Source organism: Coffea arabica, chromosome 4e (assembly GCF_036785885.1).
Source record: "Coffea arabica cultivar ET-39 chromosome 4e, Coffea Arabica ET-39 HiFi, whole genome shotgun sequence".
Lineage (NCBI taxonomy): Eukaryota > Viridiplantae > Streptophyta > Magnoliopsida > Gentianales > Rubiaceae > Coffea > Coffea arabica.
Window position 1 is genome coordinate 12,438,588 of NC_092317.1, and position 72,089 is coordinate 12,510,676.

General features: G+C 33.4%; 3 protein-coding genes and 1 non-coding gene across 4 annotated transcripts; all 4 read left to right on the forward strand.

Moving 5' to 3' along the window:
* Positions 1-26,506: 26,506 nt before the first annotated feature.
* Positions 26,507-31,374, forward strand: LOC113739907 (iron-sulfur cluster assembly protein 1-like). The gene is made up of 3 exons (XM_027267320.2): positions 26,507-26,959; positions 28,326-28,380; positions 30,931-31,374. Exons 1-3 carry the CDS (start codon positions 26,653-26,655, stop codon positions 31,085-31,087), a joined length of 519 nt encoding a protein of 172 aa, XP_027123121.2. The 5' UTR covers positions 26,507-26,652; the 3' UTR covers positions 31,088-31,374.
* Positions 31,375-35,981: 4,607 nt separating this feature from the next.
* LOC140006053 (pantothenate kinase 2-like) lies at positions 35,982-50,702 on the forward strand. Its single transcript, XM_072047670.1, has 22 exons — positions 35,982-36,791; positions 37,442-37,654; positions 37,821-37,876; positions 38,326-38,442; positions 39,301-39,420; positions 39,503-39,597; positions 39,684-39,777; positions 40,750-40,881; positions 41,999-42,111; positions 42,286-42,478; positions 43,479-43,687; positions 44,221-44,265; positions 44,367-44,415; positions 45,215-45,297; positions 46,258-46,374; positions 46,620-46,683; positions 47,404-47,550; positions 47,671-47,829; positions 48,016-48,099; positions 48,715-48,909; positions 49,329-49,400; positions 50,201-50,702. The coding sequence occupies exons 1-22, from the start codon at positions 36,473-36,475 to the stop codon at positions 50,288-50,290; spliced, it is 2,766 nt and encodes a 921-aa protein (XP_071903771.1). The 5' UTR covers positions 35,982-36,472; the 3' UTR covers positions 50,291-50,702.
* Positions 50,703-52,275: 1,573 nt separating this feature from the next.
* On the forward strand, positions 52,276-52,347 carry TRNAP-UGG (transfer RNA proline (anticodon UGG)). The gene has a single exon. It is a non-coding gene; the product is annotated as a tRNA-Pro (tRNA).
* Positions 52,348-66,101: 13,754 nt separating this feature from the next.
* Positions 66,102-70,067, forward strand: LOC113739910 (uncharacterized). Its single transcript, XM_027267325.2, has 2 exons — positions 66,102-66,345; positions 66,574-70,067. Exon 2 carries the CDS (start codon positions 66,586-66,588, stop codon positions 69,724-69,726), a length of 3,141 nt encoding a protein of 1,046 aa, XP_027123126.2. The 5' UTR covers positions 66,102-66,345; positions 66,574-66,585; the 3' UTR covers positions 69,727-70,067.
* Positions 70,068-72,089: the final 2,022 nt, after the last annotated feature.

Below are 72,089 nucleotides of genomic sequence, written 5' to 3' on the forward strand. Positions count from 1 at the left end.
GGGAAAAATCTTCAAGAACAAACTTATTTTTCTATTTCTTTCCTCTATGCTTCCTTTGTACTATTCGAGCATTTCTTGTATACGATTGAAATGTGGTCATGTCAAGTCCTATCAATCACAAAATGGGACCAATTAGTGTAGCGAAATGACACCATTTTGTGTCTTCTAATCTCAGATAATGTGTTGGGATAGATAAGTAATTTCATGTTAGGTCATGTCAGTAAATAGGCCCCTTATTTTGCTAGAAGAGGTCAGTGTAATTTTTCAAATTTCAGGGGAGGTCAATGAAATTGTTGAAAACCTCATGGGAGGTTTCTGCAATTAAACCTATATTAAAAGAAAGCATGTACATTGTACAGCATTTTTCACTTATGATATAGGGATAATTTTAGAAACCTCCCCTATTCTGAAATTTTTTAACATCTCACTTGCCTCTTCTATTAGTTTGACAAGACCAAATATCCCTATCAATGGTTCAAATTGACAATATTATCTTTGCACTCTTAATAACTATTTAACCAAAATGTCAAAATAAAAAGAGACTTTTTACACCAAAAAGTATTGATAAAAAAATAATCAAATCGCTATCCAAGATTGATCCATATTTCTCTCTATTGAGATAGTGGTGGAATAGCAAATGATGTAGGTAATTTAAATTTAGTCAAAGTCAACCACTTAAAAGGATTTTGATAGGTAATTAAGACCTTGAAAATTTTTGGTGGGACAGTTACATGGAAGTCAAGAAATTTTTTTAGGAAATATGTTTTAATACATATGTAACTTAAGTTGTATTGAAAATTAAAATATTCTCTTTATGTGTGTGATTTGTAATATAAATCATACTTATAGAATAAATTTATAAATAAATCAAAATTTAAAAATTAATCAAAAAATGATCCAATGACTAAATATATATCTAGGCATGTAGTATGCTTTCCAGAACATTATTGATTACACTAGGTAATTGTTGTTGTATATCTAAAAAAAATTACTCATTATTGTATTTATAACCGCTCATATTTTCATATTTTTACTTTGTAACCTTATTTTATTTTTTATTGTTGCTGTAATCATCATAAGTAGGATCACATAATTGTAGTTTTAGAATAAAATTTTCTCTTTCTTGCATTTCTTCCAAAGGGAGCTAAAATGCTACAAAAAATGTCATTCTAAGAGAATGTGAGATTTAAAAACTTAAAGGGTGCTAAGTGATATTATGAGAAACATCAAGGTAGTTATCTGAAATTATCCCTATGATATATGCATGTTTAATGATAACTAACAGGAGTTTTGAAGAAATTAAAAGAATTTTTTTTGGGTCTAATCCTTACTTAAAGATAACTAGCCTAGTTGATCACTAATTAGGTAGTGATCACAACACTTACCATGTGGCCCAAAAAGAGAATACTCTCATATGCTAAGAAGTATGCCTATCTATTTATTCCATATTGTCGGCCAACTATGAATCCCATGAAAAATCTTCGTTTATGCTGTCACCGTGCACATTGAACGAACCCCAAATTGCCCTCAATTTATAAAGTTTATATTACTTTCAAAAATAATTATAAAATATATAGCACAAATATAAAGAAAAAGTATCAGGTTTTCAATACCTGTATTTAGTTATTATTTAATAAACAATTATTATAATAGTTTTATCAGTAGGATAGGCTATTGTACATGGCACTTTGTTGGGGATACACATCTCTTCTAAGTTGGAGAAGAAAGTATTGTCATAATTCTTTTAGAGTTTAGAGTTTATAAATTTTTTAATTGTTGGAACTATCATAGTTTAATAGTAGTTTTGGACGGTTTCTTTTTAAATTATTGTTGCTTTTGCTACAAAGAAGAAAGAGATCAACAAAAAATTGGACCACACTCAGAGTTGTTTTAAAAAAAAGTCACTAATTCAACATTTGATAACGGTAGCAACTAAGTCAATATTTATAGTTTGTAGTTCTGTAAGAGGAATGAAAAAAAAAAGTGACTAGTTTTACTCGCAAAATATTAAAAAAGAAAAGAGAAATAAGAAGAGAAAAGGAAAAAAAATAAAATTGTTAGAAATCTTAGAGGAGGTTTCTAAAATTATTCCTACATTTTTTTAACGAACTACCTACAATATATCGGCATTTTTTATATCTGATGTCTATGTCTAATGATAACTATAACTAAAAGTACGTAACACTCGTTGATAACTAATATTTTTCGCATTGATCATAGTTGAGCCGGTGCTTGGAAATCTTAGCGAAGTTCGAGCAGAATTTCCTCCACTTTCATCTCAACTCGGATGAACTGCTAAATCAATGAGTTGTATGTCCTAAAACCAAATTAAGATTGCTTACATTGCTAGCTTCTCCTAAGTTCGAACAAGATAATAATGCTACATTGACATGGTTTTCCTTCATAGGCAACGGAGAAAATTCATTTTGAAAGGATATGCAAAATGTTTTGATAACTTTTTTTTTAGCCCAATGAAAAATAGCCAAATCTTACAAAAAGAAATTGGAATGAGGAATTTGAGAGTCCAACAAGATATTTCATGATCGTATTACTAATCTTTTAAGCATGTATTTTTTTTAAATTTATATTTTTTTGTTGAAAAGCTATGTTGTCCCAGCCTAAGACATGAGATCAATGAGCACACTAAGAAAAACTTTTCAAGATTGCGCTGTCTACAAAGTAATTGCTTTTGTCCATTATAAAGAGAGGAATTAGGCATTTGTATTAATGCAGAGGAATCATATTCAAAGCCAGCCTTGATTCCAATCCTTGACCTTCTTCATATTTCCATCTGCCTGCCAATGAAATATTCCCATGCAAGAATTCTTCATATCAATTCCCAACACGTCAATCCATTTCTAGAAAAGTGTATACGTGGATGCAACAGACTACTAGTATATGCAAAGCATATTTTTATTCAAAAACTTGAAAAGATGATACCATAATGTCAGATTGAAAATGATGATACAATGTTTTTGTGTACGCGGAAGTACAAATTCTAGAACAAATTGAACAGAAATAAGGTGGATGAAGAAGTTGATAATTGGACCTTGTAGCCTTTAGCCCGTCTTAAAGAGAGTAATCGGGCTTTTTTTATTCTACAGAATTCACATTCAAAGCCTGCCTAAATTGCAATCTTTGACCCTCTCGTGTTTCCATTGGGCTACCAATAAAATGCTTATTTACCAGAACTCTTGACGGTTTTTTTTTTGTTGTTTTTTTGGAAGCAAATATGTCATTCAATCTTGATATTAAATCTGCCAAGGCAGCATCAGAGACTTCCTTTGGGAAGTTTAGAACCCAAATATTTTTTTTTTTGGTTATCAAGGAGAGCTAAGGAGCTCAATACATAGATACTAAACGGGGGTGGTTACTCCCACAACATCCAAGTTCATCCATCTCCGAACTATATCCGGTGGGCTCTGTAAACGAAACAACTCTGACTCCTTCTTGAGGCTATCTTTAGCTAAACAATCCGCCCTATTGTTTCATTCTCGCCAAATATGCGATATCCTAACCTCCCATTCCTTGTGTCTCCACTGATCAATTTGTTTTACCAGGTTAGAGTAAGGGCTCAAGTGAGGTGGCTTGTCCAGAAGCAAAATCGCAGCTTTTGAATCTGTCTCTACAATCACTCTCTTATGTCCATCTTCCCAAGCCAACTGTAGTCCATGTATGATTCCCTATAGCTCCGCACTTTATTTGAAGCTACTCCCAAATTCACCTCAAATATTACAACCTTCAAGAGAAACAGAAATTTTGATAAAATGTGGGCAGGCACATTATTGTACCTCCTCACATGTGAAATCTTAACAAAGTCAATTCCAGATAACATCGATATGATTCCATGAATAAGGTTTCCAATTAATGACAAGTCAGAATCTTTGCCGTTAATCTTTTGGATAATATTTTAGGGATGTAAGTGAATCTGATCAAGTCGAATACTTTAATGTTCAAATTTATTTGATTATTTTAACGAGTTTGAAATTTTGTTCAAATTTAACTTGTTTATTATCGAATCGAGTTTAAACAAGTTTTTTTATTAAGTTTGAATGTTATCGAATATAAAATGTTGTTCAAATTTAATTTAATTAGTTGGCAAACCAATTATGAAAGAGCTCTTACCAACCCAAACTCAGATTCGAAATTTGGTTCGTCTTTCTGTCCTATATATTTTGCGCATCACCTTCCAGTAGGAAATGAGTAATCCCAAAATCTCTGGCTAACTGAAGAGCTTTGAGAAAAGCTTAACACTACACATGTTCTGCAATTTGACCCTCAGGAAACTTCTCAGCCAACACTGCTTCAGTCTGACCCAAATGGTTACTCACAACTACACCAACACCAGCACCGTCTTCAGAGAAAGCACCGTCCACATTGATCTTAATAAAATTCTCATCGGGGGCTGTCCATTTGCATTGAATAGTATTGCTGCAACTTCGATCCTTACAGTGCAGATTCCTATTTTTCTGGAGAAATCCCTCCACACATAACCACCCACATGGATTGCATCCTATCCTTTTCTTGAAAGATTTTGTGGTTCCTGCATCTCCATATAATCCAACTGTCCAAATGGTGGTGGCTACTACCTGAACAGTGTTTTTATCCTCTCCCTGCAATAAACAATCAAACCAATATTTAAAACATGAAGCTCAAAATTTTTTAACAGATTTGAGGATGCCCAAACCCAACCCCACTTCCTGAGCAAAAGTAGTCTAGAAAAATATGCTTCTCTGATTCCGGATGGCAGCCATTTGTAATTTTGAACATTTGTCACTCCATTTGTAAAAGAGTGTGTGTGCGCATGTGATATAATGAACTAGTGGTCAGATAACAAGAAGATAATATGTTTCAAATTAAAATGGATGTCCTGTATGTTTGTCAAATACAATTATAAAAGAAATTTAAAAAAATAAAGTAGTGGATAAAGAAGCAAATAATCCAAGCTCTACTGGGAATTGTCAAAGGAAAAATGCACTTTTCATCTCCTATGTTTTAAGTGTTGAGCAATTTCATCCCTAAAATTTTATTCAAAATACATTTCATCCTTATAATTTTATAATTTGAATCAATTTCATTCCTAAAGTTTCATGCAAACACATTTCACCCTCATAGTTTCATAAATTTGATCAATGGAGAACAATTGAATCATTGTTAACCAATTTGGACAGAATATCATTACATCACTAGCATGTCATGTTAATATTTGTATTGCTAATAATTAATTCGGTCATTGATTTAATTACATAAATAATAATGTGTGTGTTTGGATAGGAGATTTTTTTTTTAAATTTCTGATATGATGTATGTGAGATAAAAAAAATTGATTGGATGATAAATAAACGAATTTAAAAACATGTATATGATGTAAAAAAAAAACTTTTGCAAACAATTCTTTCTTTCACATTAATTTTTTTCTCCAATTGGTTGCAGTGGAATTGTTTGAAATTTTTCTCCAATTGGCTATAATGGGTTGTTTCTTCTTCAAGACTTTGTTTCCTCTTGATCTTTTCATTCGATTTGTGATTCAAAAGAGAGTGATGGTGGGCAAAAATTTCTTAGTTTATATAAAGAAAAGGAGAAAATAAATTAAAATACAATTTTTGAGGTTTTTGTTAATCCAATGTTTTTCTTTTTACTATTGAGCATGAAGTGGTTAAGTGATGATATTCCATTTAAACTGTTTGACAGTTCATCAATTGTCCTCAATTAGTCAAATTTATGAAAATAAGAAGGTGAAATGTGTTTGCATGAAACTTTAGGGACAGAATTGGTTGAAATTATAAAATTGAGATGTTGAAATGCGTTTTGACTGAAACTTTAGAACCAAAATTGTCCCACGCCCCAAACAATAGGGATGAAAAGTGTTAAGTTCATGAGTAAAGAGTTGTATCCCACATTGGTTCGAGAGATGGAGAAAAAGCGGTTAATATGTAAGTAAGGGTCCTAAACCTAATAGTTTAAGCTTTTGGGTCAGAGTTGGGTTCCTGACTTACATATTGGACTTTTTGGTAGACTCTCTCGAGGTGTTTCTCCCTATCAAATTGGTATCAGAGCTTCAAGTTGTGAGACTGGGCTACTCATGGGCAAGTAGATTCTTCTCAGAGTTGGACCGGTGAAAATTTTCTTCTTGATGGTGGATCGAAGTGCCAAAAAGTTTGGTTGATGTTTGACCAAGTGTGTCATGGGTTTTGTAGGGGGTCCGGTTGATGTTAGACCAAGAAACTAAGGGTTGGCAGGGATCCAGAATGCAGTTTGGATGTTGAAGGATAGTGGGTCCACATTTGAGAAAAGAGGTGACCTTGGTGATAAATGTGGACTTGCATTGAATATTAAAGTGGGCTCAAAAAAGGGCTTGTAAATTTGGGTTTAATGTGGGGGTTACTCATGAAGGGGGAGATTTGTTAGATTCATGAGTAAAAAGTTGTATCCCACATTGGTTCGAGAGATGGAGAAAGAGCGGTTAATATATAAGTAAGGGTCCAAGACCTAATAACTTAAGTTTTTGAGTCAGAGTTGGGTTCCTGATTTACATATTGGGTTCTTTGGTGGACTCTCTCGAGATGTTTCTCCCTATCAAAATGTGTATTTTTTCCAATTACCTCAAAGCTCTGCCCAAGAACTTCTCCTCTTATCGTTGCCGGTACGAAGGCCCAACTAATTTCAGGTGCTAGATTTGTGAAATCTCCTCTTACTAGCTGCATTCTTTTCCAATTTCGGCTATATTTTATGATAATTCATGGCTGCGAATTGTATTTTTGCTGGTGAAAATCATAAGAACTAAAAAATTTGCATCACATACCTTATGAGTTGCTTTGGCCAAGAAAAATTTACAAAATGAAGTACTAAGCTTGCTTATAAAAGTTGACCAATTATGCCTAATTTTTAGCAAAAAAAAATTGTGATTGGAAATTACTCCATTTAGTTAATAATTGATGGAGAGCGTAGTGAAATTTATGATTCTATCTCAAAAAAAAATTACTTACGGGTCAAAATGATGAAGATTGCCTTCGTTAGTTTACTGATTTGAGTGTCAATTTTCTGAAATAGCCTAAATGCAATGGACTGGATAATAGCCTTCACTAGTAAATTTTTTGAGGTAAATTTTGCCTTTATTGTAGTTCTACAACAACAATGGTTTTGTTTGTTCAAGAGTTGGGAAAAAAAGTACTAAAGAAGTTACCAATTGCAAAGATGAAGAGAAAAAGAAGGCAGAAGCTTAGGGATGAAGTGGTTATTTGACTTAAAGGGAATGGAGAATAAGATATTTCGAAATTGGTTAACTCTCATTGGAACATTAGCTCCTTATTTTGAGTGAAATAGGATTAAGAGCATTAACTGACCGGATATTCTCCACTTTTCAGACCAATTATATACAATATCTTCACTTACCATATGTTTAGATTCCTGACTGCCTATTAAACAAAGTAAATTTGTGTACCCAAGATGAAAAAAAGGGAGAATATTGTAAAAATTACCAAAATTGATAGGAAGCAATACTTACCAAAAGTTTATATATTTCAACAATTTTTCAAGTGATTAATGTTGATTTTAGTCCCTAACTTTTGATGTTTACAAAACAAATAGATGATACTAATATCTCTTCAAGATATACTTTTAGTTATGAACCAAATCAGATTCAAAGATCAAGTGCTATTGAAAAAAACAAAGGTTACTGAAAGCTGTCGGACGTTTGTGAAAATAGGATCGGACGTCTGATAATCATTGCGCAACTTCGGACACATGAAAAACTCCATCACCGGACGTCCGAAGGAAATAAGACATTCCTCCTACCTCACTGACATCGATCGGACGCAAGCTTCGGACGTCCGATAGGATCCTTCAAATTCGACGAAAGCTGTCGGACTCTCACAAAGATAATACCGGATGTCCGATAGAATTGAGATATTTCTTCTAACTCATTGTCTGCTTTCGGACGCAAGCACCGGACGTCCGATAGAATTGAAGAAAATTTCTTAAACTCATTGCCTGCTGTCGGACGCAAGAAACCAGACTATCGGACGTCCGATACTCCTAACGGCTAGTTGACTCTTCAACTACTATAAGTATTAATGAAGCACTTTTTTGATCTCCTATAAATAGAGTATGGTCAGAATTTTCAAACAACTTTTACACACTGAACATACAAAAGATCTAGAGTAGTTTTAGTGAGAAAACACTCTCCAAGGAAGATTTGTAGTTTTGGTAGTGTGAAGTTCATTGTAAATTTTTCATTTGTGAGTGAATATTTCAATAGTGTAACTCTGTGAGGGTTGTTCTGAGGGATAGTAAAACTTCCTAATTTGACCAAGTGGAGATTGGGGCAAGAAGGAAGTGAGTCTTCTTTTGTACACAAGATTGGTTGTATTTCATCAATTTGAAGAAACTTGTTTGAATTGATCTACAAGTTCAAAAGGAGTTTGGTAGTCAATGAATTTGCAATTCTTCCCTTCTTATTTATTTATTGTTATCTTGTGATCTTTAAATTACTTATATCTTCTACTTCTTTTAAGTGATATTGTTCATTCATTGATTGATTCATTGTGTGATCGAGGGTAAATTTTATATTAAGAGAAAAGTGCCCATAACTTGATTAGTTTTATAATCAACCTAATTCACCCCCCTCTTAGGTTGTTTTCGATCCTTACAATTGGTATCAGAGTTTGGTGTCCTATAGATTAAGCTCAAGCGGCTTAGGTGTAAAGATGACAACCAACAATGTCATATTTTTTGAAGGACAATCTGTGATTAGACCTCCAATATTTAATGGATCAAATTATGTGAGTTGGAAAAAAAGAATAATTATGTTCTTGCAATCGATTAATATTGAATTTTGATTTATTGTTAATGAAGGTTCATATGATACCTCTATAGTAGATGAAAGTACTTATAGATCTAGACCAAAAATAAAAAATGAATTGACTGTAGATGATAGAAAGCATCTCACCTTAAATGCAAAAACTATGAATGTGTTATATTGTGTTTTAGACTCAAATGAATCTATTAGATCAAGAGATGTAAGTCAACTAAAGAAATTTGGGACAAACTGCGAGAAATTCATGAAGGTAGTGAGAATGTTAGAGAACAAAAGAAATCTATTTTAATTACTAAATATGAGTTTTTTAAGATGGAATCTCATGAAAATATTGATAAAATGTATTGTAGATTTAATGATCTTATTAAGGATTTAAAGGTTTTGAAAAAGGAATATACCTTAGGAAAGAAAAATAGAAAAATTTTGAATGCTTTGTCTAATGATTGGAAAAGTAAAGTGACTGCTATTGAAGAGGCAAAAGATTTGAATTCTATGCCTATTGAATCTCTTATTAATTCTCTAACCTCTTATGAGGTGAAACTTAAGACTAAGGTACAAGAAGAAGAAGATGCAAAGGTAAGAAGGAGAATTGCTCTAAAAGCATCTCAAGATGTAGATGATTTGGTTTCATTGGATGGAGAAGATTTGGATGTTGATGACAATGATCTTACTCTCATCACACAAAATTTCAAGAGAATCCTTAACAAAAGGAGATTAACAAGAGAAGGACCTATCAATTCAGATTCTAATTAATTCAACATTATAAGAAACAAAGGAAAGCATAAAGTCAACAAAAAATAAGGTGACAAATGTTATGAATGCTGCCAATTTGGACACTACATGAGTGAGTGTCCAATGAAGAAGAAGAAAGAAAATCAAGATTTAACAACTTCCAATTCACTTGGAATGAGTGCAACTCCGATGGTGAAATTGAAGAGGAAGAAGAATCTGGTCAATTACCTTTTATGGCCATTAAAGATAATGAGATGACAATTTCTAACTCTCAACTTAAAAGTGATGATGAAACTGATGATGATCTTGAATCTTTTATTATAAAATTGCATGCTAGTTTGAAAGAATCTTATGCTAAAAACAATGAGTTAAAATAGAAAATTAATTTTTTGTTTCAAGATAATGCAAATCTTTTTCAACAAAACAAAAAGTTGAAAGCTGAAAATGACTACTTCAAAAAGAATGAGACTGTCTTACATTTTGAACTTGATAGAAAAATAAATCTTTGTGAATTCTTCAAAGAGGAACAAGGTGATTTGAAAAGAAAAATGGATGATTTAAATGATTTGCTCCAACATAAAAAATAAAACTGTTTTCAAGAGAATGAATCAAAGGCTTATCTTGGCACTTATGAGAAGAAGATAAATTCTGGTGCAAATGATTTTGTTGTTTATAAGAGAAGACAAGTAAGATTTTTTAAACCTGTTCATGTAAATAACTCTTTGATTATGTGTAATTTTTGTTGTCAAAAAGGTCACATGAAAAGTGATTGCTATGTGAGGAAGAACGTGAGAAGAGACATGAAATGCACGTGAATAATTAGACATGATGCTAACTCTTAAGAGCCCAAAAATTTTTGATTACCATATATTAGTTCTTGATCTCTTGAATAAGTGAATTTGGTGAATATTATTAAGAAATTAAAGTGATTCATAGACTGTAAATGTTCAAGACATATGACCGGTGATCCATCACAATTCATCAAAACTCAAGCCAAAATCTTGTGACAAGTGACATTTGGAGATGACATGAAAACTAAAACAATTGGAATAGGAGATATTGGTGAAATTCTTATTCATAATGTTCTTTTTTAATTTTTTTTTGATATTTCTGTTGCTTTGAACTGAGTTTTTCTTGATATTTTTTTATATTACTGAATTTTTATGATGACAAAAAAGGGGGAGAAAAGAATAATACTGATCTAATGAAGGTTTGCATTGATAATTATTTTGATTGTTATTTCTCTGTTTGGTATCAATTTTTTGGCGATGATTGCTGAATTCTGGTATCATTTTTCTGTTTTTGTTTGAAATATTGGATTCTCTATTATTGTTGTTGGATTATGGTTGCTGATTTTTACCTTCATCTAATGATGACAAAAATGGGGAGTTTTTCTGAGATTATAAATTTGGCCCTTAAAAATTTTGGATGCAATAAGTGAGGGTGAGCTTATGCTCAATCTTTTTTCTTTCTTTCTTCCATCCATTGTTTTGTCATCATAAAAAAGGGAGAGAATGTCGATCTTAGTCCCTAACTTTTGATGTTTACAAAACAAATAGATGATACTAATATCTCTTCAAGATATATTTTCATTTATGAAGCAAATCAGATTCAAAAATCAAGTGCTATTGAAAGAAACAAAGGTTACTGAAAGCTGTCGGACGCTTGTGAAGACAGGATCGGACGTCCAATAATCATTGCGTAACTTCGGACGCATGAAGAACTCCATCACCGGACGTCCGAAGGAAATAAGACATTCCTCTAACTCACTGATCTCGATCGGACGCGAGCCTCGGACGTCTGATAGGATCTTTCAAATTCGACGAAAGCTGTCGGACGCTCACAAAGATATTACCGGACGTCCGATAGAATTGGGATATCTTTTCTAACTCATTGTCTGCTTTCGGACGCAAGCACCGGACGTCCGATAGAATCGAAATAAATCTCTTAAACTCACTGCCTGCTGTCCGATGCAAGAAACCAGAGTACCGGACGTCCGATACTCCCAACAGCTAGTTGACTCTTTAGCTACTTTCTATCCGTTGAAAGAATTAATGAAGCACTTTCTTGATATCCTATAAATAGAGTATGGTCAGAATCTTTAAAGAACTTTTGCACACTGAAGATACAAAAGATCTAAAGTAGTTTTAGTGAGAAAACACTCTCCAAGGAAGATTTGTAGTCTTGGTGGTGTGAAATTCATTGTAAATTTTTCATTTGTGAGTAAATAGTTCAATAGTGTAACTCTGTGGGGGTTGTCCTGAGGGATAGTAAAACTTCCTAGTTTGACCAAGTGGAGATTGGGGCAAGGAGGAAGTGAACCTTCCTTTGTACACAAGATTAGTTGTATTTCATCAATTTGAAGAAACTTGTTTGAATTGATCTACAAGTTCAAGAGGAGTTTGGTAGTCAATTGGTTTGTAATTCTTCCCTTCTTATTTATTTATTGTTATCTTGTGATCTTTAAATTGTTTATATTTTCTACTTCTCTCAAGTGATATTGTTCATTTATTGATTGATTCATTGTGTGATCACTTAAGAAAAGAGAGTAAATTTCATATTGAGCAAAAAGTGCCCATAATTTGATTAGTTTTATAATCAACCTAATTTACTCCCCTCTTAGGTTGTGTTCGATCCTTACAATTAATTCATTGAGTCGTAAATGCTTAATTGATTACATATGTATGAATTGAATTCTTTTCTTTTGCGCTCAAATAATTAGAAGACTGCGCACTTTTTTAACTTATTCTATATACGAAGAATGGAATGCAAAATCTTTGCAGCCAAGTTTAGATATTTTTAGGTGAAATCTTGATATTATGGCGTAAAAATTGCTCAATGATTACACTCTTTCAATTTGGACTATTTGACTACAATTAAATGAATAAAAACACAAAGATGTCAAACTTAGAGGGAATGTGGTATTGAATAGGGGTGTATACTTAATTCATCCTGTTGTTATATGTAAGGTTATATTAATGTGATGAAGACATGGCTAGTTTGAATGGTTAATCCCTTATTGAGTTTCGTGTAACTAGAGAATTGTATATATAATATGCCCTGTATTTTGACTTAGAAGCAGACACTCTTTATTGGTAGGTTTATGCCTCCGTGCACTCGATTCATTTCTAGAGGTTAGGATTGTTGCCTCTTACTTGCTATAATGCATGTCGGCCTTTTAAGTTAGTGACGACTTATTATCTTAGTTTTTTACATAGCCCAAAAACTCGTATTTGCTGATCCTTTGTATAGTGCCCAGTCCGAGTATGGAGAGAACGACTTACAGTTTTGTATTAGTAATTACTTCAGGATATGCATTCTGTCTTACTCTTTTTTCAACTAACTGTGTGTTGTTTACAAAGCCTATGTATATTTGCTTTCCAATTGTTCCAAAACTGCTACATATGTGATGAATCTAGATGCATGGTTCTTTTGGCATGCTATGATTAGGTTTACCAACTTATGCTAATACATGTATCATAATAAAGAAAAAAATCAATGGCAAGTCAAGCTGATTCATCGAGATTAGGCCGAGCCCAATTTTCATTGGAGAGAGAGCTCGAGTTTGCAAAGTACTTGGTCAACTTAAGCGAGCTAATAAATCAACAAGGGCAACCTAACGAGTGATGTCTTTCCTGCAATAGCTGCTAAGTTCACTCAAAAAGGTTGCCGCTTTGATCCCTTTATCAAGGCAAAGTATTATTCATTACGCAACCAAACACAAGAATACAACCGCATGCGATTTAGGGTCACCGGTGCCGAATGGGATCCCATCCTAAAAATAGTGACTATGGACAAAAGCAAATAGCAAGCCGTGATTCAGGTTGTAAATTAATTATTTAGGTTTATGGAGATTTGTTTTTCCTCCGTTAGATCTTTCTGGGCAACCTCTTATGTTCTTTACTGTATCAAATGTGTAGGAGAATCCATCATTTGAAACTTACCACCAGAAGAACTGCCGCATATTTTACATGTTATCGAAGGTGTTCAACAAAATGGATGCACAAGAGAGATATGCAAGGGATTAAAAAAAACTCTTTGTTGACATCAATGAGGAGATAAAAGTGAGACAAAGTCAGGCAGCAAACATGGGAGGAGAGGGGCCAAAGCACTTGGACATGTCTGACGATGAGAAAAAGCCTATGCAGCCAATCCAAAAATCCGATGCGAAACGTAGGAAAAAGGAAGACGCTGAAATCTTCATCCACAAGGGATCATGACCTCCCACCTGGTCAAAGTCGGACTTCGTACAACAATGCAATAGCCTAGATGGATACCACATTTGCCTCTATTCGTAGCACGTCCCATTCTATAGATGCCCCAACTCCCCCTGCGCTTGCCTCTACTCTTCCTCCTGCGAACATGGAGGATGACCCTTATTCAGTGGATAAAGCGAATGATGCTTGGATGAACTGGATGACTTGCCAGATAAAGTAGCAGTCACAGCAGCCTCCATCTTAGCTGATTCAGCTGCCCATTGAAAGACGTTTTTGAGACAGAAGACTGAGGTTCGATGGCGGTTTTATGTACTAAGGATCGGAGGAGGAGAACTAGATGACTGAGGCCATTTTTGCCTAAGGGATGGCACCTATTGCATGGCTCTTCATGCTTTTCTCTTAATATAGTGAATTTTCATTAGTGATTGGAAACAATTTGTTTTCTGTATTTGGATAAGTTTCAATACTTTTGTTGTGTCATGAAAGGGTTTGGCACATTTTAAGTACTGGCCAATATTGGGTCAGGATTTTTGACTTGTTGAAAATAATCAATATGAGTTTTAATTACTTGATTTTAAGAGTATTTCCTTATTTAGCATACTTAGTTATTGTATACTATACATCCCATTTGGTGCTTATCGATCAATTATTTTGAAGGTGTAGGAATAGGTGTCTCTTACTTTGAATAGCTGGGGATCAACCTAATTTTGGAATGTATTTAGATGACCCAAATGATGCGAGAAACGCAGCAACTGCTGTGATTATACTATCATGAAACTTTCAAAGAACTCAATTACCAAGGCCGAGGCAGATGGTCTGAATGAATGCTTTGACGGGTCAATAATGAATAGACGAGTTGATGATGGACACTGCACTAGGATGCTCGAAAATATGCGTATGAATGTGCCTACCTTCGTTCAACTTTGCCAGTTATTGCGGGACAACAGCTACATTACTAAAGGACCCTATGATAAAGTATTTTCAAAGAAAAGAGTAGCAATTGGTTTATATGGCATGACCTATAATGTGACACAAAGGGTGCTGAGCGAGCGCTTTCAGCATTCCACTGAGACCATTCACTGACACGTGCACCAAATGTGTCAGGGCTTGGTCCAGTTAGCACCTATTGCAATCTGACATAGGAGCACGGATGCTACTCATCCAAGAATTTTGAATAATAGACAGCTTTATCCATGGTTTAAGGTACTTGCCTCTTGCTGAAACTATGACTCGCTATTTCATAAAACTTATGGAACCCATTGTAATATAGGACTGTATTGGTGCTATTGATGGAACCCATGTCTCGACTAGTGTGGCAAGAAAGAAATATGATGCCTTTTGTAATAGAAATGACACTTTCTCACAAAATATTCTAGTTGCATGTGATCACGATATGAGATTCGTATATGTTAAGGTTGGTTGGAAAAGTAGTGCCCATGATAGGCGTATGTTCATGGATGCTAGTTCCAATCCCAGTACAGTTTTTTCTGTGCCACCGATTGGTAAATATTATATAGTTGATGCAGCATATAGATATATGCCATGTTTTATGGCTCCTTTCAAGAGTGGTCCAGGTGGGAGATCACAAACTGCGTAGAAGGGATTGTTCATTTGCCACTGTGCTTCAGTTAGAAATGTGATAGAAAGGACATTTAGGGTATGAAAAATGTGATTTAAAATTTTGAAACGTCCTATGAAAAACTACCCTATTGAGGCATAAAAAAATATTGTACTGACTTGCTATGTACTACACAATTTCATCAGAAAGATAAAATCGTATGACCAGTACTTCATGGATTCAAATGCTGCCTCTAATATGGATGCCGGAGGTGCTGAGAGAGCTCAAGTGACGTGACGCCAAAATCGTTACATGAATAGAAACAATTGCGGAATGCAATGACTGATTATATGTGGCTTCATCGAAATGAGTAGTCTATGGGGTGCCTATACAAATTTCCATGCTGAATAGTTGATTGCCACTTATCGTTGACCATTTTTTTTGTATCATATGTTTTTTGTTTGCTGGTCATATATTTGATTATGAAAAGGACATAATTTGAGCCATTGGATCTAAAAAATGTACTAAATTCTTTGCCACTTCAATGACTACCCAATAATTTGTGCAACATCGCTACAAGTGTCCTCAGGTATTTTCACAATTAAATAATTTCAACAATTATTTGATATTGCAAAAAATTGTAAAATATATGAAAAATTACAATAAATATTGTATCAACAAGTGGGAAAAAAAATTTTACTACAGTAAAATTTTTAAAAAACTCTCACAGCATAGGAAGGTTTTTTTTTTTTTACAGATTTCTATGGTACACTGCAGCAAAGTTTTAGATAGATTCTCAAAAAACTCACTTGCCAAATAGGGTTGTAGTCTTGGACAATGACGAAGCCAGAACTCTAAGTCAGGGGTGTAATGTACAACTATCATTGTCTGATGTGATAACACAACTCGATAGATGTATTGTTACATGTATCATTAAATCTAATTTTGTGACTTTAATTTAACAATAAGAACATTTTACTTATTTGAGTTAGGAACATAAAAAATCTAGAAAAAAATTTTAAAAAAGTATTTCTTATTTATCTTAAATTACTATGCAGAAAGCCCACGCAACGCATGGGAATTTAGCTTTATGCATGGGAATTTAGAGCCTATTGTTGAAGGTTGTTAGTAATTATTTTTAAAAGTTTTGCATTATTGGCTTTACACATAGGATGAGAAAATTAGGAAAGGTGAAAGTTTATAATATGAGAAGATGGAATCGTTAGTTTACAATAATGAAGAAGCCTATTGCATTGGAGATGTAATATTTTCTATGGAATTCAAAAGATTTGTCAAAAATTCTGTCTTTGTCATAAATGGTTGCTTCAATTTTTTCCCCAGGACATTTTGATATGTAATGTGTAAGAATATTGTTTAACAAAAACAAATTGTTATAGTAAAAGTAAAGAAAGATATGTTGAAAGGAATTTGAGAATTGATTACTTGATCATTGGGAACACTAATTTTTTTTGTAGCGGCTTCTATCTTTTGAGAATCAGGGTGTGTGTTTTTTGACCATTTCAATAATAGTAGTCCAGTTGCAAGTTTGAAATTGTATCGTTGACAACTGAAGCAAGTTCAAGCTTTTTTTTAAGACACATAAATTTTATTTTATGAGCTTTATAGGTGACTATAAAGAATGCAAAAATGGAAAAGATAAAGTTATTAAACTTCTTTTGCTCAGCTTGCGGGCCTTTTTTGTGCATGGATCGACAAATATTGAAAAGACAAGTGGTGAACAAGAAGATTAGGAGCTCATGAAGCAAAGATTAATCATGACTTGTGATTACAGTAGAAGAGGAAGGGAAGATTATTGAAAAGTTAGAAGTTAAAAACAAAATTCAACCAAAGGGAAGATCTGACAAAAATTGATCTGAAATGTACGAAAAAAGGTCCTGCAAGAATATGTATATTTTTATCTTACATAGTATGAGTTACTATAGTTTGCAACTATGAAATTTACAATTGAAGTGAACTAAAGGCTATAGTATAATGGTTACTTGAAGTTTGGTTTGAAGATAGATCTTGGCAAAATTACAAGCAGTTGATCATTTGTGAGCTTTATAAATCATTATCTGTAAGCAAGGAATTGATGTGGAAGAATTGGATGTGGCTTGTGAAAGTAGGAGACTTTAAAAGAGGAAGAAGAAAGGTGTGGCATTGATAAGTAGTAGGAAAAATTGAAGAATGAGGAAGGAAAATGGATTAGTGGGTTATTAAGTAGAAATAAGTATTCGTTGTGGGTTGTACATTGACATTATTATAGATTCGGTATTTTAATACAATTGATGAAACGGAAGAATTAAAAGAATGGTTTGGGAAAACTGAATCAATTGTCCTCATGTTACATGGATTATTCAGATTTAACAATTTGAAAATACCTATCAATGGAATACTTTAATAGTAAAAAATTAGAAATAGCTAAAAGTGATTGCTTAGACATTTAAAAGCACTTTAACTACAACTAATAAAACCTCTTCCTTCTCAAGCATTTTTAAGTTTAAGACAACACAGCAAAAATAAGGCTCACATGATTTGTACCCACTACTAAAGAGAGGATTGAGATAAACTCACATGTCCAAAATGCCTATAAGCTGAAAATAATGTAAGGGCATTTACAAAACAACAACAAAACCAAGGTTATCCAATCTTGTACCTAAAGGTCAATCTTCACTCCAAATAATTCTACATTATTCCCAGAATATCCCATCCATGCGGTTGAAATTCAAAGTTCCCTTTGACCAAAATTCATTCTTATACAATATAAGGAAACACACATTTTCTAACATTTTTTTCATCTCACATATTTCACATAAAAAATTGATATAGTAAAGAAAAATTTTCAAATAACTTTCAATCCAAATGAATCAATTATTATATAACTTGAAGTAGGCCTAAGAGTCTAACAAAAGCTAATCATTATGATATTTTAATAGTTAAGGGGGCAATGCAACTATAAAAGGTAACTGTACAAAATTTTTGGGAAGAGGGGGGGAAGGGACAAATATAATGTGATTAAAAAATTCCTCAAATTTTCTAAAGCTATTCTGTGATTTTACCAAAGTTGGGGCCAAAGGGGGGGGGGGGTAAGGGCAATTTCCCATCCTCAACTATATGTGGCTCCGCCACTTGCATGTATTGGAGCTTGGAAGAGTAAGAGCAAATGACCTAAATAGTTCCTCAACTATTTTGCTAAAGTCAAAATTGTCCATAAACTTTGTTCTTTATCAACTTAACCCCTTTAAATAATTTGTTGTAGACTCAGTATGGTTTTTATTTTGTTGGACTAGACAATTAGTTAGATTTCTTTATCGATGACTTGTCAAAGTGAGGGCAACAGGAAAGTCACCTAAAACCCTTCTTAGAATTAAAAAAAAAAATCAGATTTAATCAGGAAAATTACAAACAAAGTAAATCCAATTGACAGAAAAAAAATTGGAGTCTTTTTAATAAAAAAAAAATTTGCTAAAACAAAAGCCCTAATTTTTTGTTGTTGATCTCATTCAATTTCTTTGCAACTTATCCAACTAAATCTAGTATTATAAATTTTATGGAAGGGTTGTAGATAGTTTTCCTATTTTGCCTCCACTTTGACTAGTCATCAATGGAAAAATATCACTAATTGGGTATAGTCAAATAAGAAATTGATCGGCTATAAGAAAACAGTTGAAGGATTGAATTGGCTAAAAATAAAGTTGAGAGACCATTTTTAATTTAGCGAAATAGTTGAGCGGCTATTTAATTTATTTGCTTGTCTTAGAATCAAAGTGGAGAATAATTTGAGAATTTTTTTTGAAATCCTGTCCACGCGCTTTTAATCAGTGAATCAAGTTAATAAATTTGGGTTACATTCAATTCCAATCTAACTAATAAAGTAGAATTCCTAACAAAAGCTATGAAAATCAAAAGGAGAGAGCTTAAAATGTTACCATATTGAACCAATTCTTCATCTTTTCATGCAACAAGGGGAAAAAAATAAGATATCAATATGTAAATGACTCAGAGATCATATTCAAATCTCCTTATCCATCTATTATTGTCTGCAAAATAGTGAAAATAAAAAAAAAACAATGAACGGATAGTTGTCATGAATTTATGATTAGAACCAGAGAGAGAGAGAGAAGAAAGTTTTGTAGAAACCATGAAGGGTTGGGGCAAATGAGAGAATAAAGATAGAGGAATGGTGCTCAAAAAGAAAAGATAGACGAATTGTAATTACTTCTATGACATTTCTCTTTGTGTTGCCTATAGTAGGTGTGGGCAGAAAGATGAACTAAACTAATTGATACTCAAATTGAGTTCGATTTGGTAAGAGTTCATTTGAATTTGGTTTGTCAACTAGCCAAGCCAAGGTTGAACAATGATTTATGTTCGATAATTTTCAAATTCAATAAAAAAAAAAACTCGTTCAAATTCGGTTCAACAAATAAACAAATCAAATTTGAATAAAATTTCAAAATTATTGAAATAATCAAACAAGTTTGAACACTATGATGTTTGATTAGACTCGTTTACACCCTTAAGTAGGTGAAGTTAGATGGATTCCAAAGAAGTAAGGTCAATCCACGGTTTTGAAAATTAGAGAAACTAAAATACCTCCAATCTTACTATTTCAATTCAGTCATTAAAAAGAGAAGATATGTACCAACTTATCAAGTATAATTAGGAATTTCCCTTTTTTAAATAAAAAAGCTATGACAAAATAATATTTGTGTCCGTAAACTGTAGTTCATTATTCACAGTTATAGTTTAACTAGGAAGGGCATATTGGAAATTAAAAATTTTTTTCCAAAATTGGTCTTTACAAAAGCATTTACAATACACTGCTTTTACAATAATGCCCAGGTACAATAAGTCACTATTGAAAGCTAGTGTTTAAACACAAAGGGCAAAATTATAATTTTATTTTTTAGCCCAAACCCCATCTATTATATCCATTCGTGTGGTATTCATAAGTGAATGCACATTTAGGAGAAAGCAAATTCTACTACCATATTAAAAGAAATCTATATCTTTTCCTTCCAGATAAAAAAAAGAAGAAAATTAAGCTATCATTATAAGACTCAAGATTAGACTTGAATCTCCTTATCTAATATTTTGCCTGCAAAACAATGAAAATCCATATAAAGATAGAATGGTTAATGAAGAGGGGAAAAATAATAAACGAATAGAACAAGTGAACATTACCTAAAGATGCTACGTGTTTTGACGAGTGTCATCATGTATTAAAGAGTGTCAAAACAAATTTACAAGAGACCGATGAGTCATCAGCCTAATATATAGCAAGTTAGACAGAATCCACTTACCATCTTAATGTGAGACCTCAACCTCGAGATCTCAAGCGGTGATCACATGGCACACCACCCAAAATGTAATAAAGAAAGGAAGTTATCATGAATAAAAGATATCTCTTCTTCAGAAAAAGAAGGCAAGTCACATCTCACTAATTGTATCTCATCTCATTCTCATTTTCCTCTTTATATTACAAATACTAACTTAAGCATTGAAGTTTCTTCCAAAGGAGATAGCCCCATCTCATTTCAAGTCCTCTTTGCTAAGTCTAGTGTAGCATCATCAAAATCAATCAAGCAAGCAGGTACAAGATTTTGCTGTTCCAGTCAACAACCATAAAGTTGGGATTGAAATCAAAATAATTGAAAGGAGAAAAAAGAAGTGCAATAAAAAACAAAAAGGGAAGGGGAAGGAGAAAATGGAGAGATAAGAACAGTGTTTACTTCTATGGCATTTGTCTCTCGATTGTCTATGGTGGGTGAGATTAGATGGGTTAGAAGAAATAAGACAGAGATCTGAGGATTGAAAATTAGAGAAACTCAAATATCTCCAATTTTGCGATTCTAATTCAGTCAGCTAAAAGGGAGGATATGTATGACATTATTGAGTACTGATTTGGGGTTTTCTTTTGAAAAAGTTGTGCCAAAATTGCATTTATATCTATAAATAGTTGTGCCAAAATTACAAACAACGAGCAATTGTTCAAAGGTGTAGTGTAAATACTGAGGGCATATTGGGAATTAATAGTTTTTCCCAATGTAGATCTTTAAAAAAGCATAAGAAGTACACCACTTTTGTAATAACTAGTTAATGATGTTTATTTGCTAAAACTTTTATTTTTTGAATGAATATTGATATAAAGAATTAAAATACCATTTTATAAAATTTAAGATAAATTGCAAAACAAATAACAGAAAATAGAGTAAAAATAGTTAATTTATACAGTTTAATGATTAGTTTCAGTTGAATCTTACTCCATGATACAATTTTTCTTGGTCTAATCAATGATGGTAAGTTGAAATATACGTAAAGAAGGTATATTAGGAAATATAATATGTGTAGTTTTTTTCAAAAAACAAATTAATGTAAAATCTCTTTGTGCAAGAGTAACACAATAGAATGTAAATACACTTAAACTTTGATTCTTCGACGAATAAAGAATTTTGACAATACACTTAAACTTTGATTCTTCGATGAATAAAGAATTTTGACTAATGGATAAATGATTTTTTTATTAGATCAAACTATTAGAAATTAGAAAAAGAAAACAAATTTGGAAAGAAATATTTAATTTGTTTAAAAATCATTAAAATCATAAAAAGAAAGCTAATAGAGTACTTTTTCAAAATTGTGTTTGTATTGATATGAGTTTAGCCTATAATAAGTTTTAAGGAAATTGAATTCGAATGGAGAAAACATAATTATGAAGAAAATTTTAGGAAAAGAATAACTATTTATACAATTTAAATAGATTACTATTAGCACTATGCTGTTAATATGGAATATAGAATGATTAAAAGATGAACATTGTCAAATTTTAGAATTGTTAACAATAATTAGCCCAAATGATAAAGATGGAGAATGTGATTGGAAATATTCTGTAACAAAAAAAAGGAGGAAAACTATGTATTGATCGATAAAAAAAAATCAAGAAAGGCATAAGGGTAAGGCTAAATCCCCACCTACCTAATCTAAATCCACACCCTTACAATCAAGTTAACCAAAAAGCCCATAGCATTTATTGGACTTGATAGAAACTTTTTCAATAAAAAATTAGACTTTTTTTTTGGTGAAAATGCATGGTGCTAATTTGGATTTAAAATTTACACCATTATGAATGGTCTTAAAATTTCTAATAATTTTTTCATTCACTTTGATGGCATTTATTTTTTCCTCTTATTTGGTGGAGAGGATGTTTTTATCTTTTTTTATCATGTAAAAAGAGATAAGAGATTTTTTAATTGCATTAAGAAAATATTTTTACCTTCTTAGCATGTTGCACTTCAAAGTTGATTGAAGCATAATTTTAAAAAAAACATTAGCAAGTCAATAATTAGGATGATGGTATCAAACAATTTCAATTAATTAAAATTTGTAATTGAATTTTTAAACATCTCTTGTTGTATGAAAGACAAATTTTTGTATTGAAAAAAGTTTCTATCAAACTCCCATGGGCTTTATTGTCATCCTAATGCTAGTGATATAGATTTAGATTGAGAGGATGTGGGTTTAACATCACCCAAGATGTAATCAATATTAATGTATATAAAATAGAGAAGAAATCTAATGGAGATAAATCACACCTAACTTACCATGTTAATATATGTGTATATGTGCATCCGTGTATGTATGTATGTATAAATATATATATGTATGCATACATACATAGATACATAGATACATAAATATGTGTGTATGGGTAGATTTTTTATGCACTATCAATGATTACACGAACGAATGTAGATGTATACCAAGTAATTGAATTTTTAATTTGAAATTCATTTTTTGCATATATGGCATACACCTACACATGTAGTATAAGAAATTCTCGATATTGATAGTGCATGAAAATTTAATCCTATATATATATATATATATATATATATATAACTATGTGTGTGTGTCTTAAAATTACTAAATTGGAGGTCTCCAACCAATAAGGAAAAATTAAAATTCTATGCTTTTCCAACCTAAATCCTTGACTATGCATCTGTCCATGTGTCATTCATTAGTGAATATACCTCATGAAAAAATCATTAGTTTTTATTTAAATTTGGAATAAAAACTACAATGCTAGTGTAATTAACCTCAATATGTAGGTCTCTTAGTTCATTTAGATGAAAAGAAAGGTCAAAAAAGAAATAATTTGGAGAGAATGTTGAGCTTTTCCCTCATTTCGAAAATTAATGCATAATTTCAAACTTTAGAAGATAAGAAAAAGAAAAGAAAAGATAAATTATGAAAGAAAAGAAAAGAAGAGAACAGGTATGATTTTCTTCTCAAGTTGATGGGGAGTTAGGAAAGAAAAGAAATCATTTTGAACACATTAGGTATTATGATTTTATTGTTTCATTTTATGGGTAAAGTTGGCATTTTAAAAATTTCCTTCATCTGGAGGCTTAGGTCTTGTTTGATAACCCAATTCAGTACTTAAATTTAATGAAATTAGATCTTAACATATTTAGACCATTTGATAACTCAAAATTGAACATCTGAATTAACTAAGTGGCATTGAAATTTCTAGGCAAAACTTGCTCTTAAAATTAAGTGATAAGCTATTTACTTATCACTGAATGTGATATACATTCAAATGTATTAAATTTAATACTTAATAATTTAATAACTTAATGGATTTAGATTTCAGATTTCAGACTTCAATTTTATAAAACACACCCTTAGTTTGGGAGCTCATGAGAGAAAAGAAAAGAAAAGAAAGCAAGTTATGATAGAAAAGTATAGAAGAGAAAAGATATGATTTTCTGTTCAAGTTGATTAGGAGTTTAAAAAAGAAAGAAATGATTAAATATCACCGTGAGTGATATCTCGCCTCCACTCCCCGAACCCCGTCTCGTCCTACTATCACCATGGGTGCACCCATCCCACCCCATTATCATTTTTATTTTTATTTTATTTTATTTTTCTATGTAATATATAATAGTTTTATTACTTATTTTTTTGAACTTTTAGCAAAAAATTGAATGTGAAATAAAGTTTAAATATCACTTTGATCTTTTGAACTTATTTCTCCATATTTGATACTACATATAATCTAAATTAACTGCTATTATTTCTCTATAAACAACATGCGATATGTGGGGGAAAAAAAAACAAACATAATAAGATAATCATTTTACCAAATAAATTGATAATAAAAAAATGCATCATTTTATCATAATAAAATATCATGTTACTTGTTTCACACAAAAATATTTATATAATAATAATACCATAGCATTTTCTTCATATTATAAATATAAAAACATGCATATAAAATATATTAAAACATAGGCGATTGTAGGACAGGAAATGCCCCATTTAAAGTGGGGACAAAGAATCCAATCCCCACCCCCTGCTCGTCCTACATTTTTTCCTGCCCTATTACTTCCTGCGAGCAACCACCCCCATTGTCATGCCTATTTACTACTTCTAACTCGTAAAACTCCCAATCTTTTTATCTTCTCTTCTTTGTCTTTTCTAACTTAAACTTTCTTTTCTTTTCCTTTCTCACCTGAACTCCCAAACCTAGGCATAATAGTTCTTTATGCAATTTTAGCAAAAACAACGCAACTGGTGACTACTATTTCTTTATTTAATTTAGTTTTAGAAAAGCAAAAACTACAAAAAGAATAGAAAATTAATGGGATAATTTCAGAAAACCTCAAAATTCTTGACAGTTTCACTATCCTCTTCCGAGATTCTAAAAATATCACTAACTTAATTCAAAACTAATTTTCTTGTAACAAATTAGCCCAATTCAAAAATAGCAACAATAAAAAATTATATTTGTTGTGAGAAGATTTGTGTATTCCAAAGTGTCCCTTAGCTATTGTACTAGTTAGGTTATTTATTTGATCTAACTTATAAATTCACTTATGGGACCATTACTACACATGATCAATGAAAAATTTTCATCATCTACAAACAAAAAAATAACAACTTTCAAGATTTAACAAAGCAAAAGTTTTTTTTCCCATACCTTAATATTTTTGTTATCGCTATGTTTATAAGGAGAATCAATCCAATTGAAATTTCCTCATATTTGATTTCTTTTATTTGTCAAGTATATACAGTGGAAAAGGGTTGTCTAGTATTGGAGCCCCTTTTTAGATGCCAAATTATATATTTTTTCCAACATTTCAAATTACGGTTACTTTAGTTTGTAAACAAATTAATTGTTTCTCATGTTTGAATCTTTTTATTTATCAGGTGCACTGTATCTAAGTCCTTTTATATGTCAAGTATATAAATTAGAAAAGGTACATTTAGTATTGGCTCCCTTTTTAGGTAACAAATTAATTAATTAATTTTTACATTCCAAATTATGGTTAATGTAGTTAGCAAACATTTTACAGTTTCTCTCGACGGATGTTCTCCAGATGAACCCAAGATTTGTAGAGGTTAGCCTCATAGGGTTTCTTCCTACCTTTTTCCCATAATTTTTGTTACTACTTCCGACTTTCATTTTCTAGTTGCGACTTGCATGTACTTCTCCAAGTTGTCTCCCTAAGAACTCGATTACTTTAGTGGCTATCGGATCACTTGCATCTTTCCACTACCAGATTCGAATTCCACTACAAGATTGGCAATCACATGCCTATCATCTGTTCCTGACGTACTGAATCAGCTTTTAGTCAATATTGTCACTAAGAGTCTCAACTTCAAGTTATTTATGGGGACTGATAGATTCCATTTATTTTAGACACCCCTTCTCTGACATCTTCTTCTTTGCCTAACTCCTATGGAGTGGTTCATGGCAGCGAATCCACTCCACTGCTGACATCTTTGAAAAATAAAAGGAGATTCCTGCATCTTTCTTATCATCCGCTCCGATTACTTGAAAAATAGCCATTTGCTTTAAACCTCAGCTTCTCAATTCACTTCGATTACAAAGACTTTATCCTTAGGCGCATGTCTTAGTAACACAAAACGAGGGTTTCGCTTGTTGCATAAAATAACCTAAGTTGTAAGAGTAGTAAAGTCATTTCACCATTAACGATGTAAGAATTGAGTTCCAAATAACTGATAGAGGAGGTAAGTGAAATTTCTAAAACCTCATAGGAGAATAGTGAAACTATTAGAAATCTCAAGGGTGGTTTCTTAAATTATCCCAAAATTAAAAATCCGATGAGTCCAGCCAGAATATATTAGGACCACCGCCTATTTCTCCAAATATATATTCAGAAGACTAGAATAAGTAAATATCCAACCGTCTCTTGTTCCTTTCGCATAAATTCCTTCTTTATTATCCCAAACACTCCCACACACTCAAACACGCACATCAATTCGAATCTCTCCAAGCTCAGAAAAATCTCCAAGAAATGTTGAGAAACGTGGCTAATCGGCTCGTTGGAACATTTTCAAGGCCGGCGGGGGCTCCGGCGACTGGGGCGGTGCTGCAGCTCCAGAGGTTGTACCATGAGAGAGTCGTGGACCATTACGACAATCCTAGAAACGTCGGGGCCTTCGACAAGACTGATCCGACAGTCGGCACTGGGCTCGTCGGCGCTCCGGCTTGTGGCGATGTTATGAAGCTTCAAATTAAAGTCGACGAGGAGACGGGAAAGATTACTGATGCTTGTTTTAAGACTTTCGGCTGTGGCTCGGCTATCGCCTCGTCTTCCGTTGGTTCGTATATCTGCTGATTGAATTTCTCGATTTCTTTGCGTGTTTATTATTTTATTATTATTATTATTGTGATTATTCCTTGGTTATGGAATTGTTGGGGATTTTAGGTTAATATGTTTTCCCCACATTTCTGATTTGGAAATTTTGGATTCTGAGAACCCGAACAAAATTTTATTGGACGTTATCATTTTAAACTGCCAGTATCGCAATCGTTATAAAATCCTTGAATACCTTTCTGAAAAATGAGGAGGCATCGGTAAGATGTTATTCTAAAGTGTGGTGATTTTTCTTATTGGGGTAAAGGAGTTTAGGTTTAATAATGGCCTTAAACTGGAGGAAATTCTTATTAATTGATGGAGTCTTCTGGTTGGGCCATACTGCGACTTGGTTTTGTTTATTTATTGAGGTAAAGGGAAATAGTTCTATTGAGAATTTATCCTCTCATCTTTTTCTTTTGTTGGGTAAGTGTTCTGGTACATTCTGGTTTTTATGCCTGCATTGCATGGATCTTCTGCCAGGTAGTGAGTCAGTAGGTCATTATTGATGAACTTTCAATGAACTGAAAACTTTAGAGGAAAAGAAGGGAGGAGGAGAAGGATGGCTCTTGAGTTTCAAAAGTTTGATCCAAGCAGGCCTAGCGAAAATAGTTTCAGTGAAGTATTTTTTGAGCATATATCTTCATGTATTTTTTGGTCAATCCATGACAATTTGCTTAGTAATGTGGTTTTTCGCTTCTTACTTAGTTGAACAATCTGTTAGTCTTCATTCTAAGAAGAATTACAAAACAATACGCTTACTTTGGGTGTTGACCTTCATTGAACATGGTAAGCATTTATGGACTGAATGTGCCACAATACGAAGCCTACATTTATAGGTGCACATAGATCATTCATTTCACCGTCAATTGGAGAATTTCATTAAGCTGCTGTGGATTCATGTAACATTGATGTTTATAATGACTATGCTAATTGTTTTCCAGCTCCCGTCATAAAATTTACAAGCAAAAGAAAAAAATTTCTTTTTTATCATGAGATGTTTCTTCGTCTTAAACTACCAACTTATAAGGAAAGATTGGGCTGCCATTTTTGTCTTGGCCTTTCCCTTATAACAAGTTTCGTTTGGAGTCCATGATAGTAGTTATACCAACTTACATTCCATCATCATTGTTTTATTTGCTATTATTTGGATAAAGCCTACATTACATGTAAAGAAACAACAAACATACATTATAGTTGATGCATTCATGTATTATGCTCAGAATCTTGAGTTCCCTTGAGAATTTTAACTGTCATTTCTGCACACTTCATTGTTGCCTCTGTCGATTGGCAACAGGGACCTGGCTAATTTTTTGTTTTGTTACTTTCAGCTACTGAATGGGTGAAGGGGAAACAGATGGAGGAAGTCTTAACCATCAAGAATACGTAAGTTCAACTTCTGCTTAAAGTCTTTATTCGTTGAACTGATTCTTTATGCTTTACCATGTTCTATGATGTGTAGTATGTCTTCCAGTTTTTATATGCTTTTCAGGTGGACTTAATTTTATTGCTCATCATTCATGTGCGGCTTTAATCTTATTGAGTGACAGTTCTATAGGAAGTCATCCTTTTAAAATTATATGTGGTAATCTATATGTGTTCCTTGGCTTTAAGGGAGCCAGTCCTGCAATTCGGTGCTTATTTTTTAGGAATGGTCCCGTGAATATTAACAATATCCATATTAGATAAGTTTGCTCACTGGTCAATATCATTTTGAAAAATTGATAGCTTTCCCCTATATCATTGCAATCCTTCATGCATCACATTGCACAAAATACTGAATTTGGAGATATAGCAAGTAGGAGTTGTTTTGAAACCTCCTTTCCTGATGTAGAGATTCTTATGTACAGAAAACATAGGTTTTTTAAGCTTCTTATCTCCAGTCTGATAGTGAACTCATTTTGATTCATGTTAATTGATCAAAGGTTATAAGACCCCTCAACAAATTCTTTAAAAATATTCAAACGTTCTTAGGAATAGCATTATCCATGTCATACTCATAGGAACTGATTTCTGTTGTTTTTTCGAACAATGCAATGCTCAAGATGTGCAGAATTTACTAGGGTATAAGGTTTCAGGATGGGATGTCAATATTTATGATAATGTAAGTGTTGTAGTCAACTTTTGGTATGTCGATATTTATGATAACATAAGACTGTTGTGGATAGCTTTTTCAACTAAATAAGGATCAGGTAAGACCGCATTTCCCAACCAGAATCTGTTCAGGAATTCTCGGAAGCAATTCTGGTCAGTTATCTGAAGATCTGACTTGAATTTTAGCATCAAGGGAACCTGAAAGCAACTTGGAATACTTCCATAAAACGATCTCTGCTTTTTCTCACAGCGAAAGACAGTTACGCGGTACTACATGTGGTTGTGATTCATCGTTTTGCCGTCTGGCAGGCGTAACTATCTGAACATTTATTTTGAGTCGAGTGTTCTTGATGGCTTTTCACACTCAAGGGATAAGGAGAAAAATGATTATAATTAGACAACATTGATAAAGATGCTAAAGAGAAATTTCTTTTACAATAATAGTACGACTCTATCTAATTTTTGTCAGCCCCACTTTGCATCCCTATTGTTACATTACCTTTCCTAGAGAAACTAGCATCCATCAATCAAGTAGCAGACATATTGTAAAAAATAAGGCTATGTGGACAGAAAATCACTGTATTTGGGAGAACTATGAACAGTTCTTCTTTCAACTTGGTCTTTAAAAGTAAGGTGGACTTCCTTGAAGTATGTTTATTTAATATGGGGGTTAGTCTAGGATTTTCCCATATCCTTGCCAAAAACCAGGTTCTTTTAATATATGTTCTGTTTGCGCAAATTTGGATGATTGGATGGCATTGGTTCGTGAATCTTCTGTATATGGGCTGTTCATGTTTATGAGAGATGGGTTATTAGTTAGTTGCCAAGGAAAGTAAAATAATTATTGCTTTTGTTTTTTCTGGATTAGACGAATAGTAGTTTAACTAGGACGCAAAAAAAAAAAAAAGTGTCTTGTTGACTTGAAAAGATTGTTAAGAGTCTTCAAAGGTTCTAGGGGTGGTCACCAACAAACTAGCTGTGAGAGTTGCTAAAGATGGGATATGTAAATTGTAATTGCTACGTTTTCTGTTTATATAGAGGATGAAAATTTATATATGGAGAGGAACGTCTGCAGTGAAAGAGAAGAATGAGATTTTTTTTGCAGTTCCATTAAGTACATATTGATCATTCCTTGCTGAAACTTCACTGGAATAGTGATGTTTTGGCACCTTTTGCCTTTCCAACCTGATTCTTCAATCTAATTCTTCACGAGGCTTTCTATTTTGCTAGTGTATGTTGTAATCTCAAATATGTGGACGTGGTGTCAGTTTCATGTCAGGCTTTGGTGGCATGATAAAGACACAAGATTGTCACAATTCAGATGCTGGAAAATTCTTCTTTAGTTACTAAAGTACAAGAAAAATATGGACATACACTGAAAGCAGATTGGCATTATAGATGACTCTTTGACAATGTATTTTGGCCATAACTGTGGATTCTTGGTTTATTTCAAAAGTCATCCCAGTAATTATAGTCGTAGTTATATTAGTATGATGGTTGTAAAACTCCTCGGTTGTATGTTATTCTGTTTTAAGTTATGTATTAACTTTTATTCTGATTTTGGTTCTGAAGACTAGCTTTATTATTGTACAAGTTTTCAACCATGTTTAGATGGTGTACTTTTGACTAGGCATTGCATATTTGTAATGGTTCTAATTTCTCTTTGAGCTGAGCATATAGAAGGTTTTGATTAACCTTGAAATCCTGCTGGTTCTGTGTTCTTAACGATGACCTTATTTAAGTTTCTGCATTACATTTTGTCAGTCAGGTTGAGCTCGACTCAGATTTTATGTTGTCATCTAGATTGAACTGAGTCTAAGTATTTGCCTTCTGGTGTTACAGAGAAATTGCAAAACATCTCTCTCTCCCACCAGTCAAATTGCATTGCAGTATGCTTGCTGAGGATGCAATCAAAGCAGCTGTGAAGGACTATGAGGCAAAGCGTGCAAAAGAAAATGGGAGTGCTGAAGCTCCACTTGAGAAAGCAGCTGATGCTTGAAGTTTCTTTCGTGGCACTGCTTTCACATTAGTAGCATAATTGTATTGATGCAGCACTGTGTTGCAGCCTCTTTCTGCTCCTTATCCACCTTTTTCCCGCGTCTCAGTCCTTTCTCCTCGCCCTTGCACAATCATCTGTGTAGATCAGCTATATTTGACATGGATTTTTGTGTGCTGAATTTGCCTCCCTATGATGTCCCGAGAAGCAATATAAAATGATGTAAATTAGATATACAATGTGAGCTACTTGGCTTGTAATAAGATATGTATGCGTTGGTGTTTGTTCTATCTTCCCATGGTGTTGAGACCATTTCGACAGCAATACTGTTTTTTCTCCGGTGACCGGCATTGCAGTAAGCTGTTTTTGTCTTTCTAGTAGTGAAGGGTAATGTTATTGGCATTTCAGTTGGAATGGCACATTCTGTGTTCATGTGCTTTTGTGAAAGATGCAAAGGAGATGGTAATGTCATTAACAATTATTCGAGTGCTATCAACACTGCAGGAAGTCTATTAATGTTTGTACTGGTTTAACAAATTTAGAGAACACTTGCAATTTGATCGTGTTTTACTGCCACTGAGAATATGGAATAATTTGATTATTGGTGAAAACCATTTGAGCTTTAAACAGTGAACTTATGCAAAGAACTTTCCAGCAGCTCTTCATGACGAATTTGTACATTGGCCTTATGAGGTAAAGTGCGATGTTGGACTTCCATCCTATTGTTTGTTCGATAAACATGTATTACGATTAGGCTGGTAACTAATCCCCTAAAGGAGGATGTCTCAAGTATTTCCTGTGCTTAGGAATTACAGGTGATTCATTGGTCCATGTAGATCTTTAATTGTTATTAGAATTACGAAATAGGTTTAAGATTTGTAATGTTGCCCTTTTTATAGGATTTCTGCTGCAGGCTTCCTTTAGGATTCAAAATGCTGTGCGCAGTGCTCTTTTGCATATGCATTGTTTTGTCTATTGTACGGTGTGTTCTAATCTATGGGTGACTGCTGCTCCTTGTTTATTTACTTTCTTAGGGTGTGTTTGATAACATAAATTTGAAATATGAAGTTTAAAATCTAAAATCTGAATCTATTAAGATACTAAATTATTAAGAACTAAAATCATACTAATATTTGAGCGTATTCTGCATTAAGTGATAAGTGAATAATTTATCATTTATTTTTTAGAGTAAATTTTGCTTAGGAATTAAGAGTCATTTAGTTAACTAAAATGTTCTTTTTTTTATTAAACACGTCTGGACATATTAAGGTCTAAATTTGATTAAGTTTAAGTGATAAATTGGATTATCAAACATGATCTTAATTGAATATTAAAGTAAATAAAAGCAAGAAATAGAAAGGTGCAATATGAGTGTCATATTTGGCATCTAAGCAAAGAAATAAAAGGGTGAAGTATGGCTATCATATTTAGTTACAACAGTTGGAAATTCTGTTCCTTGTTATTTTTCATTCTTCTTTCTTCTTTTATTTTTTTTTCTTTTTTTCTTCTTCTTTTTTTCTTTTCTTTTCTTTTTTTTTTTTCTGATACTTGTTTATAATCCCCTTTTCTTTGATCCCCCAAGTCCCAACAACCCAACGCCCTTGGAAAGACCTCCATAACAACCTTTGCATTCTGGCCGCTTCTTATTTTTCCATGAACGAACGCCTTAATTCCTGCTCCATACTCCGCAGTAGGCAATTGCCTTTCCGTAAGTCTATTTCCACCATCTAAAAATGCCCACACGTTGGCTAATCCACTTTTTTTTTTCTCTTTATTGCTACTTCTCTTTAATTGAGGCATTTCAGAGTTTCTTGTTTTTATCGGTGAGTGTAGGGGAAATGAAAGAAGAGGGAGATAAGTGCTAAAGGCTACTTGGTTATATCTCCATGTTACCTAAAACTAAAACTAACTTGAAGATAAAAATAGAGCAATCAAGCTATATTTAGAAGCTCACACTTGAGTAGATCTAATATTTAAAAACTCAATAGGCTAGATTGTACCACACTATTTCATCAAGTAGTGTGATATAATGAGTCGTTGGGTTTGTTTGGATTGTGAATTATTAGAGATATTTTTACTGTAGCACTTTTTGTGATGTGATGTATGTGAGATAAAAAGGTAATTGGGAAGATAAAAAGGTGCGTTGGAAATTGTAATGATGATGTAAGCAAATATATTTTGACAAATAAACCGCAATCCAAACAAACCCGTTGGATTTTTGAAAACCGGATTTACCCAAATTTTGATCATGTTTAGAAATTCTCCTGTCATTGATCAATGCCACCATGATACCGTGAAAAGTTGCTTTCCCAAATATAAGCTATATAGCCAATTAACATGGTCTAAAACATATGAATGCATATTTTTCTCCCATCATGTGACAGATTAGTGATTTATTTAGAATTTAAGGGATGATAATGATACTTTAATTTCTATTGCCGTTATACCATCTAGACATGGTTAGGGTTCTAGTTTTAAAAACTGGCGATTCCAATTCTTCTGAAAGGTGGTCCTAAATTGGCATCCTTATAGGGACGATTACGGTTACAATTTTTGAACATCCAGTTCCGGTTTCTGTCCATTACGGTTTCAGGTTTTTTTAGTTATGTTTAAACACATGTTGTTATAAAATTGATTCTAAGAAAATATTGTGATGCATGTAAAAAGAAAAAAAAAACTTTATTGTATTATCACGTGCAAGGAAAAAAATGATGTAAATTTTATGAAAAAATATCTCATTATTGATTAGATTAAATTGGTCTTGGATTTAGACTAGTCATGAGAGTATATACCTACTAATGAAATGGGACAATGGATTGTTGAACTAGGATTAGAACTATTGGTTTTAGATACTGACTATTGATATTGAATTCTAAACTAGCCATATAAGTAACAAATATTTTTTTAGACGGTACAGGTTGTAAACCATTGATTCCGATTGCAATTTAAAATTTTGGTGAACCTGAACATGAACCTTTAATCATGATTATGGTTTCGATTCTAGTTTCCCAAATTCAATTTCGATTCCAGTTCAACAAACTGCGGGACCGATTCTTATCCGATTCTAGTTCAAGTCTGAATCGTGGGAGCCCCTAGTACCATCTGTTAGTTTTACTAAATGACCAATGGAAAATAAAATCCCAAAGGCCCATCGTCAATCTTATTCGATCCTTCTTCCTTTGTGATGAATTCAACAATATCTAACTCGTCCACAATCACAACAACCTTTATTAACTAGCAATGCATCAAATTTAAATATGCGTTTGATAAAACTGAAATTTGAAGTATGAATATATTAAATTATTGAATTGTTAAGTTATAAAATCGTAATATTTGAGCATATTTTGCATTGGGTGATAAATAAATAGGTTATTACTTTTTTTTGGAGTAAAATTTTTCTAAAAAATTAAGTGTCACTTAATTAATTAAGATGTTCTATTTTTAGTTATCAAACATGTCTGAATATGTAAATATCTGAATCCATTAAATTTAAGTACTGAATTAGATTATTAAATATGGCTTAAGTTACTTCTTTTTCCCATAAACCTCCCATTTTGATTGTTAATTGACAACCTTATTTCTCCCTAATTGTAATATCAATTCCAACACGTGCATGTAATAATTTGTATGACAAATTTAGAATAGTATGCAATTAGAGAAATTTAGCTAATGGTGACTTACGAAATGGCAAGGGGGAGCTTCCAATGGGGATGATTGAGTGGATTTTGCCTTCAATTTACACCATCTAGGAGGAGAATCAGCACATGTTTGACAAGGTTGGCAGTTCAGGGGCAGGATGTTGGCCCTCCTCTCGCACCCCTTTCCTCTACTCCTCCTCCTATATGGTGTTAAATCTTTTCAAATCATATGCACTACTAAGGATAAGGAAGGACTCTTAGAGTGCTCCCTAATGCTAGATTTAAGGTTCGAATTACGAATTTAACGTTGGAGGTGGAAATGGTATGAGAAGAGGTGAGAGGTTTAAAAAAAAAAAGAGAAAGTGAATCTTAATATCATGTTAATTTAAGTCGTTAACAAACATCAAAAGAGACAAGTGTATTTATTAAAAGTGGAGGAGGCATGTCTAATTATCATACGTCTTCATCCCCCTAGCCAAGGTTTTCAAAATGATCATCATCTTTTGGTAATTATCCCAAAACATACTCTCTTTTAAAACACACGCCTCTCTCATAAATGGGCACACATATTTATGTGCTCTTTTATACTTTTAGTTTTCCGTTTTCTTTTTCTACCACTCAATGCAAATTAAAATGCTTGAGAAAAATAAGAGAATGCACATTAAAATTAAAAATATCAAAACAACGATGATGTTCATAGGACGAAAAAATAAAGGGAAATTTTGAAAAATAGGAATGGAAAGAATGTTTTTGCATTAGGGGAGTGTAACTTTTGTAAAATTTAAAAATGGATCGTGATACACTATTCATGAAATATAATAATAAATTTCTTGTTGATTGACTAAAATATTTTTGTCTAAGTATGTGCATATACAAATACTTGCATGTACTCATATGCACATTTAAGCATATACTTGTATGTTTTTGTATATATTAATTTCTTATTAAGGTGCATTTTTATAAACACTAGATTCATGTGTGTACACATAGTCATATATATATGTGCACAGTCTCCTTCGCATATGTGCATAGCTGTCAATTGATATGTACACATTTTGATGTACGTTGATTAAAGTTTACAATTTTTGTTCATTAAAATACACATTGGTATTGAATAAATAAAAATGCACACTGCTATGTGGATAATTTAGTCATTTAACAATGAATTCATCAATTATTTTATTCTAACCAAAACCCATTCTCCTTATAAATAATAAATCTTCCCATTCCCATTTTTTTTTTCATAATTTTCCAAAATTAAAATACAGCTGTATTTGCCTTCTTTTTCCATAAATGATAAAAATCCTTTACTCTTCAATATTCACCATAGAGGTTTAAAGAGGAAACAAGAGCCTTCTCTCTTTTTCCCTCTAATCCATTTCAACCACTGAAAACCACCATTTTCTTGAAGTCATTACTTACTACCAAAAAAATCTGATCTTTATCCCATTCCAGATAGAAGTACGTCAACCCTTTTCTTCCTCATCCAGTCTTAAGGTGAAAAAGGCTAAATTTAGATTGGTTTTGGTGGTCGATTTTGGTAGCTTCAAAGATTACAAGTACTGAACAGTGGGACTTGCTAGTTCATCCTACCAACCCATCGAAACAATTTTTAAATATTACCATTTATTTTGTCTGAATCCATAGCAAGGTCCCCACCGAAAAAAGGCCCTTTGACTAAAGAAGTTATAGGTGGATAGCAGCTTTGGGGGAGGTAGGAAGCAGTTAGAGAAGAAACTGGGAAAGAGTAATGGCTAATCTAACAGAAATCCAACAAACAATTGCAAAAAATGACTGCCTAAATGATAGTAATACTAGTTTTAACAATACCAAAAACAACAATAAGTCTGACAAGGATTTTGTAGAGAGAGAAGCACGAGAACAAAGAGAAGGAGGAGGGGAGCAAGATATGGCTCCGATAGGGGGAAACCCAATTCACAGATCTTCTTCTAGGCCACAGTTGGATGTCAGTGGTGCTGCAATTCAGGGGAATTTTGAGGAGAGGGACCCAACAATTCTTTTGCCTAATCAGTCTGATGATATATCCCATTTGGCTCTGGATATTGGAGGTCCATTTTTGAGCTTTATTGTTTGTTTGGACCAAGAATAGCACCTTTTATTATTTCTTTTTGTCTATTTTGGCATTGCTTTTTCTGTATTCTGTAAAGGGTTTTTGTTGGTGAAGTTTAGCTGTTTTAGTACCTGTTTCTTTGTTTTTTCTGATTCTCCTTTTGTTTCCTTCAAAATGGCGTTTTTGGTCTTTATTGTGTCACTAATGTGGTTTAATTGGTTAATTGTTGATTAATTGTAAAGTTTTATTTTTGTGAATTTCATGGGGTGGTGGAGATAGGATTTCTATTGCTGGTTGTCTCTGCCTCTGTTTAAATTATCCTGTTTGATTTCATTCTGCACTCTGAGTCTGCACCAGATGATGAATGCGGTTAAACCTTTATGACTGACTACTTCTACCAAGTTTGATGTTACTGTTGAAAAACTATGTGATAGAATTGTTTAAAACAGTTGTCTCTGCAATGCCATTGAAATGTTTACTCTTGTAGAACTCTTTTTGATTGATACTCTTATCACTGTTGTCTTCTTCTGTTAGTCATGACATGCTGTGTTGTTTAAGCCCATTTAGTTTGCAAGAAATGTTAAATGTGGTCATTGTTGTATTTGCTCTCTATGTTGAAGTTTGTTAATTTGAATTGTTTTGCTGCAGGATCTCTAATCAAGTTGGTTTATTTTTCAAGACATGAGGATCGTCCAGTCAATGACAGGATAAAGAAGACGATCAAGGAGAGATTAGGAATCTCTAATGGTAACAGAAGAAGTTACCCTGTCCTTGGGGGGCGACTCCATTTTGTGAAGTTTGAGACAAACAAGATTAACCAATGCTTGGACTTTATCTCATCCAAGCAACTTCATTGCGGAGGTACATTTTTCCCATGTTCAATTTGCAAATTTCTTATTTGCAACGATGGCGTCAATTCATATCGGTATTTGGACGTGTACGCTTCAGTTTTTCATCCCCTTATAACTAAGGATCTTGGTTATTTTTTTTTGCACATCTCTTCTCACCCTGTTTTCGAAATGGATAGGTATGGATGCTCACCTTTGGCATTCGGGAGTCTCAAATGAGAATGCAGTAATTAAGGTGAATTCATGTTCATTTTACTCCATCTGCGAATATATACAACTGACATATTGAAACATGTTCACTTTACTCCAGCTGCAAACGTATGCAACTAGCATACTGAAACATAGCAAGTGAACTTGAAATGATGAAACAGTGTAGATATCATCTTAAATCAAGTATATAATGCAGTGTCAAAATATTAGTTCCACCAATTATGCCATCTAGAGAATACAATAGCACATACACGCAAGTGATTTTGCTTTTCCTTCTGGTCTATTTTGCAGAGATTGGTATTTTGTTGTTTAGCTATCAATCAAATCATTTAGTTCAAAACTCAATGAAATTGTTAAGTTCAAAACTTGTTTACCTGATTAAATTACATCCTAAAGTTTGACCAGGTCATTAATGTTATGGTTAGCATGTACTAGAATGTGCTATATCAACTAACTAGTTGGATTGGTGAGAAGGCTACAGGTGGTGGGGCATACAAGTATGCTGATCTCTTTAAGGAAAGGCTTGGAGTCAGCATAGAGAAAGAAGACGAAATGAATTGTCTGGTGGCTGGTGCAAATTTTTTGCTTAAGGTGCGATCAGAACTCAGCAAGCTTTCATTGAGCCCTTGAGATGTTTATCCCTGAATAATGCACATACAGATAGTTAATTGTTGTAATAATATGCATGCAGAGCATTTCTTTTGGCTAGTAATTAGTGCCAGCTTAACTATTTTTAGACTAGTTTCTCATAGCATGAGACAGGAACCCAACTCTGCAGTAAATTGCAAGTGCACATTTTGGTCATGGACCATTGTCATCTTTACTGTTTTTAGCTTAATTGCTTCTGACAATATTAGTAAATTTTAAAAATTATGGGTGTATACTTGTGCATTTTTTTTGTCCCTCCTTTTTGTAGAGCTAAAAGATTACTAATGCTCTTTTTTTAAGAATGTGGAGAGGGTAAATATGCTGTTTGTACTTCTATCTGTAGATACTCGAAAAAAGAGTACGAAGCTTTTCACATGCAATATTTTCTGGATGAGGATCCACCATTCATAGCCACCAATTTTATGTTCTGCAATTATCTGCACTTCGTGGAGCTTGATTACTAATTGTTAGGATGTAATCACGTTATTGCCAAAGGCATGCTATCTGCTCCTTATCTCTTAATTCTGTTTGTGTCTTCGGCCTAGGTATCTTCTGAGGATATAAACTCAAAGCATTATGATTGATGTGCTCCTTTTGCATGTGATAGCGTAACAAATAAAGTCTAAACAAAATAGTTTTCCAGTTTTACGTGAGACTCAACCAGGCTGTATGGATTTAGTCTCTTAACAATTTGGTGAGCTAAAATGGCAATAGTCTTGAAAAGAGAATGAAATAACTTATTCTGCCCTCTGTTTGTTGATTTCAATGATCATACCATGTAACTGGACTCGGTCTTGATAGGCAATTCGTCATGAAGCTTTCACTCATATGGAGGGTCACAAAGCATTTGTGCAGATAGACCAAAATGATCTGTTTCCTTATCTTCTTGTCAATGTTGGATCTGGTGTCAGTATAATAAAGGTATTATTCCTACTCTTCTTCACTTGATTTTGAGGTTGAATTTAGGGTCGAACAAGTATTAAACTTATAATATTGATTTCAGGTTGACGGTGATGGAAAGTTTCAGCGGGTTAGTGGAACGAATGTTGGTGGTGGTACCTACTGGGGATTGGGAAAACTGTTAACAAAATGCAATAGGTGATGATTGTCTCCAATATATATTGATTCGGTACCCAGCTTAACTTATACTTATTTTCTAATTATTAGTCTTAACTAATCTCCAGCTTTGATGAACTGCTTGAGCTGAGTCAAAGAGGTGATAATAGAACCATTGACATGCTTGTTGGGGACATTTATGGTGGAATGGATTATTCAAAGGTACAGTTTGTTTCAAAACCATGTTTAACTCCGCACATTACGATTCCATGCATGGGTTTTTGGCTGTCTAAAGAATAAATTGAGCGTATCTTTGGATGGTTAATGACATTCACACTCCAAAAAAAGCTTCTGGTGTTCCTTGGGTACTTAGTTTTGATTGAATGCATGAAACTATCCTTCTTGGGTACTAAATTAAGTATTGCAATTGTGGCCAGTCATTGAAGTTTGGTGATGGTGGTGGCTCTCTTTTAATATTCAATATGTAGTGCTTTAGATCAAAATTGAACCATATTCCTGAAACTTGCAATATTAAGGAGCATCTGAGTATGGGTAATCCACTATATTGAAGGATAAACTTAAAAAAAAAAAATTCAATTGTTCTTGATTATTGAGTTTTTTTGTTATAATTTTTTTCTTGTGAAAGTATTTGGAGTTAATTTAGTGTTTCTTTCTTTTCTTTAGAATTTGCAGTTAAGTAAAGATTAGAATATGTACTATGTACTGAGTTAGATTTTGTGAAGTTTGGCGATCTTCGTTTGGAGGGGGTAGTAATTTACACTGTAATTGGTGGCTATAGTTGGCGATATTTGAATGCATTGAGGCTAAATAAAAATCCTGGGGCTGGTTTAGGCTTTAAGCAACACTGAGAGATTACAATGAAAAAGAGATTATTAGGGATAGAAGGCTATGTTGAGTTGCCATCCATGAGGAAAGATGAGTGTAATTTGGCAAAGCAACGTCCATGAATTTGGGACATGAGCAAGCGGCAGATGAAACATGATGAGCGGCTGATGGCAAAGGGTAATTTTGGGAACTCAAGGAATGAAATACAATGTTCGGAATGCCAGCAAATAACATTGCCTTTTGAGAAATATGTCAATGCAGATATATAGTAACAGCTTTCTTGAATATGATCTCTTTTAAAATTTCTTTTATGTTAAGTTGACTGGTCTCTTATGTCTTATTTTGAAGATTGGTCTTTCAGCATCAACAATTGCTTCTAGTTTCGGCAAGGCAATTTCTGATAATAAGGATCTTGAAGACTACAGATCTGAAGATATTTCTTTGTCCCTCCTCCGAATGATTTCATATAACATTGGCCAGGTCAGTTCCAAGGCTGCAGGTTAAATTATACTTCAATAGTATACCTTCCCGTTAAGAATACTTTGCAAAGGTAGTTTTCTAAAATTTTTCTATTTTATTGGATTTTGAGTGGGAGCAGAAACTAATAGCATGCTGTACTGTGTAAACTAGTTTCAGGGAACTTAATTTTTACTTGTCTTCGTTCATCAAATAGGAATTGTTACTTCATCTTTACTAACAATCTTGTTTCTCAACTAGAGAGTTTGTAAATGAGGACAGAGAAATGTGCAATGTTGTTTGCACTTTCAGGAATAATGTTGAAGAAGGAAATAATTTCTCGCAACTTAAAGATTGATGAATCAACTCTTTCCACGTCACAAAACTATTATCTTGCTGCAAAATTGATATGCGGAGTAGTTTTTGTACACTAATTACATAGAACAAGTTCAGTGGTCGAAGCTTCAAGATATACAGAGCCTCAGGTTGTGAGGTTAGATGGATGCCCAAAAGGAAAGAAAGAGCTTGAGAGGCAGCAAATGAAAAATTGCGGACTTTGATTGACAGAGTGAAACAATTGAACTTTAGGAGTAGACAACCCTGTATTAGTGCTTTGTTTACCTTTATATGTATCATCATGTACTATGCTGCTTTGACAAGTCTATGACACTCCTGCAGTGTTTGATGACTGATGTTTTACCTACTCTTGCCGTTGAAACATCATTATATCCTCACTGCTTTATTGTGGTTGTAGTTTGTGTGTAGGATTCTGCCTTTAATTGTAAAAGATATTAAGTTCAGAAGCAACAACCTATTAGCAACTCTAGAAAATTGTAATATCATAGTGAGTCTTCTGACTCTGTAATTAATTCTTTACGTACTTTAATTGCTAATATGTCTTCTCCATTTATTATATGTAAAAGTCTGATGGAAAATGATCTTGGTTTTGAACACTTATAGCAGTTGGCTTATCTCGCCAAATACTTATTCACTTATAATTTGCTACTTACCTGCTTATTTTCTTTCTCTTGTGAAGTTCTTGCTTATTGTGACATGTCTCTCTTAAGCTCTGCCATCATATTCTTGGTCTTTACGAGTATAATTCTGGATGTCCATCTGACCCACAGTTTCTTTTCTGTAGATATCATATCTGAATGCATTGCGCTTTGGACTTAAAAGGATTTTTTTTGGTGGATTTTTCATAAGGGGCCATGCTTATACTATGGACACGATCTCATTTGCTGTGCAATTCTGGTAACTGAGGATATATGTAAACTGTCTAAAGAATATGATAACAAGTACTAATATTTTGTTTACTGTAAACCATGCAGTTCACGTTTATTCAGTTTGTTCTTCTTTTCAATGTTTGATTCTTGTTCATGTTATTTTTTAATACATTATTTCATTCCCTCCTGGTTTGGTTATTAGGTCGAAGGGAACATCACAAGCTATGTTTTTGCGACATGAAGGGTTTCTTGGAGCTTTAGGTGCATTTATGAGCTATGAAAAGCATGGTTTAGACGACCTGATGGTTCATCAGCTGGTAGAAAGGTTCCCGATGGGTGCACCATATATTGGAGGCAATGTTCATGGGCCACCCCTGGGAGATTTGAATGAGAAGGCAAGTGTTTGGTTGATGCCTAGGTTGAATATATAGCTACCTACTGATCCTATGTACTTTGGTTTCAGCTCATATTCAAGAGTGAGTTTGGCGTTGAATCATGTAATATACCATGTTTGATTGGTTTCCTGGCTTTTGTTTTCTGCAAATATAACAAATGTTTCAATTTCCTTCTTGTATTAGTTTGATATGATCTATATTCCAGAGAATTTATGTCTGGTTCTATTTTCATAAATGGGTTTCAAATGAGATACTTCAGTTTCCATGTGTTGGTGTTACTAGACTTGCACATACAAGTTGCATGAAAAGTGATCTTCTGATCAGAAATGGCCTACCTGCTGTGTTTGTCATCCTACTTTTTCCTTTCTCTTTTGTGATATTCTCATAATTATTCTCCTGCCATCTTTTCTGATAATCTTTTGAATGATCATGGCATAGAATATATCCCCTGTGGAGCTAGCTGGGACCATGTGTCATGGGAAAGATGCTGGAATCCAATTTTTTAATAAGCAGACAAGGTCTAAAATGTCCATTTAACTGCGTCATAGTCTGCCATGTTCTTTGTAATTGATCTCTCTTCACTTAGTGTAACAGGATGTCTAGTGTTTCTTGATGTTTCACTTTGGTTAGTAACCTGGAGTTAATGCCAACTATGAAAATTACTTTTGTGAATTAGTTCTTAAGGCAATACTGTAGACTTCAAGGTGTCTGTTTCTTGAGTTTCCATGTTATTACTGTCACTCCTTCCAGATTCCAGATTAGAGACCACAAATTTTTCCTTGTTCAGAAACCTTGATGGTTTTGGTAGCAAGCATGCATATGGGATTTTGTTTTATTCTCTTCTTGTAGTACCGTGTTTCTGCAGCAATATTATTTCTTATTTTTTCTTGAGCAAATGAAAACATGGGACTTGAAATTAATGTTTATGGTGTACTGTATCTACTGTGCCTGTGTTGGTTTTGTGGGCTATGTTAAAGAAAATATGTGAATTTTTTTGTAGATCTCTTGGATGGAAAAGTTCATTCTGAAGGGAACTGAAATTACAGCTCCTGTTCCAATGGCTCCCCCTGGAACTACCGGCCTTGGAGGCTTTGAAGTTCCATCATCCCGAGGGGGTATCTTGCGACCAGATGCAAGTAAATTAAATGTTGGCGTTCTCCACCTGGTGCCAACTTTGGAGGTATTTCCACTTTTGGCAGACCCGAAAATGTAAGCAGATTTTTCAAAATTTGTTGCTTTTGCTGCAAATTTTATTCGAGTTTAGTTCTAGACTCTGTTATGGGCTACTCAGTTTCTCAGGAAGTGAAATAGGACCTCCAGGTTCTAAAATCGTGTCGTATTATCTCACATTGTTGGTTTCTTTTTCTTTTACTTGCTTATTAATTTTGTAATTTGGTGGTTAATTTCAACTGACTTCTTTCCTTGAGAGGAGATATCTTTTTCTTGGAACTAGTTTGGACTCAACTCTCTATTTTCATGTCATGGTTTATTTATTGGCTAAGGTTTAGGAAAATACCAACTGTTACCTACTGGTAGTTTTGCAATGTGTTGTCCACAGCCGTCTCGGTAACAGTGTGCACATGATGTTTCCATAATTTTCATTTCCTTCGCCCCTCTGCCCAACCTTCTCAACTCATTGTTTCTTAGGAATCGATTGAACTAGTATAAGCATGTGTGACTTATTTGTAAAGGTTAGTTACTGTAGTAGTATCTTTAATAGCTAATGTTGTGCATATTTGCAGGTATGAGCCAAACACAATAGATCTCTCAGACCCTGGTGAACTAGAGTGAGCTCACACCATCAGCATGCTTAATTGAAAAGTCTATGCTCTATAAGTCTTTCTAGGATTTTGGAGTCTTCACTATTCAATTATGTGTTTTCCTGTAGGTACTGGTTCACTGTGCTGTCAGGGCATTTGCCAGACCTTGTTGACAAGGTGAACAACCTACATTTTTGTTCTATTGTCTTCCTTCCCCCATATTAAAGCTGCTTCTTGTGATAAATGAAAAGAAAATGAATACTCATCTGAGAACAGATTCATCTTTAAACATGTTGAATTAGTATTTAATATAATTGTTTGATATTCAACCTTAACAGGCCAACAGCAAGTTTTCTTTTTACTTTTACTATTGGTATATAAGAAAGTGAATGGAACATATATTAGCCTGGGCACTTGTTGATTTAGTAGGCCACGGGAGAGCAAGTAATTCTCTCTGGAATTTAAACATTTGAAGGACACAATAATATGTCTCTTCAGTTTTCAGAACTTTCTGTCCTATTAGAAGCTATAAATATATTTATTGGTCAGTGGTATCATTCCCATAAGCAACAATTCTTTGGTGCCCCTGTCAATGGTGCCTAATTTTGTTTGCCCTGGTAAGGAGTAATTGATGCAAATTACATAGTATAATCTGCCAATGACATTCTTGGGGAGCTTTTGGGCTCAAAAAGAAATGAGAACGGGAAGTAATCTTGGCCATAAGAGATGGACTCAGAAAGATCAATTTTTGAGTTTCAGTTCTTTTTCTCTCTCTCTCTCTCCCCATACCTCTTTAGGTTTTGTGTATGCCTTACTTTCAGTTGGAATTTCTTAAAAGGAAAATTAAAGAGTTGGTTGCATGAGATTGAAATTTGTTTCTTTTTTTGCCTAGTATTGTCATACTTTGTTTGTAATTACCAACAACTGAAGCCCTTGTTAGCAAAATCAACCTGTAATCTTGATGTGGAATTCACAGGCAGTGGCAAGTGAAGGTGGTACAGATGATGCTAAAAGAAGGGGTGATGCATTTGCTCGCGCATTTTCTGCTCATTTAGCAAGGTACTTTCATATTTCCATGTACTTTGAATGTTCATTGCTTCATTCTCTTGTAAATTAGATCCTAGATGAGAGGTTTGGGTAACAATATTGGCAACTTGTTTTTGTTCTACTATAATTGCATTGGTAGAAGAACTTTCAGTTGGTCGCATGTTCTTTGGTTCAAGAGTGGAATGAGCCCATCCAGCACGTTGGTCGTCTGAATACTACTGCTAGTTACTAAACTGCTTACACTCGTGTTGATACTAAAGACTCCCTGCATCCTTAACACCATCTCTCTCTCTCTCTCTCTCTCTCTCTCTCTCTCTCTCTCTCATGCACGATGTTAGTAGTGTTTTTGGTTCAGTATCGACATGTGCATATACAGTAGTAGACAGATCTTATTTATTTAATCCCTCATCTACAAGTTTCTGTCTGTTTTCTTTATATGTTACTTTTTGGCTCTTTATGTTCTTCAAGAACTGGTGCTTGTTGTACTAACCATTTTTCTCTGTGTATACTCATGCAAACTGATTTCTATTCTATGGTTTAATTAAGGTGGCTATGGAGAATTCTGCCGTAAGGAATGTAGTTAAAAAAAAAATTGGGATGAAGTCAAGCTGTTGCAAAGTCTTTATTTAGTTTCCATAGTTTTGACCTCCCAAAACTTTAACTACCAAATTATTGACGAAGTAGAAGAGTCCCCTTTTGGTGTAATGCCCCTTTTTGTTATCCCCAGGATGTCCTTACTACTCTTATGAACTTCACATTCCTACCTTTCTCAAGCTCCACCTTATCCAGTATTCCTTTCCACAGCGCCTATATGTCAAATTTTATATTTCAGGAACGTAATGTTTTTTACTTTTGCATTTTATTTTGGCATCCGTATTGTGCTACTTATTTTACAGTGTCTACATGTCGGGCATGCAACTTTTTCTAGTACTGGACTGTTGTAACCATCATCATTTGGATTGTTTTTTTTAGGTTGATGGAGGAGCCTGCTGCTTATGGAAAATTGGGGCTTGCAAACCTTTTAGAATTAAGGGAAGAGTGCTTGAGAGAATTTCATTTTTTTGATGCCTACAGGAGCATAAAACAGAGGTGGGCTTTTGCTGAAATATATTGATTTGAACTTGAGCCACGCTCATTGTGTCACTTTACCAGTACACAATCTTCATACCTTCTACATAATCCTTCTAATAAAACTTAAGGAATTTAGCTGTTACTCTTTAATTCATTTATTCGGCTACACTCGGTGCTTAAGTCCTGCCTCATTAGCTGTCCTACAAGCTTGGTTATTTTGCCTGTGCAATCTCTCCTGTCAACTCCCATTTTTGTACTTGCAGGGAGAATGAAGCGTCACTTGCTGTTTTACCTGATCTGCTTATGGAGATTGATAGTATGGATGAGGTATCTTTTATTTAATGAAATTGCTGTTTTCGCTACTCAGTGTTTTGGGGTTTGAATAACTATACTACAAATTTCTTTTCCTGTTTCTGGAATTGTGTATTTCAAGACAATGACGGAAAAGAAAATAAGGATCTTTGGAGGGATAAGAAATTAATAGCTCATATTGTCCTTTAAAACTATATTTTGATTTGAGTATTTAAGTTTCTACCATTTCAAATGGTTCAGCTGTTAGATAAGTTTGTTTTTCAAACCAATGGCACAGCCAAGGTTTTAGAATATTTTTGCTGGTGATATACAAGATTATGCATTATGCACTAGATGGAAGCTTTATATGTACATTAGGGGTGGTGAAATTTAACTTTGGAAGGATATCACCAGAATTGTTCATTTTCTGTTATGGGAAAGAGAACATAATCGTAACATCCATATCTTTTGCCACCAACACTAGATCCGCCCATGCCTTTAACCTATTTTTTAAGTTTGGCAAATCATAATGATTCAAAATCTATTTGACATCTATTATGAGACTTGCTTTTGCTTAGTGCATCCAAAGGTGTAGCTGAACAATGAGGACTGTAATTTTATGTACCATTTGCACATTAGTTACATTAGTTTCTGTTGACTAGCGCCAAATTTTTGGATAAAGCTGTCAAAAATTTACTATCTTGAAACATCCCTCTAATCTTTTCTCCAATTTCCTCATTTTCTTTTTTCTTGCAGGAAACAAGACTGCTTAAACTTGTTGAAGGTGTCCTAGCTGCAAACATCTTTGACTGGGGCTCTCGTGCTTGTGTTGATCTTTATCACAAAGGAACTATCATCGAAATATACAGAATGAGCCGCAACAAGATGCAAAGACCTTGGCGGGCAAGTATTATGAAAACTTTCTTACAGAAACTACTCAAAATAGATATTGAAGACATTCAATAATCTATTTTAGAAAGGAAATTTGCTGTATTATGAGATTTCAACTCACTGGCTTTCCAGGTTGACAATTTTGATGCTTTCAAAGAGAGAATGCTAGGCTTTGGAGACAAAAAGCCTTACCAACATAAAAGAGCTTTGCTCTTTGTAGACAATTCAGGTGCTGATATCATTCTTGGAATGCTTCCCCTAGCAAGGGAGCTTCTCCGTCGTGGAACTGAAGTAAGTTTTTTTTAGGTGTTGGAGGTATTTTTCAAATATGTTAGTTTACCTGTAGATTTCAAGAAGCCTTATCCTGGTCGTTTGCATGGTAGTTGTGGCTTGGAAATTGCTTTTCTTTACCATGTTGAGAAAATCGCCTGTTTTCATTTTTATGTTATGGATTAGTTAATGAGAACATTTTTGCAGGTTGTGCTGGTAGCAAATTCCCTTCCAGCATTGAATGATGTTACTGCAATGGAATTACCAGATATTGTTGCCGAGGCTGCTAAGGTATGTATTGTGCTTAAGAACCTCTAATTGTTTATCAGGAAGTATTCTCTCGCTTCAAAAGGTTTCTGAATTTATTCAGCAACTCATTTACCTCTTGCTGCTACAAAAACAAGTGCTTCCACTTATTTCGGACTACTGACTAACTGAAATTTCCGTATGGAGACCTGTTACGGAAAATGGAACTATTCTTTACTTGTTGGACTTCTGGACCTAAATTTCTTGTTGAATGATGTATTCTCTTTCTTTGTATTCCAAAGTGGTGGTGGACTTTTTTAACTGCAGAATAGGTGTCAGAAAGAAAAAAGGTATTGTAGATAATTATTGGATTCTAGAATCAATATATTCTCTATTTGCACACTCATTTCTAGAACCCTCTCTCTTTCTCTCGAATGAACTTTTAGTTTAAGGCATTTCGCTTTGAGCTATAATTGGGTAGTGGTTGGTCTGATTAAATATGTCTTGATTTGTTCCTAGTACGTTCATTTTGATCTATCAATTTTTCTCTGCTTCATGTTGCCTCTCCCATCTGTTGATCAAGCTTTTTCTAGGATTTTCTTCCTTTTACATACCCTTTCTCTTCTGAAAATTTTCTGATGGTTGACAATTTTCTTACAGCATTGTGACATTCTCCGGAGGGCTGCTGAAGCAGGTGGCCTACTTGTGGATGCTATGATCAATATTCAAGATGGTTCCATAGATAGTTCATCTTCTGTTCCTTTGATGGTGGTTGAGAATGGATGTGGAAGCCCATGCATCGACTTGAGACAAGTTAGCTCAGAGTTGGCTGCTGCAGCCAAAGAGGCTGATTTGGTATGATGTTTCCCCAACTTTGTGTTCTTTTTAATTCGACCATGTTATCATCTTGGAAGAAACAGGCAAAAGAGGAAAGTACGATTTAGAACCTTTGTGTGTTTGTTTAAATAGTACACCATTTTATTGAGTGGGGTGTGGGGGCTGATGGGTTGGAAAGTTGTTCATGACCTAAACAATTTCAGCCAATGGAAAATCAAAACTTTTGAATTTTCATATCAGCTCTAGAATACTTAATAGTCTTAAGGACTACCCCTAGCCCAGGTCTAGTTCTGCCTTTGTTTTCTATGACTCTTTCTTAATTTGTCTGCCTATTTCTTTGTTGAACTTGGGGCAACTGAGCAATTCTTTGGAAACATGTATTTAGTAAAGGTTAAATGTAATGCTTTCATCAATTCTTTAAGCTTGTTTTCCTGCAGGTAATCTTGGAGGGCATGGGACGATCGTTACATACAAATTTCAATGCAAAGTTCAGATGTGATGCTCTTAAGGTAGGATTGTTCTATTCCACAATATTCTTGTGACACATAAAAAATATTGCTCATTTTAGACTTGACTTGCTAATAGTGAATTGATGATTGCAAAATAATTGTGCTCCTCTGAATTAAGCAATAGCATTCATGCACTCAACTAGTAGTTCATGGAGATCTTGTTCTACTTGACCTATTGAGGATGCTTTCTATCTGAAGGACAGTAATGGTAAAAAGCAGCTTTCTCAATTATATACTTAATGCAACATCTGATGCCCTCTCCAGTGGTATCATGATGCCTCTGTTAACTTCATTTTGTGTCACTTAACTCCTTCTTGGACAAAAATGTTAAAGAGTTTCAAATTTGATTTTTTCTCATTTTTTTTTCCTTTTTCATTTCATATATTGTCTTTCCTTCCTCCAGAAATCTCTCACCTTTCACCCTTCATTTTTCTCCCACTACTCGTTTGGTTCTGCTTTTATATCCTCATCTCTTCCCCAGGCTCCAAGTGATGTAAATAGTTTTCACTCACGACATTGAATGGATTCTACCCTTTAATCATTGAACTTTTTATCTGTTGCTCTCATGTACATTGCTTATATGTATATACAACTACAAAACAAGTACATCTTTGATATGGTTGTTTAACTACTGAATAGATTTCATGTTTCAAGAAATAATCGTTAGCTTGTCAGTTTTGTCCTAAAAGGTAACGATAGTTATAACGACGTGCCTATATTGACATTGGGCAAATACCAGAGGCAGATTGGGGTTTACTAAACTGAACTTGTCATCTAATGACTTCAATTTCATGTTGCAGCTTGCCATGGTGAAGAATCAACGGTTGGCCGAAAAGTTAATCAAAGGGAGCATATACGACTGTGTCTGCAGATTTGAACCAGCTAGTTGAAAGCTACACTGATGCATCTTACCAGTGGAAAAGAGAACTCCTCTGAGTGCAGCATCTTGGATTTGATTCCATATCTTCAAACTGGGGATTGGGATTTGTTGATGAAATACCTATAGAGCAACCAAAAGTGCCTTAGGAAGTGAATTAATGTTCTGAGTTTTGGGCATCCATACTAGTGCCTCAAAACCTGTACAGCTTGGAAATGTAGAGCAGAAGTATTCATCAAATGACAAGGACTTGATGTGATAATTAAATAGATAACATTTCTGAAATCAAGTCAGGAGATTCTATGCTTGTTTCTCCCTTGACATGATAAGTCATGCAACATTCTTGTAAGAAAGTTGATGCGGCCAATCTTAATATCCTTTTAAAAGGACTTTTCTTGCGAGTGCCGATTGGGTACTAGTTAGTACATCGAATGCCCCGTTTGGAACCTTTGTGTTTTAGGAGTTTGTCTAAAATTTTATTGTAGTACACTGTAGAAGTTTTTGGAAAAATTTTTTAAGGTGAAAAACTTTTTTTTCCTATTCTTTTTCTCTTTCTCTTTGTTTTTCTTTCTTTCCTTTTTCTTTTCTTTCCTCTCTTCTTCTTCTTCTTTCCCCTGTAGTACACGGACTGCACACACTGAAAATGCCTAGACCCACCTTCCCGTTACCCCCTCTCCACCTCAAGAAACTCCTTCGCTCCTTTCTTCATCAGTAATTGTCACCAAGCAACAGACTCCTAACCATCTCCGCCTCTCCCAATCTCCACCACCGCTCCAGCACCCATTTTCCCACCCCCATTACCATCACCGGCGCTGCCATTGCCAGCCACTTTCTCTTGCACCACCCCTTTTCCTTGAGACGCTTCTGCGCCTCCTCCTCCCCTCCCGATGATGATTTATCAGCAACAGAGAAGGACCTCTGCCTTGTTCAAAAATTTTTTTTTTTTTTCTCTTCCCCTCTTCTCCCTCTCTACTCCCCTTCACCCTCCCCCTCTTCCTCCCGAAGCCAGAGAACCAGCGGTGGGGAGTGCACAAAATTTTTTTTTTTGCTGTTTCTCTCCCCCTCTCCTCCTCTTTCCTACTCTCCTCCCCTTCCCTCTCCCCCTTTGCCCAATCCGGTCGCGTGACCAGATCGCAGATGTGGTCTGGTACCGCGACCAGATCGCAGCTGGGGGAAGGGGGAGGGTGGCCAGGGAGGGGAGGGGGAGAGGGGAGGGAAGGAGAGGGGGAGGGGAAGAGGGAAAGGGAGAGGGAGAAAGGAAGGGGAAAAAAAAAAAGGAAGGCCGGCGGTGGTGGCCGGCGGCGGAGGTGGTGGTCGGCAACGGAAGTGGTAGCCGGCGATGAGTTGTGGTGGATGGGGTGGGGGAGAAAGAAGAAGAAAAGAGGAAATTTTTTGTGTATTAGTTTTGAAGTGTATAGGTTAAAAAATTTGATAAGTTTTTTTGGATTCCCGTAGCTAAAGTTGTTAAAAAAATTAGTAGCTTCAAAATTTGGCAAAACACCAAGGTTCCAAAGAGACCCTTTTTTTATCTAAATGTACGAACCTACATCTAATGCTCTGCTGCAGTGAGACACTGTTCATATTTTGATTAGTGCAATTTCAAGTGTTTTTGAGATATTTGATCGTTTGCTTCTACTTAAGGCATTTCAATGTGCTTTTTAAAGCTCAAGGAAATCAGCTAGCAGGAGAAATCCTAATTTAGCAATAGAGCAGAAATTCCGAAAAACAAAAAAGGGGTTTAGAGAGGTCCAAGATACTTTTCTAATACTTTGGATAATCTATAATTCATCAAAGATGGGTTTTGATTTTCTGGACCTGTAAGTTGCATGTTTTATCAGATCATATATAGAGTAAACTAATTGTTAGTGTAAATTCTTTTCTGCAGTTGCAAGTTTGGACTCCAGATTTCCGTCAGGAATATTTCAAGTAGATAATGTATAAATTTGATTACCTTTTAGAAATTATTTATAAAATTTTGAGAACCTCAGAGTGCAAGTTGGGCATTTGGTCTAGTGGTATGATTCTCGCTTTGGGTGCGAGAGGTCCCGAGTTCGATTCTCGGAATGCCCCTTTGGATAATTCACACAACTCCTGTCCACGCAAACAAGAGCGAAACCTTTTATCTTCATCTTATTGTTTCATTTTTCCCCTTTTCTAATCGGAATCCTCTTTCTTTTTTTGGATTGATACGCTATAGAGTATGGAGTGCAGTAGCCATTACAAAAAACAGCAAGACCTTTCCTTTTACTTTTTTTTTTTCCCTTTTATTTGAAATCCCTTTTTCCCCCCTTAATTAGAAGCCAAACAGGTTATGTACGTATTGCCTTCTTCCTTTTTCAATTTAGAAACTATAAATCTTAGTAACTTATAAATGGCCAAGGGGATAGTTTCACAAACCTCTCCTGAGGTATATGACAATTGTAGGAAACTACCCTCTAATTTTAAATATTACAATTACACCCCCTCTTTCCAGGTTTTGAATAGCACAAAAATCCAATTTGATGATGCATGCCAAATATAGCCTATAAATATTCTAAAATGACCTCTATAAGCTCTGTAAACAAACTAAGAATGGCATGAGAAAAAAACTTCGTATAATCTTGTTTTTAAAGAAGAGTTACAATAGGCTTCTCTACAACATCAAGCATATTCAGCACAAACAATATTTTCAAGCAATTAGTTACCTTTCATAATTGAATAAACAAACAAACAATTATATTAAAAAATCATCATATTTACTAACAAATAAAAACTAAATTTTCTAGGATAGAGGGGGCATTTTTCTATTAAATTTTCAACTTTTAAAGTCTACCCTGCTTTTGATTTGTCATAATTGGAACCAGAATCTCAACATTTGGTGTTGTTGGAAGGAAAAAGCTGAGAGAGAATGAGAAAAAAGGTAGTGGTTTTGGAGCCTAATCGTACAGTTCTATTACAATGACACTTTATTTACGAAAAACGAGTACAGACTTGACTAAGGGATTTTGAGATTTTAGGTTGACCAAGTTAAATATGGAAAAGGGAATAAAGAAACTTAAAACAAGAAAGTGTGAGTGCCTTCTCTTTTACTTTTTCTTTTGTATTTTTGTATTTAAGCATAGAATAATTTTAAGAGTATGGTAGTCATTTAAACTACCAAGGGAAGTAACATAATTTTTGAAATAAGAAAGGAATTACTTGCATTTGTCATAAACCGTAGGGGAGGTTTGTGAAATTATCTTGCAACCTAGAGAAGCCATAGAAGTTAGCTACTTATAAATGAAAGAGAGAGCGGATAGAAGAAATTCAAAAAGAATTTTTTTTTTTTTTTAATGAGGAAGCCATGAAAGTTAGCTACTAATATCTTTTTTTCCTATTCCAAATGGGAAGTTATAAAAGTTAACTACATATTAGCTACTTCTAAACAACGGAGAGATAATAGCTGAAAGAAATTCAAGAAATTGTATTTTCTCTCCTAATTGGATATTATAAAAGTTAACTACTCATATACCACATTTTCTTTTTTAATAAATATTAGTTACTAACAAACAATATCTTTTCTTTTTCTAATAAAAGTAAGCTACTTACAAACAATGGAATGACAATGGAGAAGAAATTCAAGTAATTGTTCATACTATGATTTAATGTAATACGAAAAAGAGTTTATATCATAACTCAATCTAATGTGGACAAAAGAGAGTAACTTGTAATTTTCATCCTATACTCACTTAATTCCTCGTGATGGAGAAACATCAAAACTAAAACCACTCCTTATATTTGCAGTTTATTATAGTAATATTATTGAGAGTAAAGTAAATTAACCATTTGGAATGAGTTTTTCTCGTATAACCAGATTAGATTCGGAATGAGGAGACGATACTTTGTAAATTATTTTACTTATTTGTGCAATTCATTTCTCTAATATTTTAATAAAGAATGCTAATGTGGTTATCATTTTTCATTTCTACTAGATTACTGGAGGCCTCAGGCATTGCTTGAAAATGCCCTGAGTTTGGTTTGGTTTGTTTGGTTACTATTCATTATAAATGAAGTTTTTAATATACATGATGGTACGTATTTTCAAAAATAAACTTTTGGATGAAGAAACCGATAAATTGTAATTTGTTAAAAAATGTTTTTAGTATAACTATTGGATTTTGTATTTTGGAGGACCTCACTTTAATTTTACTAGAGTTGATTCTAACATTAGAGAGATTGCCATAGTTTTGTTTTGATCCTAAGCTATAAGTAAGATGAAGATGCAGCAAAACTATATAGATAGTTTGGTTTTATAAATATTTAAGTGTTATTGCTTATCATAATATTCCTCAATAGGAGGTAGATATAACCAGTGACAGACGCAAAATTTTGACTTAGGAGAATCTTGAGGAATATTATGATATATCATAACACTAAAACATTTATGGCAAGGGATTAAAACAATAGGTGAATAGACATTCAGAAAATGATAAAAGATCTTAACAAATAAAGTACACAAATTTACAATGAAAATTCAATAGATGATAATTAACAAATAAATATTTTTAATAATAAAAGACACCATATAAAATAAAATATAAAATTAGACTTTCCACTATTTCATATCAATACGAGGCTTATGAAATTGTGCTCATTGCTCTTTCACTTGATCAAATATATCTAATATTGAATTAGCATCAATTTCTTGAACTATTCCTCTCTCAATATATGTGATCAATAAATGGGCAAGAAAATCAAATTTGGGAGGTATCCTTATTTTGTTGTTTTATAACTTGAAATATTTCATAAGTTTGACTATGAAAGATAAAATTAACTCACAGGCGGCCAAAATCATACAAAAATTAACTAAATTCTATAAATCATATTAAGGCTATGCAAATTAGTACTAAATTTTTAAGATACAAATTAAAAGTAAGAATAATTGATAAATTAATTATCAAAAACTTCTAAATGACAAACTTAGAATAAATATAAATGTACAAAAAATTAATGATTATGAATCAAAATATATTTAAAGGAATTGTAAAGGGGAAAAAATTAGACTTACCTTTAAGGAAAAGTGGATGTTTGAGATTAGTTGAAGGAAATTGGGAAAAATCAAAATGTTGATGCATGGTTGATCAAGAAATTTGTTGGCTTCAGAAGTTGGCTTCTAACTCATAAATAATGCATGGTTGTTCTCTTTTTTTGTTTTTTATTTCACATAGATGATGTATAAATAGAATTTTTGCCGTTGTTGAATTTTCTCTAATATTTTCATTTGTATCCTATTTGTATAAAGTTTTCCTAACATTAATTGATATAAAGAAACTACCTTAACAAAGAAACTAAAATTTTGTTACCTTACATTATAAGGAAACTAGAGTTTGTTTATTGTGAGACACTTTTTAATCTAAGGAAACTAGAATTATTTTATTTTAGAACATTCTTTTTAAGGAGAAATTAAAGGAAATTAACACTTTTTAATCTAAGGAAACTATAGCTCTTTTTATTCTAGGACACTCTTTGTAAGGAGAAACTAAAGGATATTAACAACCTAACTAATGATAAATATGTTTTTTTTGGGGGGGGGGGGGGTGAGGGAGGGCAAATTGATAAAGTTCTAGTTTAAAACTAAAACTTTAAATGTAATTTTTTGGAAAGTTTGGGGGTCGGCTACCTCTACCCATCCAACCTTATATCTATCATTGGATTAATATAATTATAGTAGATGTTAGCGAAGTGGCATAGACCGAGGAATGAATGGGAATTGCCGGTAGGATGCAATGGGCACTAGCTGTGGGTTCTAGTTTCCAAGCACGTCCTTCCAAAAGAAAGGCTCCCGGGCGAGGTGCATCTCCTAATCATAAAATCAACTTCCAAAGTAGTCTAAGATAGGGAAATGAAAAAGATGTGCTTGTTTTGTTTGAATGGTGAACTAAAAACCTAGAGTTCATTTGTTTCATGTATTAACTTAGCAGCAAAAAAATTTTGTATACCTTGTTCATGGGTTTGAAGAGTTTTGATAGCATGCATTGTATTTGTACCATTAGTGATTGTTTAGGTACAACACAGTAGAATAACAATTAGCTAAATTTGACATGATAAACTATCTAAAACATGTAAATGCATATATCGTAGCATCTCCCTCATGTTGCTTACACGAATTGAAAGGAAAGTAATAGTGAAGTTAAAATATATCTTAGAGGACATGATACATATATTTTATGTAATTTAACTTTCACAGGAATGTCATATATAAAGAAAACATTGAATTCTAAAGTTAACTGTACGAAGAGAAACACTTGATGAAGTCAATACTTGACTTGAACTATTTTTTAAAAATAATTTGGAGATCTCACAATTGTTTTTTGGTTTGTAACAACTATAATGATTCTTTAGGGAAAGGAAAGAAAGGTATCAACTAGCAGTATCCAATATGAAATTTTTTTTCATTAATGGTTAGAATTTGGTCTTTCATAGTTATGTAAAGATTTGAGAAAATAATAAATAGTATAATAAAGAGAGACATGTTTAGAATATTGGCCAACTTGAATTAGATATCTAATTTAAGATGCATGATGCACATCAACTATTTATTTGATATTAAGTTTCTTAGTCAATATGAAAATTCACCTAGTGAGTTTTCCAACGACTTCACTATAGGCATGGTCTTTAAGAATCCAATTATGTCTACCATCAATTATTCTTTTATTTTGACACTATGCTGCAATTTAAATTACATCACTCCCATCGCACTAATTCTCCACATAAAAATAGATAAATAAGCAAAAGCCTGTTGTTTTAATTGATGAATGCAAAGTGATAGGGATATCGGTCAAGTGACCATGGGATCCCTAGTGTGATTTTTAATCACTTTTTTTTTTTCCATTTCTTCCTTGTAAGATTTGAAGTCTCTATTACGACAAAATTTTTAAAAAAAATGACGAGGTGTGGTTATTACCAAGCAAGATACTTGTAAACTCCAATGTGCATCCCAGCAATCACCAATTTAAGGTATAGTTCATCATGGTATAAGTTGATGCAAATTCATGAGTTGAAATTCTAACACTTTAACCATGTGGTCATTTTGACTTTGTATGACAATTTTGAAAAGTTTTATTCAACATTGCAACATACTTTCATTAAAACTGAGAAAAAGCTCGCTTAGTGAAACTTCTGTATATTTTGTTGCATCTTTCATTACTATTATTCAAGAATAAGAGATGAATTCATTATATAGAGAAAGATGAATCCAGTCTACTTCATCTATTAACAATTATTTATTTTTCCTATTCAAGGAATGTTTTAAGGAATTAAGTCATTTAGACTCAAATTTCAACAAAGCAAACAATTCTAATGGGCCTTTGTTTAGGCAAAATCATATTAGTTAAATGTGAATTCAGAGATTAACAAAGATTAGAGTCAAGAAGACTGCAGCAACTATATTTTTTGAATTTGTAATCTCTTTATTACTTTTTCACCAAAAGGAAAATTATGAATGTGGTCTCTTATGTTTGAGATCTTCACCAATTTGGTTTCTTATTTATTATTTTATTAATTTAGTCCATCATTTTTACAAAAGAAAGAAAGTTAATAGAAAATTAGAAAAACTCTAATGGAATTGGTCATATGTACCACAAGAACACTGTTAATATGACCATTTGGATCTCTTATATATCATCGCATATTAAGTTAATTCTTTGTCTCCATAAAATAAATCTAATGTATAACTTGCTGAGAAAATAGAACCTTATTGTAGTTGGTCATGTGTACTACTAGAAAAAAGAACCTACAAGCCTTAAGCACAACTCTATCGATTTTCTTTTTCTAGCCTTTTAATATTTGTAATAGAGGCTTTAAATTCATGAATTTTCACTCAGTGTTGTTAATATTAAAATTATGGATATTGTAATTAGATAAATAGAGGGTAGACAAAATTTATGAATTAATGCATTAATAATTAGGGATTTTGGAAAATTAGGAGAGAAAAGTTACTAAAATTGTAATTGGATTTGTAGAATTTTTCCCCTACTCCTTATTTTAATGGTACAAATGTGGTGCATGTACCAGTTTCATTAGAACTTTCAAGTTTCTCATTAAAAAAGTTTTACATTGAATTTCTTTTATGGATTAGGGTTTAAATTGGTTGATGGAACCTTAAATATAAGGGACCAAAATAGTAACTTTCAAAGGTAAACATGCCATGCATGTGATTAATTCCATTAATATTTTGTAAAAATGAGAGATTGAATTGGTAGCAATGAAACATAAGGAACCTAATCGGCCAACACTCTACTTTCTCACCAAAATCAAAGCTGTGCAAAAACACTAAAATCAAGCCAAATTTAAGTGCTTACCTCACTAATACTTATTCAAAAACACATCTTTCTCATGAAGCATAGACAAAAAGATAAAGGAAAACTAGAAGCATACACAGTTCAGGAAAAAAAAATCAATTTATGATTATTTGAAAATTTTTATATTCATAGATACATACTTCACTAAGTGTTGGATTGATAGAATCTATGTATACATATTTGATTGACTGTTGGATTCATAGAAACTATGTAATCTATCCTCCCATTTAACCATCTCCATGTCCAAATAATTTTGATAGATATATTTCAGCACCTATTTAACCACCACTGCCATATCCAAATAATTTTGACCTATCTAATTTTGATAGATACAACACATGACTAATTCCTACCATGTCTTCCTTAAGCCGAACTACTCTAATTTGGGCATATCCAACATTTTTTCAATTTCACAAATGTCTCTGTCTTCATGCCTTTGTGAAAATATCCGCTACTTACTTTTATAGTGGTATTAGAGCTAGCTACGAGCAAAGACAGGAATGTTTATAGTCTTAGATTTATTCCACTTAGAACTTCTACCTAAGGAACACATGTTCATTATTGGGGCATCTATAATTCTTTGTTTTAATTAATCATCGATATACTTATAGTGTATACACTATCAGTCTAAATACTTAATAGATAATATTAATTTGAATTTAAAATTCAAGTTTTACACATGTGACGTACACATCCATCATGAAAATTCTATCACTTTTAATGTCTGATGAGATTGGATTAATACTAGTCTCAGGATTAGGAGCAAGACAATAAGAGAATAATGACCAGTTATATCCAATCACATCTTAAATGTATTCGCAACTTGGGAAACCCCACCATTGGGTTCGGTTAAAATTAATGTGGATGGTGCTTCTACAAATAACCCAGGAAGAGCAAGAGGAGGAGGGTTAGTTAGAGATGATAAAGGTGTATGGTACAAGGGTTCTGCATCAATTTGGGTTTGGCTAGCAACATATCGGCTGAGCAGCGGGCGATTGCTCAAGGTTTAAAACTAGCCTGGGAGATGGGACTAAGAAAGGTGGTGTTAGAAATAGACTTCAAAACTAGCCTGGGTCTAATTAAGAGTAGTCCACGTGGTAGCCGCATCATAACATCATTCCACAAATCAAGGAGTGGATGGTGAAATCATGGTCGTGCAAACTTTCGCACATATAGAGAGAGGGAAATCAGTGCGCTGATGCATTGGCGAAACAGAGTCAGAATCTACAACTAGGGTTGCATTTGCTAGTTGAGCCACCACAGTTGCTACACAATAAGATGTCCTTTGATCTCATGCGGGGTGTTGTAAATTTGTAATAGACAAGTAAGACTTTCCTAGCAATTGAAAAAAATAACTTAGGAATCGCAACATTTCCTCCTACAAATTGGTATATACATCGTAAAAATTTTCGATTCTTTTGAAGTATTTCCTATATATTATGTATTTGATTATGGACAAATGGAATCCATCCTTCCATCAAATCACCATGCGCTTGTTTAAAACCATAATTTTGACTAAGAGACTTTCACATATATTGTGCCAACTCTACAAATTCATCATGAAACTCTTGTTGACATTGATACTGACAATAATTATATTAGGATTCATAATAGCAGTGGCACATACAACATATAAGGTGGAGGATAATTAAGATAGTATAACCATCCCTCATATGCATGGAGTAATTTACCCTTATGCTCATTAATACTTGATAACTTCAAAAACTTTTCAACATCAATCTACAGGCTCATAATCTCATTAAGTTAAACTAATAAGCAAGTGGAAGAAATAGGAACATTGTGTGCAAATAACAAAATATTACTAGCCTCTAAAAAAAATTGCTTAAAAAAAAAGAATCTAGCATGCTGAACGTATAATTTGTGGAATCTGCGAAACTACTAAATAAAAACAAATAATAAGTTATTGACATTTCCCGTCATCAAATATTTCCAACAATCAAAGTTGTATTACTTGCATGAATGAAAAGCAAAACTCTAATCTTAATGAAATATGATAGAAAGTTGTATTTAGTATTATTTATTTATGTACTATAATGTGCCTTATATAACATGTATGTTTTTATATTATTTTTAGTTTGCTTTCTTATTTTAAGAGTTTATTGCCACAATAATCTTCCTCTTAAAAAATATTTCCAAACTAATGCAGTTTCAAATTTTATTCCCTTGTTAATATGTTTGTTGCCATGTGGACTTTAAATTTGAAAAACTAATCACTTTTAAACTTTCGCTCTTATCTTCTTTGAACTTGAGAGGTAAATCCCATTAAAATGTTAATAACTACTCTTAAGAGCTTAATTAAAATTCACATTAGAAGAATTTTTCATTATTTTTCAATAGCTCAAATTTTGCTACTTCTTCTCTATATATTGTTTATTGCCTACCTTGAGGAAATTCTTAATATATTTGGAAATTTCTTAAATCGTCATAGCAACTGAAAAATTTTCTTGCCATGTGTATGATGAATTGCCGTACAAATAAACAGAAATCTTTAGAGATCTATTGTGTTAATTCATGATTTTTTATTGTTAGAATGCATAATGATAACTTTTCCAGATATCAACTATTAACTATCCTTGGTGTTAATTTTAATGTTAATTATGACTTAGATTCTCTGTGATGAGCCAAAAAAATGCAGAGATTTTTTTTTTCATTTCTCTTTTCCTTTAAAATGGAACTTTTATAGTTCACACCAAACTATGATCATTATCAGAGCCAAAGTTTAAGCGTGATTAATTTTCTATATTTAAAGTCCACATGACAGCAAATATATTAATAAGGGAATAAATTTGAAATTGCATTAATTTGGAAATATTTTTTAAGAGGAAGATCATAATGGCAATAAACTCCTTATTTTAAATGCTTTCTTATCATAAAATTAATATAATACATGTCTACATTTGACATGTACATGTAATCTGAGAAAAATGGTGAGAATCTAAGTTACATGCATTTTAGAAAGTTTAGTAAATGAAATCAAATGAAATAAATTTGGTATGTTCATAAACTCTAAGAACAAATAACTAAGATATATTATAGCAGTACTACAAAATATTTAATTCCTAGTGTGGGGTTATATGAGATGAATAGATATGAAATTCTAAGAAAAACTTTCGATTTTCACATGTTCTAAAATTATCTAAAATGTTATTTGGAACTTTAATAGCTACAAGTGCTAAAGGCACTACATCAAATATAAAAATAAATATTTTTTTTGTATGAATTCATTGAAACTTTTTAAAACTAAACCAAGTGATAGTTATAATACTACATTTTGTTTGTTAATTACATTATATTTGGTAGTTATGTTAGCAGCATGTGACTAGGTAATTAGCATAGGAATTTTCTTTTGTATATTATATTTGGCCTTTTTAGAGTTGGAGCATCCTAGTAACATTTATATATATATATATATAAATATATATAACCCTAGAGGATGACCATACAAACATTAGAGATAATGCTTTTATCTAAAAATTTAATGAAATAACATTGATGCCTATGCATGATGATTGTTGTCAATTAATTTAATTTTTATTTTTTATTAAATAACGTACCTCATCTCTTCTTAGCAGTTAGTGAAAATTTACATATTTCATGCAAATTTTTTTTTGTCACCTTTTCTAAAATTTTCCAAAAACATGTATAACTAACTAATTTACATGTTGAATCAATATATATTTTCTCTTTTATATCATAATTTAATTTAGAAAATATAATATGTTCAAATGTGTGTAACGTCAGAGAAAAAAAGTGTGCATGAGTCTACATGTATGAAAGAGAACTAAAGATAATACACTGTAAGAAAGTATGTATAGGAGAAAGATAAAACTAAATATGTTTGCTTTTGGGAGATGGTTTTTGGACATGAGAGAGAGATGAAAGACTATCTAAATATATATTTTCTCTTTTATATCATAATTTAATTTAGAAAATATAATATGTTCAAATGTGTGTGATGTCAGAGAAAAAAAGTGTGCATGAGTCTACATGTATGAAAGAGAACTAAAGATAATACACTGTAAGAAAGTATGTATAGGAGAAAGATAAAACTAAATATGTTTGCTTTTGGGAGATGGTTTTTGGACATGAGAGAGAGATGAAAGACTATCTATGTGCAAATGTGTCAGAAAAAATATACGAGTTAAGAGAATAATATGTGCAAGTATGTGTGAGAGAAGGAAAAGTGTCTGTATATGCATAAATAAGAGAAGAATATGCATTTGTGAATTTCCCGTCGTCTATTTATGAACAATAGTGATAAAGAAACATAAAGAGAAATTATATAAAGGTTAATATTTCATACACCACTAATTTGTCTTATTAAATTTAAGATTAATCTTCTATACACTGATAGTATATACACTTTCACCATTAGATGCATGACACATAATCCGAATTTGAATTTGAAACTCAAAATTTGCATATGTTTGGTATATCCAACCGTGATAGTGTATACACCGTTATTGTATATAAGATTTACTCTTAAATTTATCCAAAATTTAGTAAATTAAACAAAAAGTTTTACTTAAAATATATGTAGACAAATTAATTGATGCTTAATATATTTAGTGGCAAGGATGAAGATAGGAGAGGCATGGAGGGACAACCCCTCCCCCCCTCTCACCGCCCCAAAATTTTTCAAAATCCTACTTTTGTATACCTCTCATGACAAATTAATAAAATTCCTCCTTCTTGTCTCCCAAATATAATTAACTATAATCTTTTACACCCGTTCTTTACATAACTTTCACATGATATACCAACTTGTAATCTCCTAAATTGGGTAAAATGTTAATCAAATCCTAATTAAACTAAACTAAGATATTAATTAAAACAAAAGCAAAATTATAAAATGAAAATAAAATCAACATAAAAAGTCAAAACATAATTGTAACTAATTGTGACATACACAGCTCACAAAATGTCATTGTGATAAACACGAAAAGTCCGAACTTGTTATAGTCAGCTTTACCTTATCCATCTCCAAACTCTAACTTCAAATATTCCAAGGCAGGTGCTATTTTAAAATTTTTTTCTTTGGAAATTCCTATATTATATTTTCAATCTTTACTTATTCTTTACTTAAAGAATTTTTCTTAATCGATGATTATTCTTTTCACTCTAACTTGATGCAATATGTTAATATGTGAATTTTTCCCTGTATTTTCTTACCTTAATATCCAATTACAGTTAATTTTCTTGAATTCTAAAATAATTTTTTTTATAAAAAGTAAAATCAACCATAATTTTCTATAGAGTGAGTGATACTAAAATAATATCTTTCATCACATCATCACTTGCATTGGTAAACACTAAAATGGTAGAAAATTTGATTTTGAGTGTTTTAGTTTATACTTGTCATAGCATTAAAATATTAGTTATCAAATTTTGAATTTAGAGTTACAATTTGTGATACTTTCTTTTGCTTCATTGTTTTGTATTTTTTATGTTCTTCATTATTCATCCCTCCCCAAGCAAAATGTTTAACTTTTTCTATGTATAGAAGTACAAAACTTTCATTACTGAACGCATAGAGTTTTAAAAAAGTAATTACTTTATGAAATTCAATAATTAGTGGAGTTATGAATGACCCCACTGTTTCAAAATTAATCTAGATTGTCATAAAATACAAGAAACAAGGAATCCTAATTTGGAAATTGTCATTGTAATAGTTTCTCTAAGATGCATATGTAGAAATGAATAGTAATAAACAAAAAGACAAAACATTATATTCAATAAATAAGAGCCTTTTTACCACTTTTCAAAAGTTTAGCATCCATATTTGAAAACTAGGAAAGGGTTATATGGAGATTAACTATTGATGAATTACTTAAAACCATGAAGTTAAAATGTATTAACAATTCAAACTTAAGCAAGATGTTTACTTAACTTTTCCATTAGTTGACTAGAAAAGGTAATAAAAGAATTAAAGCATGAGGAGCATCTTACAAAACCCACAAAGTTCAAAATGACCTGTAAAGAAGAGTTGAGCTACTAATGAAAAGGTACCAAACTAAGAATGAGCAATTAAATGATGGAAGGAATGACGATATATGATTAAATAAGTTATCAAAATCATAATTAACGATTAAAAACGGATGATATTGATAGGATGGTAATTAATTGAAATAGTAAACCCTAACCCATTCAAATACGTGAGTAATGAAAGATTTTGGAATAAAACCAGTCCATGCATTGCTTGTAGCGTAGAATATTTTACTCCTTTGGGTTAATTCTACTTTGTACAATACAACTCTGTCCGAATTCCAATTTTAGTTTTTAAATTTTAAAGTGGGACATTTTATTCACTAAAATATAAAATCTGTCCCACTTATTACACTTTTGTTCCCTAAAGTATGATATTTATTGTACTTTAATCTCTAATGTGTGACAAAATTTTATACTTTAGTAGGATATATTTTGTTTTTTAAGGATTAAAATGTCACATGTTAAAATTAAATATCAAACTAAGAATCAAGTATAGTTGAAGGGTGCAATTCTGTTCCACATTTTGTATTTTTCTTTACTATTCTCTCCTTCCTTGCTTCGTATCTTTTTAATTTTAGCAATCGTACAAGTCTATAATAATTGTATAATACACTATTTCTTCTCCCTACATCTTGCATTTCCCTCCACTCTCCTTTCTTGTTTCTGTCTGGTTAAATTGTCTTTTTTAATTTAAAAATCGTATAATTATCAACCAAATTCTAATGTGATCCATGTGGACAATGGGTCATGAAATATTAGAAAACATATTAAAAATACCAACATTGGAAAAACACACAAGAAACTATCCTAGGCCTCTCCCGTCTTTCTTACTCAGTATCAAAATTAAAAACGTTACCCTCACAATACTTTGAAAACCAACAAAAAAAATCTTTTATTTTGCTTGTACTTGACCTCTTTTTTTTTTTTTTCATCAAAGAGTTGGTTGTTCTTGGCCTTATTTTTCCATTTCTTGCGGCTCCTTATTTACTTAATCCCCTTTGATGCTGTCTCCCGATAGAATGCTCCTCGGCTGAGTGACAGAAACTCGGTATCATCTTTATGTGTCAGACTGTCACCACCAAAATTAAATGCCCCTGTTCATTTAATTATTAAATATGTTTTGACTATTTTTTATTAAATAATTTTCAAAATGAATAAATACTTGGATAGACCTGATTTATAATCTCATCCGTAGATTCAAGTGATTCAAAATTTGTCAAATCATCTTACCCATTTAAACATTAGACACATATTGAAGATGTGATAAAACTTAAATCACCGGTTCTAGTAACCCAAGTCTATTTAAGTTTTTGCCTTTCAAATGAAGTAGTAATTCATTTTTGGAAAAAATGAAGTAATAATTCATTTTTTCTTATCAAAAAGAAATTTCACTTTTTCTTTTTTCTATTTTTAATTTTTGTTGAAGGGAGACGTGGAGGGCTAATCCTAGTAAAATACAAACACGTGACAGCAAAGACAATGCCGTTGCTCAAAGGACATGTTTCTTTAACCAAACCACATGAACAAGCACAGCAGCAAAAGAGCCCCTCTCTCTTTCTTTACTGGACCTGTCTTTTCTGCCTCAACTCCGGTGCGCTCTTTGCAGAAAAATCCCACATCCCCCGGCAAAAGAAAGAGCTATTCCTTTGCCTCAAGAATCAATCTTTTACTCAGTGGAATCTCTCCTCTTTACCTGAGAATTAGTTTCTGAAATGAGTATCGTTTTCAGTTCTTCCTCCAGGTACCTCACATTTTTTTTCTTGTTTAAGCAGGTTTTTGAATGTCCATTTCTGTTACTTCTTGATAAATGTGCGTGTGATTTTAACTAGTTATGGATAGATTTTTTGTGGGTTTTTCTTATTTTTGCTGTAGATTGACTTTTTTGCATTTTTGGAGAGTTTCTTTTAGCAGCAAGTTGTGAAAAATGTGTTTTGTAATCCTTGTGATTTTGTTCTGTTTTGGATGACAGTGAAATAAATTGATGAGGGAAAAGTTGAGACCTTTAATGGAAATTCTTGAAATGGAAACTCAAAAGGACTCAAAAGCTGTAGAGGGGGGTTTTGTGCAGTTAAAAGAGAGTCAAAGTCTGAAACCTTGTGGTCAAATGCCTCGAGAAGGTTATGAGATGCCTTGTTTTGGTGAGAATTCTAGCGCTTCAGTTTTGGTTGCAGGAGAAGACGGTGGTGGGATTAATGTAAATTGTAGAGACGTTGAAGTAAGTGATACGGAAATAAATAAAAGCTTTGACGGTGGTGATAATGGTTGTACATTAGATGGTCTGGTGAATAGAGGGGAAGCTTTAGTGAGTGAGCTTGTTGCTGAAGAAAATCAGAACACAAGAGGCTCTCTGGGGTTGGATGTCCAACAAGAAAACATAGGGAAACCACAAAATAATGGGATGAATGGTGCCAATGGCCAGGCTTTGATTCTTGAGGGGAATAAGGGGATTGGAGTTGAAAAGGTGGAGACTGAGGAGGGAGTTGAGAAAGGCAATGATGCAATGGAACAGTCTGAGGCAGTAGATTCTCCGAGGAAGATTGAAGTTTCTGGTGACGGTTTTTCTTTGTTTGTGGAGGTTTTCGGTCCGATGGACGGTATTAATCAAGCTGATGAAGGGAACTGCAGTGACTGGCATGCATTGAGAGAGGGCGGACCTGATCTTGAAGATTCATGCCAAAGAAATGAAGCATTGTCATCTGGCGAAGAGACAATTGCCCAGGTTTCAGAAGCTGGTGATTCTTTCCTTGATGTGATGAAGAATAGGTCAATAAGTGAAGATGTACATGTAAAGAATGAAACGGCAGGCGAGGATTCATGTAATAGAAATAACAGCTTTAATGTTGGTGATTTGGTATGGGCTAAAACCAAGACACAGTTATGGTGGCCTGGAATGATTACTGATCCCTCAAACTCATCAAAGGGTGCTGCAGATTCCCACAAAAAAGAATCTTTCCTGGTTAAGTATTATGGAAATGCTAATTTTATTTGGTGCTCCTCATCTCAGTTGAAGCATTTTCTTGAGTACTTTGACGAGATGTCTCACCAAAACAACTCTAGAAACTTTCGTGGGGCACTAGAGAGGGCTGTCATTGAGATTGGTAGGCGTGTAAAGGCAGAGATGACCTGTTCTTGTTCTTTAAAAGAAAACCAAAAAATTTCTGCTCAGTCTGCTGATCAAACTGTGGAGAGATACTTATCAATGGACCGAATGGGTACCAGTGCTTTTTTGGGATCTCATTTTCAACCTGCTAGTTTTCTACAATCGGTAAAGTATATTGCACAGGGAGCACCTGTGCCTGGTAAAATTAAATTAACCATCACCCAAAATTGTCTTTCAGCCTTTTATCATTCTTTGGGGCATTGTCAATTGCCCATGCATCAACTCAGGCCAGCTGATGCCAAAGATGGTGGTCATAATGGTCTGAATTTGGGAGAAAAGGACAAAGACCTAAATAATGATGGAAAGGAGAATGACACTGGTGAAGCTGAGGTCTTTTCTCAGCAGTTGAGCCCCTTCATTTCTGCAGAAGGAACCGAAGATGATCTTTTAGATGGAGAAAATGATCGGAGGATGGATAGCAGATCTGCAAAAGGCAATGAAGCGAGAGAAAGAAGGAAGAGCAAGTACTTATCCTATCCTTACATAAACCCCAAGAAGGGCAATGCAGATGCACCAACTTCTGAAGAAAATGTGGAAATGAACTGCAACTCTGGACAATCAAATGGTGATAAGAAATCGCGGAAAGCTGGGCCACATAGATCTACTAATTGCTCTGATATGCTTGGCAAAGCGAAGGATATTAAGGCGTCTTCGGCTGAAATACTCTCTGAACTCCTTGTTACTGCTCTTGATTGTTTGCATCCCAAGAGAAGACACCTTTCTGGTTCAGTCAACAGGTTTTTATGCAATTTCAGGAGATTTTCATTTTTAGACATTGAGATAGCTAATAAGCATATTGGTGATGAAGTTGTAGTTAAGGTGGATGGAATGACTAAATCTTCAAATTATGACTCAGAAGGAACAAATGGAAAGGATTCAGTGGAACACAATTCATCCAGTGCCAAGCCTAAGAAGAGACGTACAAAGAAGGAAGATGGAACCTCAGTAGGCACTTTCTTGTCTGGCTCAGCTCTAAATGCATTAAGTGGTTCAGTGGTAATTAAATGCCAGGGAGTGGGTTCTGATATGCCAGAAAGTGAAAAAGTACCCAGCCGGCCGGAGGCAGGAACAGTTCCAGGAGTACTTGATATTAAAGAAGCGACTGGATTACCAGACTTGAATGGGAATATCCCAGTCTCATCAGCCGAAGATTGCCAGGGTCCAGGAACTACTGCATTTCATTGTGGACTAGAACCAAACATTAGACAGACGGAGGATTTAGCTAGAAAGAATGCTTATACCAGAACTGTAGGCTTGCTTGATCCTAGTCGAAACAACATTAAATTTGTCCAGTTGTTGAAAGATGTGCAAGCAATGGGTCCGAATTTCCTGAACACTGTTCCTCAGCAGAATAATATCCAGGGTGAAACTGCATTTACTTCAGAAGTCATTGCCCGGCAATCAGAAGCTAGTGGAAACAACATTCAATTTGGATCACTATTAAACAGCTTTCAGCCAACACCCTTATTGTCTGCTGCTGCTAAACCTGAGCGCAGGAAAAGAAAGGATAAAGCTTCAAACCTCCCAGATTTGAATGGTAATGTTGCTGAATCTGTCTTACCTGGAAATAATGCAACAGACACAAACTCCGCTTCGGCTCAAACTAAACCGCCACGGAAAAGGAGGAGGAGAAACAAGTCTACTGCTGCAGTTCCAGACATTGGTGCCAATCACAATAAGGTGCAGAATTCTCTTGGTGTTTCAGGCCCTTCATTGACACCTTTGGTGCCACCCCTTCTGCCCGTGGATGGACTCAAGAGCCCTGCAAAACCATCTGGTTCAAATCCTCAGAATCGTGATCCACCTGATCTTTTGTTTATCAAAAAGAATCTTGAGATGATGAAATCAACATTGGAGAAGGCAGGTAACAATCTTTCACCAGAGATGAGAGCAAAGTTAGAAAGTGAGATCAAAGCTTTTATGCAGAAGATCAGCTCCATGGTTGGTTCTTCGTCCTCTTAGCTTACTTCAGACTGTGATTTCTCCCTTGTCTGGTTGAGGTAGGATACTTTTAAGGGCATGCGACAATAACATATTTTACATAGAGGTGTAGCTTCTTCTTTCTCCTTTTGTTTCTGATACATCTCTGTGTGAGAATAGTTTGTAATGCTCCACTTGCTGCTGGTGTTTCTCTTGGATAGTTACATCTTTGTTAGATGATGACTCAAGTAATTTGTTGTTTAAGCAAGGGAGCTGCTTCTAAGATTTTCATGGCTAAAGCACTGGATTTGTTTAGTTATCTAGAACTTTTTACAATGCTAGTTTTTTAATATCTTAAAGGAGCTTCCGTGTCTCTTTTGATCTTTTGATTCTATTGGAGTTTTGGGATGTTGATGAGCCCTTTTGCTGCTTACAAGGATGGAACTTCCAATTTTTATATATTTGTACAAACTTTTGGGCCAAAGATGGTGAGCAGGAAGTTTTTCTTGATAAGATTTAACACTGATTTACCTTCTTTGGAATGCCTTTATGAATATAGCCAAATAAGGGGGTGTGCATATAGATTATTTGGTAGATTTTAAAAATACTTCTTGATATATTGCTGCATTTGTCTGTCCTGTCAATCTTATACTTAGGCTCACAGATTTGAAACTTAATTAAGCTGTCCATGACTTGTAATATCTTTCTTAATCCATTTATCTAATAAAAGTATTCCATGGTAAACATGTTACATTTTTTTTATATGATTACAGGTGGATCAATCCATATGGATTATTATAACTGATCTTTATAACTTATTGAATAAGCTGCTATATGTAACTATTTAGTTCTTGTGTCTCTTACCTATAAAATTAGAAGAAAAAGAAAAGCATTTAATATTATCTTTGGAACCAAAAAAGAAAAAGAAAATGCCTCTCCTTATTCACTACCATAACTATCAAGTTGTTAAATCTTATCAAGAAAAATTCCTTTTTATATGGTTGGACAAACCTATTCCCCTTTTACATGTATTTGCATGTCACAGCATGCATGGCTTCAGCACTCGTGCACAATTAATGCCCTATAGTTCTAGTACATGACTACGTATCAATAATGGACGTGGGCAGATATGGTTGTGCTATTGTAAAGGTTGTATGCGGTTGTTATATTTGTTTAAATTATTTATTGTGCTAGGGCAGTATATTAGTATTGCATTTGTTAAAATATTGGTGTACGTGAATAAATTTTTTTTTTATATTTTTGATATAATAAAATAATACAATTTATTTAAAATATTTTCAAATAATACACATTAGATTTCTGCGTTAATCTAAAAAGGGGAAAATAATTAACTTCTAAGTGCTTCGAAATTAATAAGCAAAGTTCAATCAAAGGTCCAACACTTGAAAATGAAATCTCATCTGTCCATCTCTTTTCGGGAGTAATTGGGCCATATTTACATGAATCATGCCATTGTTGTAGTAATTCTTGGACCTATTATATCAGGGCTGATACTGCAAAAAGTAACTCAAATCTAATAAAAGCCAATGTGCAAAGTTGTTGAACTTTTTAATCAATTTTTATGTAACGTGTAATCTAGGAAAAACTGCATCATCCTAAGAATTTTTAGTTGATTTGGAAATTGTTCTTGAAACAATAGAGGAATCCTTGATGGTTGATTTAGTAAAATTTTACATTGCCCTTGATATATATTAACTAGTCTGTATCCCGGTGTATTAACATAAAGGATTAGCTTTTTTATCTCAATAATAAACCACATAAAAGCAATCAACTATTTTGATAATTAATATGATTTTGTTATTTCACTTCAACGAAAAAATTTTTGAACTTTTTTCATGTGCATAGCATTTCTAATCTGAGTTTTTGTTAGTTAGTATAATTGTTTCGGGCATTTTTCAATTCAATTTGGTCTTTTTAGTCCTTTGTCATCCATTTACTTTAAATGTCTAAAAATTGTGTCTATAACTTGTTCTTCTATTAAAAATTATCATATTACTTATAGGCCCACATATAACATACAACTTTCAATCAATTATGGGGTATAAGAACAAAATTAGGCAAATGTGCCTCGCAATCACTTGGAAATGAGAAGACTCGAGAGTTAAACTAAGAATCTCACGGTCACTTGACTAATATCCCTATCAGTTAAACTGGACCTTAAGATCTACTGTTTCACTTATTTGCGTATATCAATACTTGTATTTTGAAAGGTACTATTCTTTAACATCAATAGAATATAATATATAAAGGCAAATACTCGTGTATGATGATGCAAAAAATTTAGTATATAGCTATTCTTATATACTTGTAGATTAAAAACTTTCACAAGTATTTTTGGTACATTCGTAGCTATTTTATGTACCAGGAGATGAGTGTAGTCCAAA

Coding starts and splice junctions, on each gene's coding strand:
- LOC113739907 (XM_027267320.2), top strand. CDS start 26,653: ATGTTGAGAAACGTGGCTAATCGGCTCGTTGGAACATTTTCAAGGCCG. Junction 26,960..28,325: donor TATCGCCTCGTCTTCCGTTG/GTTCGTATATCT, acceptor TGTTACTTTCAG/CTACTGAATGGGTGAAGGGG. Junction 28,381..30,930: donor GTCTTAACCATCAAGAATAC/GTAAGTTCAACT, acceptor CTGGTGTTACAG/AGAAATTGCAAAACATCTCT.
- LOC140006053 (XM_072047670.1), top strand. CDS start 36,473: ATGGCTAATCTAACAGAAATCCAACAAACAATTGCAAAAAATGACTGC. Junction 38,443..39,300: donor GTGCAAATTTTTTGCTTAAG/GTGCGATCAGAA, acceptor CGGTCTTGATAG/GCAATTCGTCATGAAGCTTT. Junction 40,882..41,998: donor TTTCATATAACATTGGCCAG/GTCAGTTCCAAG, acceptor TCTTTTCTGTAG/ATATCATATCTGAATGCATT.
- LOC113739910 (XM_027267325.2), top strand. CDS start 66,586: ATGAGGGAAAAGTTGAGACCTTTAATGGAAATTCTTGAAATGGAAACT.